At 42.6% G+C, this 72,089-nt stretch overlaps 1 pseudogene; it reads left to right on the top strand.

The window, feature by feature from the left end:
* The first annotated feature begins 30,241 nt into the window (after positions 1 to 30,241).
* On the top strand, positions 30,242 to 64,302 carry LOC124021025 (annotated as a pseudogene).
* The last annotated feature ends 7,787 nt before the right edge of the window (positions 64,303 to 72,089 follow it).

The following is a 72,089-nucleotide window of genomic DNA, read 5'->3' as shown; positions in this document are numbered from 1 at the left end:
AACTCTGACAAGCTCAGGGATCTACTGCCATGAATGGTTAAAGGTATTAACCCCTGGACTTCATCCAAAGCCTAAAACCTGATGAAACAGGCCGAGCTGAGGGCTCAGAGAGATGGGCTATGGATTTATTTTAGTCACCGACTGTTGTTTTAGTTTGTCTTTTTGTTTCAGAAGTGGGTGACAGATACAGGTACAACATTCAAAGTCATGTTGGTGCAGATACATTCAAATATTCAGTTATCATGTTCGAATTTCATATTTTCACATACCTGTACATATTGTACATATTGTACATACCTGCACATACCTGTACATACCTGTACATACCTGTACATATTGTACATATTGTATTGTAACAATAAACAATCAGATAAATGCACAAAGATGAACACCAATACCAACAGTTTTGTCATTTTTTGTATTTAGGAAAATAACAGAAAAGGCCCCAATCCACCACTCATTCATTCCCCCAAACCTCCTCAGTCCCCATCCACTCACCTGCATCCTCGCTCCCCACCTGGAAACCATGTGTCCCACCCCTTCCAACCCCTTCCAACCCCTTCCAACCCCTTCCAACCCCTTCCCACCCCTTCCCCACCCCTTCCACCCCTTCCAACCCCTTTCCACCCCTTCCAACCCCTTCCCACCCCTTCCAACCCCTTCCACCCCTTCCCACCCCTTCCCCACCCCTTCCCACCCCTTCCCACCCCTTCCCACCCCTTCCAACCCCTTCCCACCCCTTCCCACCCCTTCCAACCCCTTCCCACCCCTTCCCACCCTTCCCACCCCTTCCCACCCCTTCCAACCCCTTCCCACCCCTTCCAACCCCTTCCAACCCCTTCCCACCCCTTCCCACCCCTTCCCAACCCCAACCCCTTCCCACCCCTTCCAACCCCTTCCAACCCCTTCCCACACCTTCCAACCCCTTCCAACCCCTTCCCACCCCTTCCAACCCCTTCCCACCCCTTCCCACCCCCAACCCCTTCCCAACGCCTTCCCACCCCTTCCAACCCCTTCCAACCCCTTCCCTTCCTTTAAAGTTTGTTTTTAAACTAGCAGGGTTAAACCTTTATGTGTATTTTCATTTTCATGCTGTTATATTATGTTATGAGTTATGAGTTATTTTCACTGTCAAATCAAAGATGGCTGCCATTGGCATTTTGGTGAGCTATCCCTTTAAGAGGGCATGTCTCTTGAAGAAATGGAGGAGAGCGAGAAAGATGAGTGGACCACAGTGAAGTCCAAGAATGGAACAAAAATGAAAAATGAGTCTGATGAATCGTTACTTGTTGGAGTACGTTTTTTTTGGATAAGGATGTTAATTTGGGAAACTATTTTCAAGTCACGAGGATGGTAAAGAAAATGTCGGGAAAAGTGGATGTAGTCATAGTAACCAGGAGTGGTATGGTGTTGCTATCGTGTAGTCATAGTAACCAGGAGTGGTATGGTGTTGATATCGTGTAGTCATTGTAACCAGGAGTGGTATGGTGTTGATATCGTGTAGTCATAGTAACCAGGAGTGGCATCAAATAAAATCAAATCAAATGTATTTATATAGCCCTTCGTACATCAGCTGATATCTCAAAGTGCTGTACAGAAACCCAGCCTAAAACCCCAAACAGCAAGCAATGCAGGTGTAGTAGCACGGTGGCTAGGAAAAACTCCTTAGAAAGGCCAAAACCTAGGAAGAAACCTAGAGAGGAACCAGGCTATGTGGGGTGGCCAGTCCTCTTCTGGCTGTGCCGGGTGGAGATTATAACAGAACATGGCCAAGATGTTCAAATGTTCATAAATGACCAGCATGGTCGAATAATAATAAGGCAGAACAGTTGAAACTGGAGCAGCAGCACAGTCAGGTGGACCGGGGACAGCAAGGAGTCATCATGTCAGGTAGTCCTGGGGCACGGTCCTAGGGCTCAGGTCCTCCGAGAGAGAGAAAGAAAGAGAGAATTAGAGAGAGCATATGTGGGGTGGCCCGTCCTCTTCTGGCTGTGCCGGGTGGAGATTATAACAGAACATGGCCAAGATGTTCAAATGTTCATAAATGACCAGCATGGTTGAATAATAGTAAGGCAGAACAGTTGAAACTGGAGCAGCAGCATGGCCAGGTGGACTGGGGACATGGTGTTGATATCATGTAGTCATAGTAACCAGGAGTGGTATGGTGTTGATATCGTGTAGTCATAGTAACCAGGAGTGGTATGGCGTTGATATCGTGTAGTCATAGTAACCAGAAGTGGTATGGTGTTGATATCGTGTAGTCATAGTAACCAGGAGTGGTATGGTGTTGATATCGTGTAGTCATAGTAACCAGGAGTGGTATGGCGTTGATATCGTGTAGTCATAATAACCAGGAGTGGTATGGCGTTGATATTGTGTAGTCATAGTAACCAGGAGTGGTATGGTGTTGATATCGTGGAGTCATAGTAACCAGGAATGGTATGGTGTTGATATCGTGTAGTCATAGTAACCAGGAGTGGTATGGCGTTGATATCGTGTAGTCATAGTAACCAGGAGTGGTATGGTGTTGATATTGTGTAGTCATAGTAACCAGGAGTGGTATGGTGTTGATATTGTGTAGTCATAGTAACCAGGAGTGGTATGGTGTTGATATTGTGTGTATGTAAAGATCAAAAGGAAGGTGTATTGTGGTTCGAATAATTTTATCGACACATGAAGTGGACAGCTGTGATTTTTGGAGCAGGGCTCCGTTTAAAGGTGTTATCTCTGGCTTCCCGTTGGACATTGGTAATCAACATCTTAGGACAAAACATTCCAGGAGCAGTTCATGCATGTGGCTTGACCCAGTGGAGTCCCTTTTGGGATAAGACAGGTAGGGGAGAGTGGGGTCAAGTGTTTCAGGTGGAGAGCAGGGTCAGGTGGGGACAGTGGAGTGCCTTTTGGGGTAAGAGGTCACAGGCCTGAAGAAGATATGGAGGTGGATGCACCTCAACCAATTGCAAATGTCAATCAAGTGATCTGGATACACTTATTGTGAAGAAGGTGGATTTTGTAGCATTTATAGCTACAGTTATTAATTGTATTGCACAAGCTGGACCTCATGATCTCTGCACCCAATATGTTTTTTTGGGGGCCGCTAAGACTTACGGCAGAAGTGCTGCAAGGACTACTGTCACCAGGAAATGTCCCTCCATCACGCGATCCTTCTGAGTCTGTGTAGGGACCTGATTAAAGTCTGTGTAGGGACCTGATTAAAGTCTGTGTAGGGACCTGATTAAAGTCTGTGTAGGGACCTGATTAAAGTCTGTGTAGGGACCTGATTAAAGTCTGTATAGGGACCTGATTAAAGTCTGTGTAGGGACCTGATTAAAGTCTGTGTAGGGACCTGATTAAAGTCTGTGTTGGGACCTGATTGAAGTCTGTGTAGCGACCTGATTAAAGTCTGTGTAGGGACCTGATTAAAGTCTGTGTTGGGACCTGATTGAAGTCTGTGTAGGGACCTGATTAAAGTCTGTGTAGGGACCTGATTAAAGTCTGTGTAGGGACCTGATTAAAGTCTGTGAACAGACCTGATTAAAGGCTGGCTGATTTAGTTGAATGAACATCTTATTGCTAGTTTGTAATGATTAAAAAAATTTACACCGGATTTTCTTATTTTTGGATCTTTATTATCCACCTGTACAGTAGTTGGAGGAATGCACAGATAATTGTTGCAAACACCATTAAAACCAAAGAAGAAGAGGAAACGGAGGAGAGTTTTGATACATGTTTGGTGTGTACCTGGCTGAGTTTCTATTGGTTTGAAAAGTCTTTTAGCCATTCTAAGTCAAAGTTGTTGCTCATTCTTGTGCATGTGGATTGTTTTGGAGGATGAAATCTCCACCAGGCTGGAACATCCGCTGAGATTGATCCTTTTGACTGTTTTATTTTGGACCTTTATTGGATGGCTTGTATCTTTGAAGGGGAATTTGCTCGTGTTCAGCTTTGTTATTGAGTTGAGACCATTTTTTTTGTTGGGCTTGGGACTTTCTAAACTTTATTTGGGGTCTAATTGAATTGGGTTTGTGAATTCATACACTTTATTTGGCGTCTAATTGAATTGGGTTTGTGAATTCATACACTTTATTTGGCGTCTAATTGAATTGGGTTTGTGAATTCATATACTTTACTTGGGGTCTAATTGAATTGGGTTTGTGAATTCATACACTTTACTTGGGGTCTAATTGAATTGGGTTTGTGAATTCATACACTTTATTTGACAATATATGTTTCTTTTGCCTACTTTTTTCATTTTGTCTGTCTTGCTTCGGTCACTTGGGGCTGCAGGGTAGCCTAGTGGTTAGAGCGTTGGACTAGTAACCCGGAAGGTTGCAAGTTCAAATCCCCGACCTGACAAGGTACAAATCTGTCGTTCTGCCCCTGAACAGGCAGTTAACCCACTGTTCCTAGGCCGTCATTGGAAATAAGAATTTGTTCTTAACTGACTTGCCTAGTTAAATAAAGGTAAAATAAATAAACTGGTAGCATACTATACTTCTGCTTCCTGTCTACTAGCAGAAGCTCAAACAGGAAGTATCCGTGACATGCTTCGTACAGAAATAGTCCTCCGAATCGGAGGCTATGCTACAAGACTGCTTTGCTTGCGCTGACAAGAATATGTTCCGGGACTCCGCCGATAGCATCGGCTAGTTAACCACCTCCGTCACCAGCTTCAACAGGAAATGCTTCGTCGATGTTATCCCCACAGTGAAGGTTTGCTGCTTCCCCAATCAAAGCCCTGGATTAACGCACACAGAGCTATCGCATACAACCCAGAGGCTACGGTTGAGGACAAGAACAAGTCCTGCTACGACCTCCACAGAGCCATCAAACAAGCAAAAGGACAATATGGGAGCATCCACATTGACCTACCATTGTAGACTGTCCCCAGACCTACCACTGTCTATGTTATTAAGACAGACTAGACCTACCACTGGTCATGTTATTAAGACAGACTCTCTCCAGACCTACCACTGTCTATGGTCATGTTATTAAGACAGACTCTCTCCAGACCTACCACTGTCTATGGTCATGTTATTAAGACAGACTCTCTCCAGACCTACCACTGTCTATGGTCATGTTATTAAGACAGACTCTCTCCAGACCTACCACTGTCTATGGTCATGTTATTAAGACAGACTCTCTCCAGACCTACCACTGTCTATGGTCATGTTATTAAGACAGACTCTCTCCAGACCTACCACTGTCTACGGTCATGTTATTGAGCCAAACTCTCCCCAGACCAACCACTGTCTACGGTCATGTTATTGAGCGAAACTCTCCCCAGACCTACCACTGCAGACTCTCCCAGACCTACCACTGTCTATGGTCATGTTATTAAGACAGACTCTCTCCAGACCTACCACTGTCTACGGTCATGTTATTGAGCGAAACTCTCCCCAGACCTACCACTGCAGACTCTCCCAGACCTACCACTGTCTACGGTCATGTTATTGAGCCAAACTCTCCCCAGAGCTACCACTGCAGACTCTCCCAGACCAACCACTGCCTAAGACCCAATTTAACCAATTGCAGATAAATGAGAACCACACTACAGGTTCAGTTTGTGTCTAAGCTGTTTAAGCTGCATCTAAGGTGTGAACCATATAAAACTACACTTTCTCAAGCTTTACTGCTCATGAAAATTATCATTGGATATTAACACAAAACCACACCTGTCTGTAAAAATACAGTAAATATAACAATTCTGAAGGAGCCCACAGTGCTGTTTCCCTATACAGTATCTTCAATTGATTTAATTCAGTTGAATGCTATGCTAAGTGAAAGAATCAGTTAGCAGTTGTCACGGTAATAGGGAGATGTATGGCTCTCAGTAGAGCATAGAGCGAGCACCATGGTAACAGCTATGATTCATGGTGACCCAATAGTGTAAATCCTACAGGTTTGCTTATTCTCCCCCTCACACACAAAACCTTTCACTGGAAGCAAAGGTATGGCTGTGTCCCAGATTGGCCCCCTTTTGGCTCCCTATTCAGTAAACTGCTTTATTTATCCCTATGTGCCCTGGTCAAAAGTAGTGCACTACTTTGGCAATAGGTTGCCATTTGGGACACAGCTCATTTCGAATTGCAATATCACATTTAATTCCCCCACGCAACATAACTTAGTAGTTTCCTGTACATCTCGTTTTATTTCACCATTGTGGTTATGGGTAATTAACAGCCTAGAAACCTGATCCAACGTCTACCTGAGGGTTGAGCCCCATTGAGAGTCATAGAAATGTAGCAATCTGGAATAAACGACCGCGGAAAAGATCAACTACGCTGTAACTCAAATAATCTATTGGTATGACTGTTTTCACTGTGTCCTAAAGTTCACACAAAGTGTTCCTAAGTAGGGTATAAGTAATATGGTAATGAATCAACCGCTGCGTTCCCGAGTGGCACAGCGGTCTAAGGCACTGCATCTCAGTAGCCAGAGGCGTCACTACAGACCCCCTGGTTCGGATGCAGGCTGTATCACAACCAGCTGTGATTGGATGTCCAAAAGGGAAGCGCACAATTGGCCCAGTGTCGTTCGGGTTTGTAAATAAGAATTTGTTCTTAAACAGACTTTCCTAGTTAAATAAAGGTTAAAGAAATAACATTTTCTTTAAACGTGCCTTCTGTCAGGATCGGTGAAATTTCCACTGTATTGTTTCCAACTAGTGTTGTGAAACTTCCCAGAATCCTGGAATAAGCAGGAAATACATGATTCTTCAATCTGGCAATTTTGGGAAAGTTAACGGAATGTTTCAACACTATTTCCAACTGTCTTAATGTAATAGACTCCACGACAATAGTCACTAACCTCAGAGCTAAAGAGCCCTAGCTAAACCATGAGCGCCCTAGCTAAACCATGAGAGCCCTAGTTCAAACATGAGAGCTAAACCATGAGAGCCCTAGTTCAACCATGAGAGCCCTAGCTAAACCATGAGAGCTCAACCATGAGATCCCTAAGTCAACCATGAGAGCTAAACCATGAGAGCTCAACCATGAGAGCTCAACCATGTGAGCCCTAGCTCAACCATGAGCGCCCTAGCTAAACCATGAGAGCCCTAGTTCAACCATGAGAGCTAAACCATGAGAGCCCTAGTTCAACCATGAGAGCCCTAGCTAAACCATGAGAGACCTAGTTCAACCAGGAGCGCCCTAGCTAAACCATGAGAGCCCTAGTTCAACCAGGAGAGCCCTAGTTCAACCATGAGCGCCCTAGTTCAACCAGGAGCGCCCTAGCTAAACCATGAGAGCCCTAGTTCAACCAGGAGAGCCCTAGCTAAACCATGAGAGCCCTAGTTCAACCAGGAGAGCCCTAGTTCAACCATGAGAGCTAAACCATGAGAGCCCTAGTTCAACCATGAGAGCCCTAGCTAAACCATGAGAGCTCAACCATGAGATCCCTAAGTCAACCATGAGAGCTAAACCATGAGAGCTCAACCATGAGAGCCCTAGCTCAACCATGAGCGCCCTAGCTAAACCATGAGAGCCCTAGTTCAACCATGAGAGCTAAACCATGAGAGCCCTAGTTCAACCATGAGAGCCCTAGCTAAACCATGAGAGACCTAGTTCAACCAGGAGCGCCCTAGCTAAACCATGAGAGCCCTAGTTCAACCAGGAGAGCCCTAGTTCAACCATGAGAGCTAAACCATGAGAGCCCTAGTTCAACCATGAGAGCCCTAGCTAAACCATGAGAGACCTAGTTCAACCAGGAGCGCCCTAGCTAAACCATGAGAGCCCTAGTTCAACCATGAGAGCTAAACCATGAGAGCCCTAGTTCAACCATGAGAGCTAAACCATGAGAGCCCTAGTTCAACCATGAGAGCTAAACCATGAGAGCCCTAGTTCAACCAGGAGAGCCCTAGCTAAACCATGAGCGCCCTAGTTCAACCAGGAGCGCCCTAGCTAAACCATGAGAGCCCTAGTTCAACCATGAGAGCTAAACCATGAGAGCCCTAGTTCAACCATGAGAGCTAAACCATGAGAGCCCTAGTTCAACCATGAGAGCCCTAGTTCAACCATGAGAGCTAAACCATGAGAGACCTAGCTAAACCATGAGAGCTCAACCATGAGATCCCTAAGTCAACCATGAGAGCTAAACCATGAGAGCTAAACCATGAGAGCTCAACCATGAGATCCCTAGCTCAACCATGAGATCCCTAGCTTAACCATGAGATCCCTAGCTCAACCATGAGATCCCTAGCTTAACCATGAGATCCCTAGCTTAACCATGAGATCCCTAGCTCAACCATGAGATCCCTAGCTCAACCATGAGATCCCTAGCTTAACCATGAGATCCCTAGCTCAACCATGAGATCCCTAGCTCAACCATGAGATCCCTAGCTCAACCATGAGATCCCGAGCTCAACCATGAGATCCCTAGCTTAACCATGAGATCCCTAGCTCAACCATGAGATCCCTAGCTCAACCATGAGATCCCTAGCTCAACCATGAGCTTCCGAGCTCAACCATGAGATCCCTAGCTCAACCATGAGCTTCCGAGCTCAACCATGAGATCCCTAGCTTAACCATGAGATCCCTAGCTCAACCATGAGATCCCTAGCTCAACCATGAGATCCCTAGCTTAACCATGAGATCCCTAGCTCAACCATGAGATCCCTAGCTCAACCATGAGATCCCTAGCTCAACCATGAGATCCCTAGCTTAACCATGAGATCCCTAGCTCAACCATGAGATCCCTAGCTCAACCATGAGAGATTAATACCAAACTAGAGGTATAATCCTCTCAAACCTGGCCTGGCCTGTAAGCTTACTGCCTGCCTACTGGAAAGTCTTAATATAGGCTCTGCCAGCCCAGCGCAAAATGGGGTGCAGTTCATAGTGAGCTCACCAATACAGACAAGAAGGCACGTGTGTGTGTGTGTGTGTGTGTGTGTGTGTGTGTGTGTGTGTGTGTGTGTGTGTGTGTGTGTGTGTGTGTGTGTGTGTGTGTGTGTGTGTGTGTGTGTGTGTGTGTGTGTGTGTGTGTGTGTGTGTGTGTGTGTGTGTGTGTGTGTGTGTGTGTGTGTGTGCGTCCATGAGAAATACAGCCCTGTTTGTGATCTCATGGGGCCTGTTAAACAATAATAGGTTGCTCTGATATAATGGAACAGAGTGACAGCACTCGGCACGATGAAATCAACTCGTTTTGCTTCTGTTGTCGAGGAGTCCAAACCATAGCAGCCCAGTGTTGCTCGCTAACAAGATCCCACCCTGAACCAGCGTCATGCTCTGCTCCGTGAGGTCGACAATGTTTTCTCTGGCCTCTGTACTACTAGTCTTCACTGACATCCACTGAGTCAGAAAGTGATATGCTGTTCTCTGCAGCCACTCATCCAGTAGATCATATCAATAATGACAGGTCCACTTAACAACAGTGTTGAGTTGTCAAGAGACCCTAACACTTATTCTAAATGTACCTATACAATGAAGCCTCTGTTCTGAGATGATACATCCTGGTAATCTAGTCCTCAGACACTGGGTATCCAATCTAGTCTGAGCAGACTCTGGGTATCCAATCTAGTCTGAGCAGACTCTGGGTATCCAATCTAGTCTGAGCAGACTCTGGGTATCCAATCTAGTCTGAGCAGACACTGGGTATCCAATCTAGTCCTCAGACACTGGGTATCCAATCTAGTCTGAGCAGACACTGGGTATCCAATCTAGTCTGAGCAGACACTGGGTATCCAATCTAGTCCTCAGACACTGGTTATCCAATCTAGTCTGAGCAGACACTGGGTATCCAATCTAGTCTGAGCAGACACTGGGTATCCAATCTAGTCCTCAGACACTGGGTATCCAATCTAGTCCTCAGACACTGGGTATCCAATCTAGTCCTCAGACACTGGGTATCCAATCTAGTCCTCAGACACTGGGTATCCAATCTAGTCCTCAGACACTGGGTATCCAATCTAGTCCTCAGACTCTGGGTATCCAATCTAGTCTGAGCAGACACTGGGTATCCAATCTAGTCTGAGCAGACACTGGGTATCCAATCTAGTCCTCAGACACTGGGTATCCAATCTAGTCCTCAGACTCTGGGTATCCAATCTAGTCTGAGCAGACACTGGGTATCCAATCTAGTCTGAGCAGACACTGGGTATCCAATCTAGTCCTCAGACACTGGTTATCCAATCTAGTCTGAGCAGACACTGGGTATCCAATCTAGTCTGAGCAGACACTGGGTATCCAATCTAGTCCTCAGACACTGGGTATCCAATCTAGTCCTCAGACACTGGGTATCCAATCTAGTCCTCAGACACTGGGTATCCAATCTAGTCCTCAGACACTGGGTATCCAATCTAGTCCTCAGACTCTGGGTATCCAATCTAGTCCTCAGACACTGGGTATCCAATCTAGTCCTCAGACACTGGGTATCCAATCTAGTCCTCAGACACTGGGTATCTAATCTAGTCCTCAGACACTGGGTATCCAATCTAGTCCTCAGACACTGGGTATCCAATCTAGTCCTCAGACTCTGGGTATCCAATCTAGTCTGAGCAGACACTGGGTATCCAATCTAGTCCTCAGACACTGGGTATCCAACCATGACAAGTAGCGATTGTTTTTTTTTCAACAAATGTAAAGAGATACCACCAAGATCACTCAACTTGAATATAAACGTTTTTCACTTGGTGCGTATATTCAATAGTCTCTAGAGAGTTCAACACATTTGATTTAGTATTTTTAAAGAAACTGAGCCTTTGACGTCGTCCTTTCTAACAGTACACACCTCAGGGTGTTTGTGTTCTAAACAACTTGAGTTGTCCTCCAATGTCTACATGTCTCTTTCTCACAAAACATAAGGGAGGAGAGATTAAAAGGGGTCATTGTTTTGACTTATTAGAGGGAGTTTCCCCGTATTTCATTATTCTCTGAGCTGCTCTGATGATGTCAGGATATGGGTGAATGGTGTCAGCAGACAGGTACCCGACACACACACACACACACACACACACACACACACACACACACACACACACACACACACACACACACACACACACACACACACACACACACACACACACACACACACACACACACACACACACACACACACAGCTGACTGACTTGGTCCGACCGGGGCGTCGGCTCCTGAAGGACCCGCCCTCGTTGGCCCGGCGACTACCATGCCCCGTTCCCCAGTGACATCATCATTGAGCTCCATGCGCCTGGCCCTGCAGAGCCATGTAGTAATCCCACACTCACTCTCTCTCTCTCTCTCTCTCTCTCTCTCTCTCTCTCTCTCTCTCTCTCTCTCTCTCTCTCTCTCTCTCTCTCTCTCTCTCTCTCTCAGACACAGGCCTCACTCTGATACAGACCTCACTGTTGTTGGATGTTGGGGTGTTACTGTTACTAGACTGGAGGAGGGAGGATCTGGCAAGGGGTTTAAACTTTACAGGCACTGTGCTGTGTGGAAGGATCATGGTCGTGGAATTGAGGGGTTATTTCCCACTGGGCAAAAACTGGTTGAATAAACATTCTTTCCACGTCATTTTAACCCAAAAAATCTATGTGACGAATTTGAATCAACACGGAAAATGAATGAGATTAGAAAAGATTCATCAGCGTAATGGCATTTTGAAAAAAAATTCACACAACTTTTAACCTCAATCCAATGACATGATTTGTTTTTACTTCACGTTAAAGTCACGTTAGTTTACAACTTAACTAAAAATATATATAAAAACTAGACGTGAACTGACGTCTGTGTCCAGTGGGTTTCCATTTTGAATCTCTTTTGAAATACCAGTCTTTTTGAACGGGAGATGATTTGATTGACACCGTTGGCAATGTTTTTACAAACAACAATGTTTATTTTCTTATATATGGCAGCCATTTACTGGCCTCCAGGCCAACTTAGCAGATCCTACTAATGTCACGTAATGCACTATATGGGAAATAGGGTGGCATTTGGTACACAGCACCAGCCTCAGTCGTCTGATGTCTGAGTGTCTCTCATGTCCACAAGTGGGAGTGGTGTATGTAGCATACAGTATTTTATGCTCAGTCAGACATTTGGAGTAGTGAACGGAGTGACATGGGAAGCTACTGCCAATGATTGTTGTACTTGTCCCCCACAGTCAACCCTACTCTCCAGGTTCCTACAGTTGTACACACTATTAAAAGATGATTGTTCTACTTGTCCCCCACAGTCAACCCTACTCTCCAGGTTCCTACAGTTGTACACACTATTAAAAGATGATTGTTGTACTTGTCCCCCACAGTCAACCCTACTCTCCAGGTTCCTACAGTTGTACACACTATTAAAAGATGATTGTTGTACTTGTCCCCCACAGTCAACCCTACTCTCCAGGTTCCTACAGTTGTACACACTATTAAAAGATGATTGTTCTACTTGCCCCCACAGTCAACCCTACTCTCCAGGTTCCTGCAGTTGTACACAATATTAAAAGATGATTGTTGTACTTGTCCCCCACAGTCAACCCAACTCTCCAGGTTCCTACAGTTGTACACACTATTAAAAGATGATTGTTCTACTTGTCCCCCACAGTCAACCCTACTCTCCAGGTTCCTGCAGTTGTACACACTATTAAAAGATGATTGTTGTACTTGTCCCCCACAGTCAACCCTACTCTCCAGGTTCCTACAGTTGTACACACTATTAAAAGATGATTGTTCTACTTGTCCCCCACAGTCAACCCTACTCTCCAGGTTCCTACAGTTGTACACACTATTAAAATATCTACAGCCAATCCATGTGTCCCCTTTAGTCACTCTGAATAAATCATATGATACTGTGTAACTGACTGACTGACAGCTAACAATCATTTATTTCCTCTAAATCCAACACTGATCCCCAACAACTTGCAGCACATCTTCCTTGAATGACTTCAGTCCACACAGTTTGTCTTGCAGCAACAGGCTGCATCGTGAGGTAATAAAGTACTGTAATGGGTTTGATAGGAACCGACCGACGCTGTGAATGACTTCAGTCCACACAGTTTGTCTTGCAGCAACAGGCTGCATCGTGAGGTAATAAAGTACTGTAATGGGTTTGATAGGGACCAACCAACGCTGTGAATGACTTCAGTCCACACAGTTTGTCTTGCAGCAACAGGCTGCATCGTGAGGTAAGAAAGTACTGTAATTGGTTTGATAGGGGCCGACGCTGTGAATGACTTCAAAGTGATCTTCAAGAAGAGGCACCGCTAGGAGTCAGATGCTTCCTCTGCAGCTCATGCAGCACGGCCATATAGCTAAGTGGGTTAAACAATAGCTTCTTTCTTTGCGCTATAGCACAATAATCGATGAGACCAGAGATGTTCCCCAGGGTGTATAGGAACCAGGATGTGCCTCAAAGGCTGTGTAGAATATATACCCAGTTTGGTTTGACTAAATGTGTTCCCCATCAACGAGCAATGTGAAAGGACACAGAGCAGACTCCACCGTGCAGTTCTCTGAACCTCTAAATGTCTTTCTGCGGTACACGATACCATGAATATAAGAGGTCTGTATCTCCTTTGTTACATGTAAGTACAAACATAATTCACTACATTGAAAACACATTTCCGCAACATGTAGATGACAAACCCAATACATATTGTTTTTGTAGGGTAAATCCAGTGTTACCAACCCACATGAGAATGAGAATTATTTCAGAAGACAGTACTGCGCATTCATTCACGTACTGATTTGATCCATCTCTGAAAGACGTATGGCCACTTCTATGTTGGGAAAAACAAGACGAATAGGAAGAATACTCCCCAATGGACATAGAATCCTGTTCTGTGTTACCAACGAGCATCCCGTCCCTCAAAGATGTATGACCACTACCATGTTTTGAAAAACATTGAGGCCTGTCCATAGAGGAAGGGAAGAATACATTATCCCTAATCCCACGGTGACGTAGAACCAGAACACATTATTCAGCCACACATCCACACAGAGATCCTAACGCCAACCTGGAAGGGAGTGATCATACAAGACAAAAAGGTGCTCTCTTGGACATTGTTTGATCGTGCTGTTAAACCATTCCAGCTGGGGTGAAGAGTGGCATCCTGGCTGTGTGTGTGTGTGTGTGTGTGTGTGTGTGTGTGTGTGTGTGTGTGTGTGTGTGTGTGTGTGTGTGTGTGTGTGTGTGTGTGTGTGTGTGTGTGTGTGTGTGTGTGTGTGTGTGTGTGTGTGTGTGTGTGTGTGTGTGTGTGTGTGTGTGATGGTATGCTGGCCTGGCTGGTAAAACACTGTAGTTGCTGTACTCCACCACGTACTGCCAACATTTCATAGTGTTGTGACTCCCAAAGGATCCCTTTATTTCAATGTAGATCCCCCCAGATTCATAGAGTCTATACTACTACACTATAGAGTCTATACTACTACACTATAGAGTCTATACTACTACACTATAGAGTCTATACTACTACACTATAGAGTTACACTATAGAGTCTATACTACTACACTATAGAGTCTATACTACTACACTATAGAGTTACACTATAGAGTCTATACTACTACACTATAGAGTCTATACTACTACACTTTAGAGTTACACTATAGAGTCTATACTACTACACTATAGTCTATATGACTACACTATAGAGTCTATACGACTACACTATAGAGTCTATACTACTACACTATAGAGTCTATACTACTACACTATAGAGTCTATACGACTACACTATAGAGTCTATACGACTACACTTTAGAGTTACACTATAGAGTCTATACTACTACACTATAGTCTATATGACTACACTATAGAGTCTATACTACTACACTATAGAGTCTATACTACTACACTATAGAGTTACACTATAGAGTCTATACGACTACACTATAGAGTCTATACTACTACACTATAGAGTCTATACTACTACACTATATAGTCTATACTACTACACTATAGAGTTACACTATAGAGTCTATACTACTACACTATAGAGTCTATACTACTACACTATAGAGTTACACTATAGAGTCTATACTACTACACTATAGAGTCTATACTACTACACTATTGAGTTACACTATAGAGTCTATACTACTACACTAAACATGCAGATGCAATCTATGAATATGATATGACTTGATAATTAAACCTCTATAGTAGTGACTTGGTAGTTAAACCTCTATAGTAGTGACTAGATAGTTAAACCTCTATAGTAGTGACTAGATAGTTAAACCTCTATAGTAGTGACTAGATAGTTAAACATCTATAGTAGTGACTAGATAGTTAAACCTCTATAGTAGTGACTAGATAGTTAAACCTCTATAGTAGTGACTAGATAGTTAAACCTCTATAGTAGTGACTAGATAGTTAAACCTTTATAGTAGTGACTAGATAGTTAAACCTCTATAGTAGTGACTAGATAGTTCAACCTCTATAGTAGTGACTAGATAGTTAAACCTCTATAGTAGTGACAAGATAGTTAAACCTTTATAGTAGTGACTAGATAGTTAAACCTCTATAGTAGTGACTAGATAGTTAAACCTCTATAGTAGTGACTAGATAGTTAAACCTCTATAGTAGTGACTAGATAGTTAAACCTCTATAGTAGTGACTAGATAGTTAAACCTCTATAGTAGTGACTAGATAGTTAAACCTCTATAGTAGTGACTAGATAGTTAAACCTCTATAGTAGTGACTAGATAGTTAAACCTTTATAGTAGTGACTAGATAGTTAAACCTCTACAGTAGTGACTAGATAGTTAAACCTCTATAGTAGTGACTAGATAGTTCAACCTCTATAGTAGTGACTAGATAGTTAAACCTCTATAGTAGTGACTAGATATTTAAACCTCTATAGTAGTGACTAGATAGTTAAACCTCTATAGTAGTGACTAGATAGTTAAACCTCTATAGTAGTGACTAGATAGTTAAACCTTTATAGTAGTGACTAGATAGTTAAACCTCTACAGTAGTGACTAGATAGTTAAACCTCTATAGTAGTGACTAGATAGTTCAACCTCTATAGTAGTGACTAGATAGTTAAACCTCTATAGTAGTGACTAGATAGTTCAACCTCTATAGTAGTGACTAGATAGTTAAACCTCTACAGTAGTGACTAGATAGTTAAACCTCTATAGTAGTGACTAGATAGTTAAACCTCTATAGTAGTGACTAGATAGTTAAACCTCTATAGTAGTGACTAGATAGTTAAACCTCTACAGTAGTGACTAGATAGTTAAACCTCTATAGTAGTGACTAGATAGTTCAACCTCTATAGTAGTGACTAGATAGTTAAACCTCTACAGTAGTGACTAGATAGTTAAACCTCTATAGTAGTGACTTAATACACTAACATCAGGCAGTGAGGGGAATCCTGTTTTAAATCCACAACACAACCTGACACAATTAGCGCAGGTCACTAAAGTTCAGTTAGTTTAACATGAGTATTAAAACAGGTGAAGGTTCAAATTCCCAGTGTAAACTGTGTAGTCATGTGTCTTCCTACAGAAATAACTAGGAGGTGGAGGTTTAACTTCCCTGTGTAGTCATGTGTCTTCCTACAGAAATAACTAGGAGGTGGAGGTTTAACTTCCCAGTGTAAACTGTGTAGTCATGTGTCTTTCTACAGAAATAACTAGGAGGTGGAGGTTTAACTTCCCTGTGTAAACTATGTAGTCATGTGTCTTCCTACATAAATAACTAGGAGGTGGAGGTTTAACTTCCCTGTGTAGTCATGTGTCTTCCTACAGAAATAACTAGGAGGTGGAGGTTTAACTTCCCAGTGTAAACTGTGTAGTCATGTGTCTTCCTACAGAAATAACTAGGAGGTGGAGGTTTAACTTCCCTGTGTAGTCATGTGTCTTCCTACAGAAATAACTAGGAGGTGGAGGTTTAACTTCCCAGTGTAAACTGTGTAGTCATGTGTCTTCCTACAGAAATAACTAGGAGGTGGAGGTTTAACTTCCCTGTGTAGTCATGTGTCTTCCTACAGAAATAACTAGGAGGTGGAGGTTTAACTTCCCAGTGTAAACTGTGTAGTCGTGTGTTTTCCTACAGAAATAGCTAGGAGGCGGAGGTTTATTTTCACTGTGGCAAAACGGCTTTGTTTTGGTCCTGCGGTGTTTAAAACTGGAGTTGTCTGTCCCTCTCTGAGCCTGAACACAAACACAAACAAACCTTTATGCGTCCCAAATGGAACCCTATTCCCGATATGTTCCCTATGGGCTCTGGTCAAACGTAGTGCACTATATAGAGAATAGGGTGGCGTTTGGGTGATGCATCCAGAGTTGGGTGAGCAGAGCACTGCAGTATGCTTGGACGAGGGTTTAAAAGCTCATATGTTCATACTTACTGTTGGGGAATCACACAGCAGATCCCCTGTGTAATAATTGCGTTACCACGGCGGCAGTCGGCTCCACTGTTTACGTATTTCCCAAAAACATGACGTCGGTGGGTAATAGAATGTGCGTCTGGATGGAGAGTAAGAAAGAAATTCAAATGGATCCTTTGAAATATCTGGTAATATGTAATGGCAGGGTTTCATTTCTTAGTGGTTTTCATCGTGTTCAGCACAAGGAGTGCGCAAAGCTGTCATCAAGGCAAAGGGTGGCTACTTTGAAGAATCTCAAATATGTTGATTTGTTTAAAAAAAAATCTGGTTACTACATGATTCCATATGTGTTATTTCATAGTTTTGATGTCTTCACTATTATTCTACAATGTAGAAAATAGTAACAATAAAAGAAAAATCCTTGAATGACTAGATGTGTCCAAACTTTTGACTGGTACTGGTGTATAGTCAATTATTTTTGGTCTAAGACTCTGCTTCTCAGTGCAAGAGGCATCACTGCAGTACCTAGTTCGAATCCAGGCTGTATCACATCCGGCCGTGATTGGGAGTCCCACAGGGTGGTGCACATTTGGCCCAGCGTCTTCCGGGTTTGGCCAGGGTCGGCCGTCATTGTAAATAAGAATTTGTTCTTAACTTACTTGCCTTGTTAAACAAAGGTTCAATTAAAAATGTAGTACAGTGTATATACAATACCAGTCAAAAGTTTTCTCAAGAAAAACCCTTGAATGAGTAGGCGTGTCTAAATATATATATTTATTTGATTTATTTTTTACATTTTTTATATATTATATTTTATCATGGATACTGAGTCAGGAGCATAAGACATTCCAAAGAAAATAAAAAACTTTACCTAAAATTATTTCCTAATTTTATGTCGATGGCATTGTCCATGTCCTCATATGTCCATGTCCTCATCTGTCATCTCTTCATATGTCCATATCCTCATATGTCCATGTCCTCATATGTCCATATGTCCTCATATGATGTCAGAGGGGTGAATCTTAACATCCACTCAAGTCTAATTTTCACTGATATTCTCTCATTGATATCAATGCATTACTAAGAGAACATGTTTGAGAGGAAGTTAAAGGATTGGCCGAATAGTGATCACCATCAACATAATTTATCATATGTACTTTATTGCTTCAGGGAAGTGGTCAAGACCTTCGTTTTAAATCTGTGTACTCATTAGTAGGAAACAGGAACCCATCTCAAACATCATAGACTCTAATACTGGGGTTCTAAACATCATGGTCTCTAATACTGGGGTTCTAAACATCATGGTCTCTAATACTGGGGTTCTAAACATCATGGTCTCTAATACTGGGGTTCTAAACATCATGGTCTCTAATACTGGGGTATCAAACATTATGTCCTCTAATACTGGGGTATCAAACATTATGTCCTCTAATACTGGGGTTCTAAACATCATAGCCTCTAATACTGGGGTTCTAAACATCATGGTCTCTAATACTGGGGTTCTAAACATCATAGTCTCTAATACTGGGGTTCTAAACATCATGGGCTCTAATACTGGGGTTCTAAACATCATGGTCTTTAATACTGGGGTTCTAAACATCATAGTCTCTAATACTGGGGTTCTAAACATCATGGGCTCTAATACTGGGGTTCTAAACATCATGGTCTCTAATACTGGGGTTCTAAACAAAAGGTTCTATAGAGCACCCCCCTAAGAGTGTAGATACATAACTTCATGATGTGTGGTTGTTTCATCCCTCTCAGATGCGTCAGGGTCTCTAGTGAGATGTGAACCGGTAAGGCAGGAAGAGGCCAGTGTGGGCAGGTTTATTTCACCCAGGAGTCACCACTCGATGCCACAGCTGTCAGTTACAATTCAAACCGATGCCGATGGTGACCGATGGTCGTTTAATAGGGGTGTTCCACGACTCGCCTGCCTGTTCTTCAAAGGCTTTGGCCCCTTTAGCCTGTTGAACATGCTGAACCTAAAGTCAAGCAGAATCTGGTCCAAAGTCAAAACCCCACCCAATCTGGCACTCCAGGAAGACACGTGGCAAACACTCAATTTGAAGGAAAATGTATACTATTTGATCCCATGTCCAGCTGGGTCTGAGACGAGAGGCTGAGAGCCCCTGAGGGTGGAAAGGCGACCCTTTGACTGTCTGGTTGTTCTAGGAAGGCTTCTAGAGAGAGTTGCAGGTCAGGGGAGTGATAATGAAGTCAACACGTCACGCTCTCTCTTCCTTTTTCACTATTGTTACGGATACAGATATCCTGTGTTCTTTTCTCTCCTTCTCCCCCTCACAGGTGAAGATCATCACTCCCCAATCAGTCAACAATCAATCATCAATAAGAAGACACACCTCCTCCTGTTTCCTACCCAATCACAATTCCTTTCCCTTGGTTTAAAAACCCCATCAGTTGTTTGCTCTAGAGCTCAATCTCTCTGTAAATGCCATGTCTGTAGGTCTCTGTGGTTCACTCTCTCTTTGTGTATTGACCTCTCTTTTGTTTGAGCACCTCCATAGCACTTTGTCATCACCTGTGAGTATTGTTTTTGGTTATGGTGTTTGTTTGTTTGCTGGTGGGAAAAGGGGAAACCAAGACATGTCCCCCATGGCCATACACTACCCGTAGGTAGACTTTGTTGATACACTAGTTAGAACTGGGCGGACCACCCATTGTATTTTTGGTTAGTTAGTTAGCTGGTGTTGAAATAGGCCAGTCTAGCTTAGGGGTGTTTTTGAATACTTATTGTTTCTTTCCTTGGGTTCAGCTCAGCCCCTTCTCCTGCTCCCCCCCCCCCCCCCCCCGTTACTGTGTTTACAAATAAACCCTGAGTTTGACGTAGATTTCAGTTGTCATGGTTATTTCGTTCTCACTTTTACTTTGTCACAATTTATAATTTGCATGAGTTATGTTACGGGTCTCATTACCCCCCCCCCCCCCCCCCTAGACTGCCGGGCCAAAAGGGATTCGTAACAACTATCAAATGTAAATGTGGGAAACGTGTGGAGCTCTGTGCAAAATCACTGGAGACAATGGAGGCAGTTTGATGGTGCAAGAAGCCGTGGTGATGAATAGAGCTATGGAGCCTCCCAGCATGGGGCGGTAAGGAGCTAGAGAGAAGACTCAGGAGATCACCACCCCATTTACACCTGGTGTTAACATGCCTCCTGTGTTCAGAATCAGATTTGTTTTTTTTCTTAAAGGGGCAGTGTCTTATTTTGAGACTCTTAAATATGGTAGTAATAATAATGATAACAATGTATTGCATTTTTTTGTAAAGTAGTTTCTTGCATCATGTAACACAATATAATCACATTTGTCAGTCATCTATTTAGCCAATTGTTTTAGATCATTTCTTATTTTTATAAACGGATGTGAGCTTTTGGACAACGTTAACATCAGTCATGAAATGGTTAAACCATGCATCAGGTTTGAAAAAGTCTCTTAGACTGTAAGCCTACATTGAACACCACATATTGACTATTGTAGACAATATCACAAAGGTCAATAGCTATATCCATGCAGAAATGTTATGGCATTTTCTCCATTCGTTTTGTTGATAAGCCACTCTGATAGCCCTACCTGCTCTGATAGCTACAATAGCCTATTGGCCACTGTCTGAAACTGAAACTTCAAGCAGGTACAGCCTCAGTGTTCACAGTTAACACACGCCAGAAGTTACACAGAACGCTGGCGGCAAAATGAACGTTTCCTGTCTCAAGACCTTTTCTCGGTGCCAAAACATTTTTGTGGGAACATTGCTTGATACATCCCTTTAACCTGTTGAGTTGCATATCACCGTGTCCTGTCCTGCCAATGACAGACAACCACAGTCATGAACAGTCAGTCTGTAGACTGCCCTTACTGCTGTAGTGGTAATAAAGCTTCTCTTTGAAGCTGAGGAGAGTGACTACAGGGTGGAAGAGAAGCAGTAAAGAGCAGTATTGTGACTTCCTGTCTGTCGTAGGGGGCATTGATTAACTCTGTGACCTCTCAGGGCCTACCATACAGTAATGAAGCAATGCGACCGTGACTCCATCATGGCTCAAATGGCTCCAGTCACTTCAAAGGAAACCTTCGAGGCAGGGCTACAAAAGTAAACCAAGTCATATTGCATGGTGTCAACCAGTGATGTATATGTACACTAGATAACTGACAGGAGGAGATGTTTGAAGCCTCCGCACGTCCATCTTCGCACTCCCCCACTGTTGTAAAAAAATATTTTGGAAGCTATACAAATGCATTTAACGTGGACATTTGTTTTTGACACATTTATTATATTACAGACACCCTAATGCATACTTTTACATTAGATATGTGAGAAACTTTTTTTTTCAATAAAAAACATATATAAAAAGTGTATTTAAAAAAATAAAAATAAATGTTACTAAGCGCACTACAACAACACAATACATAAATACATATAATTTTGTCATTGAAACACTTAATTGAAATACTGTAGAATTCCATTAATTCTTATGGAGGACTGCTTCTTCTGGGGAGAGCCAATATGGCCGACCGGTGGTTTCAAAGCCTCTCATTGGCCAATACAAAGCATCAACAATCCAGGATTTATGTAAGTCATTAGTGACAACTCACTTGGATTTGCAACTTTAGGAACAACAACATTGTGATTTGTGGAGTTTCAGGATTGCAAATCATCCTAAAATTACATAAAATCAGTATGAAAATATGGTGTAATGATACACACGGCCATTCAAAACATTGTTTACAACACGATCAAAATACTTGCCAATAGACTCTGATAAATCAGTAGAATGTTGCTGTGTTGAGGGGCGTGACTACAGTTATTACAGACCTGATCCTTTCACTTTAATCTTCATAATAGTATTCAAGTTGTGTTGTGTTCCTGCCAACTCACTCCCTTCCCATCACAGTGACCTGTCTGCTATTCTGCACTATGGTGAGCTGTTCTCTGATCTGTCGCCTGGGAAACGCTAAAAACAAGCCATGAGGAGAGGGCGGAGGAGGAGGCGGAGGAAGAGTAGGGGTGTAGTCTATCGTCATCTTAATCTTCTCACACTAAAGACCACATGTTTCATTTGGAGAAGATAACTCTTCGGGGACGTAGCAGACACGCAAAAACAGTCAAACACTCAACAGCACAACGTCTTACAGTAACTAACTGCCCTTTAGTCAATGGATCCATTCTCTCTGCAGCGAGCTGCATGCAGCTCTCCCACATCTCTGATTAGTCAGCGATAATGGAGTCTCAGTGAAAAGAGTGATTATAGTTGAAAGGCAGCCCCTGACCAGAACGTGACTCTAGTGGAGGAGGAGAGGAGCTAGCCAGGGATATCATTGTGGAAAATGTGATGGTGAGCAACCGGCCAGGCCACCTCAAAGCATAGTAAGGTGCTTTCCTTAAAGAGTTCAAAGGGCATTAGTACCCATTACTCACGATCCACTCCCACTGTCTCCGGGTTTGGGGCGATACAGTATAGTAGTAATCCTACAAGACATTGGAAGGGGTTGATTCAGTGAAACCTGTCTAAATAATCCCTAAACCACATCATCTTCTTAGCAACAGGACCCGGGGAAACTAAATATCAAGACATGTTATTACTCTCAATTGTGCTCTTTTCAGCAGGCTCGTGCTTTAAACAAATAATATGCTTATCCAATTATGGGATAAGGAATTTGGCTCTCAATCTTCATTAGGACAAATGGCAATACATGAAAGGGACATTATGTGTTAACTGTATGAGTACATTCATTATGTGTTAACTGTATGAGTACAGTCATTATGTGTTAACTGTATGAGTACAGCTTTCTTTACCATTCATTATGTGTTAACTGTATGAGTACATTCATTATGTGTTAACTGTATGAGTACAGCTTTCTTTACCATTCATTATGTGTTAACTGTATGAGTACATTCATTATGTGTTAACTGTATGAGTACATTCATTATGTGTTAACTGTATGAGTATGGCTTTCTCTACTATTCATTATGTGTTAACTGTATGAGTACATTCATTATGTGTTAACTGTATGAGTACGGCTTTCTCTACCATTCATTATGTGTTAACTGTATGAGTACATTCATTATGTGTTAACTGTATGAGTACGGCTTTCTCTACCATTCATTATGTGTTAACTGTATGAGTACATTCATTATGTGTTAACTGTATGAGTACATTCATTATGTGTTAACTGTATGAGTACGGCTTTCTCTACCATTCATTATGTGTTAACTGTATGAGTACATTCATTATGTGTTAACTGTATGAGTACGGCTTTCTCTACCATTCATTATGTGTTAACTGTATGAGTACATTCATTATCTGTTAACTGTATGAGTACGGCTTTCTCTACCATTCATTATGTGTGAACTGTATGAGTACATTCATTGTATTAACTATATGAGTACGGCTTTCCTTGCCATTCATTATGTGTGAACTGTATGAGTACATTCATTATGTGTTAACTGTATGAGTACATTCATTATGTGTTAACTGTATGAGTACGGCTTTCTCTACCATTCATTATGTGTTAACTGTATGAGTACATTCATTATGTGTTAACTGTATGAGTACGGCTTTCTCTACCATTCATTATGTGTGAACTGTATGAGTACATTCATTGTGTTAACTGTATGAGTACGGCTTTCCTTACCATTCATTATGTGTGAACTGTATGAGTACATTCATTATGTGTTAACTGTATGAGTACATTCATCATGTGTGAACTGTATGAGTACATTCATTATGTGTTAACTGTACGAGTACATTCATTATGTGTTAACTGTATGAGTACATTCATTATGTGTTAACTGTATGAGTACAGCTTTCTTTACCTTTCATTATGTGTTAACTGTATGAGTACGGCTTTCTTTACCATTCATTATGTGTTAACTGTATGAGTACATTCATTACGTGTTAACTGTACGAGTACATTCATTATGTGTTAACTGTATGAGTACATTCATTATATGTTAACTGTATGAGTACATTCATTATGTGTTAACTGTATGAGTACAGCTTTCTCTACCATTCATTATGTGTTAACTGTATGAGTACAGCTTTCTCTACCATTCATTATGTGTTAACTGTATGAGTACATTCATTAGGTGTTAACTGTATGAGTACAGCTTTCTCTACCATTCATTATGTGTGAACTGTATGAGTACATTCATTATGTGTTAACTGTATGAGTACGGCTTTCCTTACCATTCATTATGTGTTATCTGTATGAGTACATTCATTATGTGTTAACTGTATGAGTACAGCTTTCTCTACCATTCATTATGTGTTAACTGTATGAGTACATGCATTATGTGTTAACTGTATGAGTACATTCATTATGTGTTAACTGTATGAGTACATTCATTATGTGTTAACTGTATGAGTACAGCTTTCTCTACCATTCATTATGTGTTAACTGTATGAGTACATTCATTATGTGTTAACTGTATGAGTACATTCATTATGTGTTAACTGTATGAGTACAGCTTTCCTTACCATTCATTATGTGTTAACTGTATGAGTACATTCGTTATGTGTTAACTGTATGAGTACAGCTTTCTCTACCATTCATTATGTGCTAACTGTATGAGTACGGCTTTCGCTACCATTCATTATGTGTTAACTGTATGAGTACATTCATTATGTGTTAACTGTATGAGTACATTCGTTATGTGTTAACTGTATGAGTACGGCTTTCTCTACCATTCATTATGTGTTAACTGTATGAGTACGGCTTTCTCTACCATTCATTATGTGTTAACTGTATGAGTACATTCATTATGTGTTAACTGTATGAGTACATTCGTTATGTGTTAACTGTATGAGTACATTCATTATGTGTTAACTGTATGAGTACATTCGTTATGTGTTAACTGTATGAGTACGGCTTTCTCTACCATTCATTAACATTTAAGTCTGTAGTTTGTTTCTGTTTAATCTGTTTGGATTGCTGATAGTTGTAACACTGGACACCATTGAAAAAGAGACCCTGGTCTGAATTGAGATTATTTTGAAGCTTATAAATAAAGGTTAAATAAGTGTATGTATTGGTAATGTACAGTATGTGTAAGGACAGACACTGGAGACGAGAAGCAAGTACAATGAGTGAACATTTAATGAAAACACAGACAGGAACAGAACACGGACAGGAACAGAACACAGACAGGAACAGAACACGCACAGGAACAGAACACAGACAGGAACAGAACACGGACAAGAACAGAACACGGACAGGAACAGAACACAGACAGGAACAGAACACGGACAGGAACAGAACACGGACAGGAACAGAACACGGACAGGAACAGAACACAGACAGGAACAGAACACAGACAGGAACAGAACACAGACAGGAACAGAACACGGACAGGAACAGAACACAGACAGGAACAGAACACGGACAGTGTCTGCACAAGAGAAAACATAACAACATGAATGCTGACATGGGGAACCAACGGAGAAACAGACAGATATAGACGGGTCAATCAACAAGGTGAGGGGGCCCAAGGGTGAGTCCAATGAGCGCTGATGTGCATCATAATGGTGACAGATAGTGAAGGGCAGCCTGGCGCCCTTGAGCGCCAGAGAGGGAGAGCGGGAGGAGGCATGACAATATGTGATGACGTCGTCCTATAGTATGATGGAGTGTTATTGATTTAACTCTATGTATTTACTGTATGAGAGGGAGTAATGTTTACCTTAGGAGTCTATGCCAAATATTATTTTTCTCTGACTGATTGTGTTTTGGTGAGGAGAGACTTTTTTCCTATAATAAAAAGAAATCACTGCATTACCTTAGAGGGGCCACTGCATTACTTTAGAGGGTCCTGGAGATCACTGCATTAATTTAGAGGGGCCTGGAGATCACTGCATTACTTTAGAGAGGCCTGGATATCACTGCATTACTTTAGAGGGTCCTGGAGATCACTGCATTACTTTAGAGGGGCCTGGATATCACTGCATTACTTTAGAGGGGCCTGGATATCACTGCATTCATTTAGAGGGGCCTGGAGATCACTGCATTACTTTAGAGAGGCCTGGATATCACTGCATTACTTTAGAATGGCCTGGATATCACTGCATTACTTTAAAGGGGCCTGAACATCACTGCATTACTTTAGAGGGACCTGGATATCACTGCACTACTTTAGAGGGGCCTGGAGATCACTGCACTACTTTAGAGGGGCCTGGATATCACTGCACTAGTTTAGAGGGGCCTGGATATCACTGCACTAGTTTAGAGGGGCCTGGATATCACTGCACTAGTTTAGAGGGGCCTGGATATCACTGCACTACTTTAGAGGGGCCTGGATATCACTGCACTACTTCAGAGGGGCCTGGATATCACTGCACTAGTTTAGAGGGGCCTGGATATCACTGCACTACTTTAGAGGGGCCTGGATATCACTGCACTACTTTAGAGGGGCCTGGATATCACTGCACTAGTTTAGAGGGGCCTGGATATCACTGCACTAGTTTAGAGGGGCCTGGAGAGAAGAGAACAAATCAAAGCCTCAATTCTATGATCCTAAAGTGCTGTATATGAGAAAAATGATCTCTCCATGCTAATGCCTAGGCTTTAGCGTGACGAGCTAACACATTCATCCTGGATACCAGGGTTTGATTCCTGGTTGGTCAACAGAGTGTTGTTAGCAATAGTTATGGGCCTTGTCACATGATGCCCTGTAGGCTTAGTCTGACAACATGGATTAAAAATCACCTGACTCATCTGAGGAAAGGGAACATTGTCTCTCTGCCCATCACATTAAACCATGACAACATCCTCTCATAATCCATCTCAGGTCTTACACAATCAACACACTAAAAGGCAACGTTCCTCAAAAGGTGCCACTGTTTCTAATATATAATATATATATATAATATATGCCATTTAGCAGACGCTTTTATCCAAAGCAACTTACGTGTGCATGTGTGCATACATTCTACGTATGGGTGGTCCCGGGAATCTAACCCACTACCCTGGCGTTACAAGCGCCATGCTCTACCAACTGAGCTACAGAAACCTAGTTTCTAGTAGAAGAGTCAAGCCTGACAACATTACAGTTGAATACATTCAGTTTAGATATTTTCAAAAAAATGTCATATACTTTCAAATACTTAAGAGGCACTTGATTGACAAATTCAAAATGAAAGACACATTACAGTTGAATACATTCAGTTGGACAACTGACTAGGTATCCCCCTTTCCTGTCTTTATTATGTACATGTAGGTAAAGTAACTACGCATGGATAATGAACAGAGAGAAGCAGCAGTGTAAAAATGAGGGTTGGGGTTGGGGACAATGTAAATAGTCCGGGTAGTCATTTGATGAACTGTTCAAGAGTCGTATGGCTTGGGGGTAAAAGCTGTCAAGAAGCCTTTTTTTTCACCTTTAACCAATTTGGAACCAAATGAACCAATGGAACAGTACCAAAAGTATACACCTCAACAGTCTACTGTTTGGAAGGAAAGAGACATTTAATGGCATGTCATAATTGTTTTATCACTAGCAAGGAAGCCAACGTGATGTTTAGATTGGTGCTTGGTTGGCGAGACTGACTAGGCCTTAAAACAATACATGGTTTGTGTCCTAGCCTGCTGCCATTGCTTCTGCTCTGGGCATCCTCAGTTGGGAAACATATGGTTGTTGTTCATCAAAGTCAGGGAGAGCTAGAGTTCCAAATGACACCCTATTACCTATTTAGTGAACTACTTTTGACCATAGCCCATAGGGAATCCCATAGGGCTCTGATCAAAAGTAGTGAACTGTATAGGGAATAGGGTGCCATTTGGGACGCATCCTAAGAAAACCAGTGAAGGCCTGAATTCATCACTCCCCAGCCCTCAGCACTTCTCTGGGCTGATGGAATAGCATAGAACCCTTCATGTTCTCTGTCTCTCTCTCTGTCTTTCTCTCTCTCTCTGTCTCTCTCTCTGTCTCTCTGTCTCTCTCTCTCTGTGTGTCTCTCTCGGTCTCTGTGTCTCTGTGTCTCTCTCGGTCTCTGTGTCTGTGTCTCTCTCTGTCTCTGTGTCTCTGTGTCTCTCTCGGTCTCTGTGTCTCTGTGTCTCTCTCGGTCTCTGTGTCTCTGTGTCTCTCTCTGTCTCTCTCGGTCTCTGTTTCTCTGTCTCTGTGTCTCTGTGTCTCTCTCTCTCTGTCTCTCTGTCTCTCTCGGTCTCTGTGTCTCTGTGTCTCTGTCTCTCTCTCTCTCTGTCTCTCTCTGTCTCTGTGTCTCTGTGTCTCTCTCTGTCTCTGTGTCTCTCTCGGTCTCTGTGTCTCTCTCGGTCTCTGTGTCTCTGTGTCTCTGTGTCTCTGTCTCTCTGTCTCTCTCTCGCTCTCTGACTCTCTCCATCCAAGGTGGTTGTTCTGACTGCAGCACTGATGGGGAACGATTGTGTGTGTGTTTGTGTGTGTATTCGTGTGTGTTTGTGTGTGTATTTGTGTGTGTTTGTGTGTGTATTCGTGTGTGTTTGTGTGTGTATTCGTGTGTGTTTGTGTGTGTATTCGTGTGCATGGGGAAGGTAAAAGTAATTGGGTATCATTGTTTAAATCAATATAGTGGCTGGGCAACATAGACATGAGAAATAAGGGTACTCATATTTGGCCCCCTGTCAAACAGGCCATGACAATGTCCCTCCCTGGCAGAGAAAGTAATTTGAGCAGGAATATGTTTCATACAGGACAAATAAACACACACAGCTGTGTGGGGTATTTCAATGACATGTCATTCGATCCATCTGTTCGTGTTCAACTCAGGGATTATAATAATAAGAAATGTGAGCGACCAATATTATTTTCATCTTATATATTATGTTTGGAATTTCAGCCAAGTGAAATTTAATTAGGAATTTCTGTCACATTCAATAATGATAACATAGCTCTTGAGATGGTAGATGAAAACCACTTTTTCTCTGTTGAAAACATGAGCTAATGAATCACAACAAATAGTATTTGTCACATGTGCCGAATACAACAGGTGTAGACCTTACAGTGAAATGCTTACTTACAAGCCCTTAACCAGCATTTCAGTTTTAAGAAAAATACATATTAGGTAAAAAAATTGATAATTAAAAAAACAATAGCGAGGCTATATACAGGGGATACCGGTACGGAGTCAATGTGCGGGGGCTCCGGTTAGTCAAGGTAATTGAGGTAATATGTACATGTAGGTAGAGTTATGGTGACTATGCATAGATAATAAACTGAGAATAGTAGCAGGGTAAAGGGTGGGGGGGGACAATGCAAATACTGTGGCTAGACATTTGATTAGCTTTTAGAATGACTGATATTGACATTTTAACACCTATTTGAATTCCATCACAGGGTAGAGGAATGTGCCTTGTCCAATGACTGTGCATCTACAGTAGACCAGAGTCATATATTTAGATCTTATTACATGACTCCGCAGTAGACTATTCCATGGCAAGGGCTCTAGTACTGGGTTTAGAATTATATGGCGCACCCTGCTGGCCAATGCTTGTTCTGCGCTCCTACTGATGGATGGCAGACAAATACCAGATGGATAATTACGGTCTTTACGGGCACAGAAATGATAGCAGGAAAATATTGCAAGTTATATTGCAAGAATAATAGTTAATATTTCGAGCTAGTATAACAACGACTAAATGCAGTGGTTTTTTTTGTTTTGTTTTTCTAAAGGATTATGTGTTTTACCTGTAGGCTATACTCTGACATTGTCATGGAAAACCCCCATACAAAGTAGTAAAGAAACTATTTGCAAATTTCGAAAGCATATTGCACGTATTCAAAATCGAATGCAATCTCTCTGCATGTATTCCCCAAGAACATTCAGGTTAATTCGCCTAAGGCACGTCTCCATCCCCGGGTCCACGTCTCAGAAGTTTGAATGGGGTACTTACTTGTGGGCATCAACTTTTTTTCTTCTCTCCTCAATATGTTGCTCCTCCTCATCCCCAAACCTTCCCCCCTTATTAAAACAAGTCCAAAAACTCTCCCTGGTTAAGAGTCTTTTGAAATGTAAGGAGCTACGTGCAGGAAGCATAAACCCAGGACGTCTGGAAGGAATTAGACGCTGAAGAAGTAGTAAAAGTAGCGTGGTTGGGCAGTTCATGACTTTAACCTGTATTACCTACAGCTCTTCTCACCAACATTGACTACTGTTGAATGACAGTTTTTTCTTTTTTTCTTTATTTTGTTTATTTCTTTTATTCGTTGTATATATTACACTTATGCCAAAGTTGACTAACAAGATGATGTGTATACATTTAAAATGTATACATTATATAATTAATGTATGCAAAGAGAGAAGTTAAAAGAAGAAAAAAAAATGCAATACTTGAATTCATGTTTTTAACCGTTCACAGCAAGGAGACTTGGAAAATTGCACAAACTTTTTTCTTTATGAAGAGACATTTTATGAAGCTTCATGAGTGTTTCTGCAAAGGTGACTCAAGAAGATACGTTGCTGAGAAGTTTTCTCCAAGTTGAACGCTGCTAACCGAGCCTATGCTGACTGCATCCATTTAAAGAAACGGCACAGCCACACACAGCTACTCCAAGGTATGCCCATCACATCAATATTATTCACTTTGACAACTTTGTTATCAACTAACTAGATGTTTTTATTTCATTATGAGAACATACATTTTTATTTTGTTTGACATTTTCATTTAGAATCATTTGAATTCAATGAATGGAGCTTTGGATAAAACTTGGCAACTAAAGTTCATTGACATGTCATGATTGTCCGGTCGTTGCCAAGTCATGGTTTAATCCACGTCAATGAATCGTGATGCTGTATCTGTCAGGGTGTGGAAAGTATTTAGTGGTCGTTATATTAAAGTACTATGGCATATGTTTGGGATATGGTAGGGTATACCCCATACAGAACAGTCCTGTAGACATGTTGATGTGTGGTTTGGTTACGACTTTTTTATTTATTTTTTATAGACAGTAGTATTGCATTAATCTCAGCCAATATGCTGAATGGATAAATTAAATAGTGGAACTATAAAGTCGAAACAAGGTAGTTCTTTATTATTCCCTGCTGCCTACGGGGATAAAACAAAACTACACCATAACGTAAACTGGATTCACACGGTACTCCATCGAGGATGGACATAATCACTGCCCAAATCATTTATTGCACCGTTAGAATAAAACATATGTCGACGTCACGGCCTCATACGTCATTCGAATCGCAGGGGTGCTTGAGCCAATGACAAGGCAGCTATTGGGTTTCCTTCAGAGCACGTTCAGTAGGTTCGAAATGTCGTTTTTTCCATGGATACAGTATTTGATTTATTTTGTATTTATTGTCATATACACGGGTCAGACGCAGTGAAATATGGTGTTTTACACGGTCAGCCACAGTAGTACTGGAGCCAATTAGGGTGAAGTTCCCTCTTTATTCAAGGACACAACAATCTTTGAACTTCCTCCCTTTCCCGCTCAGGCGTTTTATAGACCCTCAGCGTGGATGCGCGCGGGGTTCGAAACACATAAATAGCAGCCCAGCATTGATTCCACAGCAGTTTATTTAGCTCGTGGTTTTGAGTTGACTTGATTCCACAGCAGTTTATTTAGCTCGTGGTTTTGAGTTGACTTGATTCCACAGCAGGTTATTTAGCTCGTGGTTTTGAGTTGTATTGATTCCACAGCAGTTTATTTAGCTCGTGGTGTTGAGTTGACTTGATTCCATAGCAGGTTATTTAGCTCGTGGTTTTGAGTTGTATTGATTCCATAGCAGGTTATTTAGCTCGTGGTGTTGAGTTGACTTGATTCCACAGCAGGTTATTTAGCTCGTGGTGTTGAGTTGACTTGATTCCACAGCAGGTTATTTAGCTCGTGGTGTTGAGTTGACTTGATTCCATAGCAGGTTATTTAGCTCGTGGTTTTGAGTTGTATTGATTCCACAGCAGGTTATTTAGCTCGTGGTGTTGAGTTGACTTGATTCCACAGCAGGTTATTTAGCTCGTGGTGTTGAGTTGACTTGATTCCACAGCAGGTTATTTAGCTCGTGGTGTTGAGTTGACTTGATTCCACAGCAGTTTATTTAGCTCGCGGTTTTGAGTTGTATTGATTCCACAGCAGTTTATTTAGCTCGTGGTGTTGAGTTGTATTGATTCCACAGCAGTTTATTTAGCTCGTGGTTTTGAGTTGACTTGATTCCACAGCAGTTTATTTAGCTCGTGGTGTTGAGTTGTATTGATTCCACAGCAGTTTATTTAGCTCGTGGTGTTGAGTTGTATTGATTCCACAGCAGTTTATTTAGCTCGTGGTTTTGAGTTGTATTGATTCCACAGCAGTTTACAGCAGTTTATTTAGCTCGTGGTTTTATTTAGAGTTGACTTGATTCCACAGCAGTTTATTTAGCTCGTGGTTTTGAGTTGTATTGATTCCACAGCAGTTTATTTAGCTCGTGGTGTTTTGAGTTGTATTGATTCCACAGCAGTTTATTTAGCTCGTGGTTTTGAGTTGACTTGATTCCATAGCAGGTTATTTATGATAAGCTTATACTTTATGGAGATAATCATATCTCATCTGTTGTGTCGGGATTATATTTTTTTTTCCAAAGATGTACACCTACAGTATAAAGTAGACTATTTTCATTTCTGAAAGTAAAATATCCCACTGGGCACAGATGTCAATTCAACGTCTATTCCACGTTAGTTCGACGTAATTTAATTCCATGTTGGTTCAACATAATTTAATTAAAATGACGTGGAAACGATGTTGTTTCAAACAGTGTGTGCCCAGTGGGATATGACTGTAAATGGTCAAATGATCAAATACATGCTTTGAACTGTGTGAAAACAAAACCACATGACTGCAAGGGTACATGCTGTCATTCATTATAACCACATGAAGACTCCTGTTGAGAGGTGGGAGTCCTCAACTCAACATATATGGAGATGCTTAAAGCTGGAATCCTCACTTTAAACAATAACAAATCAGGCTCTGTTTTTTAAAATTCATTCATTAATACGTCCAAAAATGAATGTAGCAACTAAGAATTCTCGGTTTAACACAGCCACGACATAAACCTGTGGGCCGACTTCCCTTTCAATATATGTCACTATATTGTCAACATTGTTATGACAGATGGCAGGCATCATAGGTCAGATACCCCGCTTTTATCTACTTCCTCAGCCACAGTTATGACATTGTTATTAAATGGTTGAACATGACCACATGACCACATGACCACACCCCCTGGGTGCGTTTTCCCTTAGCACTACACAACCGATTTAAATAATCAACCCTTTGATTCAGATGTGTAGTGCTTGAGGGGGAACAACTAAATACGTAGAATGTATGCACACATGACTGTAAGTCGCTTTGGATAAAAGCGTCTGCTAAATGGCATATTATATTATTATTATTATTATAAAATGTGCACCCAAGGGGTGCTCCATGACCAAGTTGGGGAATCCCTGATCTACCGGACCAGTACACATTTATAGTTTAACAATAACTTTGTCACAATAAGCCCGCTGCCTGTGAGGAAAGTTGTTTGTCCGTTCTGGCTCGGACAAGGTTACTTACTCATCCTTACTATGAGGAAAGTCATGACTCAGCATGCCTGCTTCCGGTTGAGTTGATCTGCATTCCACGGCAGTTTATTTTTAACTTTTTCATTATATCTCGGTTTGATTTGTCTTATCTTAGCAATTTCTTTTTCAGTTAGCTACATAGCCGTCTTTGTATCAAAGATAATTGGTAATTATCGTAGTTGCCGTCCTAATTCTTCACTAGCCAGGTTCCATGATTAGCTGACTGAGAAACTTTACACTCAACTGAACGACTTGATTAATGTTAGCTACCTACATAGCTCTTTGCTGTCTTCGTATCATCGTATCATCGATTATAATTTTTTTTAAAGATGTGTAGTCTTAGAGTGATTATCTTAATTTAGACTATTTTTGTTCCTGAAAGTAAAATGACTCTGCTACTGGGCACAGATGTCAATTCTTCTGTATAGAACTCAACTATTCCATTCACAGGTTGTATCACATTTTCACTTCATTTCATTACAGTAAACGGTTTAATTGTTTGATGTTGGTTCTAGCTAACATAATTTTATCAAAATAATTGTGTAGAAACGATTTTCTAGGTTCAAATCATTGTGTTCTTTTAACCAGTGGGTAAACAACACTGTAAATGGCCTGCAAATAACAACACTCAGAAACTATTACACTCAACGGAATGACTTTGAACTGTGTGAAAACAAAACCACATGACTGCAAGGGTACATGCTGTCATTCATTATAACCAATAAGATTCTTTCTAGACTTAACTTTCTGTTGAGAGGTGGGAGTCCTTCAATCTCAACATTGCATTAGGAGATGCTTAAAGTGTCTGTTTATCCCTGTTCTCTTTAAACAATAACAAATCAGGCTCTGTTTTTTAAAATTCATTCATTAATACCTCTGGAACTGAATGTAGCAACTAAGGCAGAGTTCATCGGTTTAACTCAGCCACTTCTTGACATAAAACCTGGATCACCACAGACAACACTGCTCCCTTGCTCAATATATGTCACTGTTCTGTCATATTGTCACATTGGTCATGACAGATGGCACCGGCATCATCTCTCCCAGTGTCAGATCTCTTTCTCCCCTTTCTGTCTACTCCTTTGAATTCATGCTGTCACAGTTATGACATTGTTATTAAATGGTTGATCATTTACCACATGTTCCCTCGGACGACCATCACTTGATGTGATAAGTTTTCCCTGAGGACTCACCTCTCACAGTTCTGGGCGATTTAAATAATCAACCCTTTGATTCAGATCTGTCCTTCTTTCCAGGGGGACCTCACCCCTAAATCACAAGGCAGAATGTATGACATGATCTGTACTAGTCTGTTCTTCCATAAAAGCAACTCCTCCAATCTCCGACCACTATTATATTATTATTCCCTTATTATCCATACCTCCCCACTGCCCCTACTCGGGGTGCTCCATGACCAAGTTGGGGAATCCCCCCGATCTACCGGACCTCTTCCATTTATCATCTTTCCCAATCAAACCTTTGTCCCAATAAGCTCCTGATTCTGCCTGTCAGGACCCTTGTTTGCATCCCTTGTTCTATGTCCCCTATCAAGGTTACTCCTCCCCTCCCGCTCCTTACTCATGAGGAAAGGGCTCCGGGCAGCCGAGCATGCCTGTGTCCCGCGGACCTGGGCCATTGCTCAACAACTTACACAGAGAGTCTGGCAAAGCCACACACAAATTCCAAGCATCTGCCTCTAACCCTAGGAAGCTCTTTGCCACCTTTCCTCCCCTCCTGAGACCGCCCCCTCCCTCTCTGCAGATGACCGTCAACCATTTTGAAAAGAAGGTCGACACATCCGATCTAGTGTGCTAAGTCAAGACACCGCTTTCTGCTCACACTCCCACCCTGTGCTCTGACCTCTTTCTCCCCTCTCTCTCCAGATCAAGAACTCTGAGGGTTATATCTACCAATGAACCTGTGGTTTCCTCTATTTACAGAGGAAGACCTTCTCCCTTACCTCATCCACCAATGACCGTTGGTTTCCCTTCCGTCTTTACAGAGGAAGAGTTGCACCCCTTCTGACTATCCACAACAATGAGACCAGTGGTTTTTCTTTACAAAGGAAGAGTTCCTTGTAGCTCTCCCGCTACTAATCCACCAATGAGGTTTCAAGACTTTGTGTATCCTTGTACAGGAGGTTCGCTCCGACTATCCACCAAGCTAACTCTGATTTGCTCTATTTACAGATCTAGGCTGTTCTGAACCATCAGATCTATCCACTAATGAGTTAGTTAGTGTATTTACACAGGAAGCATTCCAGGTGGCGTGGCCTGTCTCCTCACCACGTGCTCACCACTGGTGTCCCCCAGGGCCTGTTCTTGGCCCTCTCCTATTCTCGCATACACTGCAGGCTGGGTCATAACCTCACATGGTCTCTCTTATCATTGGGCAGACGACACACAATTAATCTTCTCCTTTCCCCTTCTGAGGACCAGGGAAGGTCTGGCAGGAAGATGGGAGGGAGGGACCTCAAGCTGAAGGAAGATGGGGCTCTTCCTCCCGGGGAAGGAGGTTCCATGATCTAAGACGGGAAGGAACTCCATTGGTCCTCCTCCCCAGGCGAAGGAAGGAAGATCCTGGAAACACCCTGGAACTAACATCAAGGAAAGGCCCGGAAGGTTCATGCTCTAAGGAAGATGCCTCAGGGAGGGGAAGGAATCCAGGCACTTGGGAAAGAGGGATTACTGAACTCGCTGTTGGCTGGGCTCCCTGCCTGTGCCATTAAGGAACTCATCCAGAACGCCGCAGCCGTCTGGTGTTCAACCTTCCCAAGTTCTCTCACGAAGCTGGGACTGGCTTCCAGTTGAAGCTCGGCTAAAGACCATGGGCTTGCTGGGAGCTGGAGGGGAAGAAGTCAGGAAGGCTCTGATCAGGCCCTACACCCAAACAAGGGCACTGGGAGCCTCCCTACCACTGAGGAAGTAAGCTCCCGCTCAGCCCAGTCAAAAGTTCGCTGCCCTGGCCCCCAATGGTGGAACAAACTCCCTCACGACGCAGGACAGCGAGTCAATCACCACCTTCCGGAGGAAACCCCACCTCTTTAAGAATACCTAGGATAGGTTAAGTAATCCCTCTCACCCCACCCCCCTAAGTTTTAGATGCACTATTGTTAAGTGAGTCCCACTGGATGTCATAAGGTGAATGCAGAATTTGAAGTCGCTCTGGAGAGGCAGAAATGACTTAAATGTAATGAAATGACGTGTGGGCCATTGCTCAACAACGCACAGAGAGATGGAACATCACAAACTAATGCATTGTTTAGTCTGCATTTCAAGACTACCATTTATCCCATTTCTAGTAGGCGTTCATCTAATCCCATCACATATACAGTGTCCAATCCTCTTCCTGAGGTTATATCTACCAATGAGATGGTTTGTGTATTTACAAAGGAAGAGTTCTATGAGGAAGACTCTGTGCTGGTTTGTGTAACTACAGACAAGCTGATTCCAATCAGGAGAGGAAGAAAGAGTAGGGTATCCACCAATGAGGTGGTTTGTGTATGATGTAACATCTTAATGACAGAGGATGATTCCCCCTGTTCCACCAGGCTCCCAGAATCAGGGCCTTGCCAGCCGCAAAACTGCAGGCTGGGAAGCAGGTACATAGGGGAAAGCTGGGAGGCAGGAGGGTTAAGGGAGGGAGAAGGAAGGGACGGGGGACGGAGGGAACACAAGGAATGAAGTTGGGAAAGACAACAGGGAAGATGGGAGGGACAGAGACTAAGGAATGTCTCTTGGGAATCAGGGAAGGAAGGAAGATGGGAGGGAGGGAATGAAGAACCTGGGAGGGAAGTAGGGTTCAATGAGTTTGCTTATAAAGCTGGGAGGGAGGAAAGCTGGGAAGGAGAAGGTGGGATGGAGGGAAGAAGGGAAGCTAGGAGTAGCAAGCATAAAGATAGGTGACTACAAGTAGCTAACAACAATAAGTAAGTGGTGGAGGATCAGAACTACAGGAAGGAGGGAGGGGCAGAGAATGTGATGGAAGTCAAGAGCAAGCTGAATAGGAACGTATCCAACTAAGGATGGCAAGCGCCATCACCGCAAGAACTCACAAGTAGCTCCTCCTCTTCCTGAGGTTCAAGAACTACAAGAGCTAACTATTGTATGAGGGAAGACCTAGCTGTATGAACTACAAGTAGCTAACAGGATAGGAAGAAAGCCATTTAATGATGAACTAATGACAAGTGATTCCCCCACAGAAGAATAAGCCTAGCAAGAATCTACAAGGGTTCGGAAACTACAAGAAGGTTAAGGGGAAGAAATACATGTAGCTAACCACACAACACACAAGACACATTACAAGTAGTCTCTTAATCACGTTCAGAACCTCAGAACCTCAGTGACTTTTGTTCATTGAGTTTGCTTATAAGTTCAGTTCAAGTAGCTAACCATATAAGCAAGCCTAGCAAGAACTACAAGTAGCTAACTACAGAAGCAAGCCTAGCAAGAACTACAAGTAGCTAACTATAGAAGCAAGCAAGAAATAGCAAGAACTACAGAGTAGCTAAACTACATATAACAAGCCTAGCAAGAACTACAAGTAGCTAACTATATAAGCAAGCCTAGCAAGAACTACAAGTAGCTAACCACATAAGCAAGCCTAGCAAGAACTACAAGTAGCTAACTACAGTAGCAAGCTTTGAGATAGTACAGTGCTGTATATATGATTAACATCTTGAACAAGGATCCTGGTCATTCCGCTCCTGTTTTTAATCTGCTATAGAATAGTCGTCATGAGGCATGTGTTTCCTGACATTTATAATGGCAGTATTGAGGGCCGTCTTCATTTCACTGCAGCTGCGCCTCTCAGACATGAAGTGGAATCTCTGTTGTCTTGAACTACAGTACTGTAATATAGTATACGTTACTGTATTGGCATGTAACACACATGCGGTATGAAACTATAGATTATGGGACGAGGATCTAACTTTACTGGTCTCCATGACTACACATGAGGTTCCACTTCAGCGTGCAGTCTGTAAGTGCTACGCTAAATCCCATCCAGCAACACAAGGACATCACTTTAACATTTATTAAATACAGGACACCAACTGATTTTTTACTTCAATAACCCCCTTCTATCCAGATACATTTCCCCCTTCTGCACATGCTGTAAGGTGTAAGAGCCATTGAAGCCATATATTCATGGTGATGGTACACCATTTGATTGATTGATTGATTATTCCACACATGAAGTTCCACCTCACCATACACCTGAGAATGTCAATTCAATGTCTTGTTTTTTCATTCAACAACCCTCTTCTATCCTTTCATCCTCCTTCTACACACTGTTAGCAAGGCAACAGTTACCAAGACAAGGGTTATTAAGACAACGTTTAGCAAGCAACTGTTACCAAGACAAGTGTTTGCAAGACTGCTGTTAGCAAGACAAGTGTTAGCAAGACAAGTATTATCAAGACAAGTGTTAGCAAGACAAGTGTTAGCAAGACAAGTGTTAGCAAGACAAGTGTTACCAAGACAAGTGTTAGCAAGACAAGTGTTAGCAAGACAAGTGTTACCAAGACAAGTGTTAGCAAGACAAGTGTTACCAAGACAAGTGTTAGCAAGACAAGTGTTAGCAAGACAAGTGTTACCAAGACAAGTGTTAGCAAGACAAGTGTTAGCAAGACAAGTGTTACAAGACAAGTGTTAGCAAGACAAGTGTTACCAAGACAAGTGTTACCAAGACAACGTTTAGCAAGACAAGTGTTAGCAAGACAAGTGTTACCAAGACAAGACAAGACAAGTGTTAGCAAGACAACGTTTAGCAAGACAAGTGTTAAGTGTTAGCAAGACAAGACAAGACAAGTGTTAGCAAGACAACGTTTAGCAAGACAAGTGTTACCAAGACAAGTGTTAGCAAGACAAGTGTTAGCAAGACAAGTGTTAGCAAGACAAGTGTTAGCAAGACAACGTTTAGCAAGACAAGTGTTACCAAGACAAGTGTTAGCAAGACAAGTGTTAGCAAGACGCGTGTTAGCAAGACGCGTGTTAGCAAGACAAGTGTTAGCAAGACGCGTGTTAGCAAGACAACATTTAGCAAGACAACTGTTAGCAAGACAACTTTTAGCAAGACAATTGTTAGCAAGACAACTTTTAGCATGACAACTGTTAGCAAGACAAGTGTTACGGAGACAAGTGTTACGAAGACAAGTGTTACCAAGACAACAGTTAGCAAGACAACTGTTAGCAAGACACGTGTTACCAAGACAACTATTACCAAGACAACTGTTACCAAGACAAGGGTTATTAAAGTTATATCAAGTGTGGGCATTTGTGTCCCAAATGGCACCCTATTCCCTATCTAGTGCACTTCATACAGCTGTGGCCTACAGGGCTCTGGTAAAAGTAGTGCACTATATAGATTTGGTGTCACTGACCAGGTGTGAACTGCACCTCCACGGCGGTAGACCACTACATTAATAAAGTGTTTTTGACTACAGCAGGTATTCCTTTTAGAGCTGTAAAGTCCATTGACTCCAGTCATTGCCACGATTATATTTCAGTTGTTGCACAGAACAGACTTCAAGTCCTCTTGGCCCAGTTTCAGCTAATGCTCAGCTCTGCTCTGGCCGCAGTGTTGTATTTCATCTCAACTGTAAAAGCCTCAGAGTTTAGGTTTTCCCCGCTGACCACGATTCAACTCTCCGTTGAGTCTATCCAGCTCAGCACAGGAACCCCTCCCTGTGTCCGCCTAGCCTTTATACCCCTCCTGGAACAGGGCCAGCTCCAGCAGAATCAAACTAATGGTCTTCATGTTGGATTCTCAGACATGTAGTCAGACAACAGGTGTAAATAGGAAGTCCATGCCGACATGGTAGCTGACGCGCACACACACACACACACACACACACACACACACACACACACACACACACACACACACACACACACACACACACACACACACACACACACACACACACACACACACAAACAAACAAACAAACAAACAAACACAAACACACACACAAACACACACACTCTCTCACGCTACCTCAGCTGTAGTTATAGTACGGTACAACATGACATGTGTTAGATTTGCAGTTGGCTGCAGCCACAAGGTTTTTATTGGTTACTTTCACTCTCCAACATCCACCTTCACTTACTCAGCCTTCACTCTCCAACATCCACCTTCACTAACTCAGGCTTCACTCTCCAACATCCACCTTCACTTACTCAGCCTTCACTCTCCAACATCCACCTTCACTTACTCAGCCTTCACTCTCCAACATCCACCTTCACTTACTCAGCCTTCACTCTCCAACATCCACCTTCACTTACTCAGCCTTCACTCTCCAACATCCACCTTCACTTACTCAGCCTTCACTCTCCAACATCCCCCATCACTTACTCAGCCTTCACTCTCCAACATCCCCCATCACTAACTCAGCCTTCACTCTCCAACATCCCCCATCACTAACTCAGCCTTCACTCTCCAACATCCCCCATCACTAACTCAGCCTTCACTCTCCAACATCCCCCATCACTAACTCAGCCTTCACTCTCTCATCCCCCATCACTTACTCAGCCTTCACACTCCAACATCCCCCTTCACTAACTCAGCCTTCACTCTCCAACATCCCCCAGCTCACACTAACCACCTTCACTCAACATCCACATCACTTACTCAGCCTTCACACTCCAACATCCTCCATCACTAACTCAGCCTTCACTCTCCAACATCCCCCTTCACTAACTCAGCCTTCACACTCCAACATCCCCCATCACTTACTCAGCCTTCACTCTCCAACATCCACCATCACTTACTCAGCCTTCACTCTCCAACATCCCCCATCACTTACTCAGCCTTACTCACTATCAATTCAGATCATTGGCGGTGTTATCTCAGGCAAAGGAAGTGTCCCGCCCAGACCCAGGCCCAGACCCAGCCCCAGCCAACACAGTGCGTCAGTCAGTCCGCGTTGCAAATTGCACACTATTCCCTATTTCAGTGCACTACTTTTAAACAAGGGCCCATATGGCTCTGGTCAAAAGTAGTGCACTACAGGGTGCCATTTGGGACGTATTGTCAGTCTGCAAGTGTTCAAGCTAACCCACCGGCAAACAGCCCAGGGACAACACAACAGGGCCTTGTGCAACTGTGGGGTGACATCATCTCAATACGCTTGATGACACCCTCAATGTCACACACACACACACACACACACACACACACACACACACACACACACACACACACACACACACACACACACACACACACACACACACACGTGCACACACACACGTGCACACACACACGTGCACACACACGTGCGCACACACGCGCACACACACACACGTGCACACACACGCGCACACACATGCACACGTGTACACACACACACACACGTGCAGACACACACACATGCACATGTGTACACACACGCACACACACACACACACACGTGTGTACACACACACACACACACACACACACACACACACACACACACACACACACACACACACACACACACACACACACACACACACACACACACACACACACACACACACACACGTGCACACACACGTGTACACACACACACACACACACTGCACACGTGAGACACACACACACGTGCACACACACACACGTGTACACACACACACACACACACACACACACACACACACACACACACACACACACACACACACACACACACACACACACGTGCACACACGTGCACACACACACACACACACACACACACACACACACACACACACACACACACACACACACACACACACACACACACACACACACACACGTGCAGACACACACACATGCACATGTGTACACACACACACACACACACACACACACACACACACACACACACACACACACACACACACACACACACACACACACACACACACACACACACACGTGTACACACACACACGTGCACACACACACACGTGTACACACACACACACACACGTGCACACACACGTGTACACACACACACACACACACACACGTGCACACACACACACACACACGTGCACACACACACACGTGTACACACACACACACACACACACACACACACACACACACACACACACACACACACACACACACACACACACACGTGCACACACACACACACACACACACGTGCACACACACACACACACACACACACACACACACACACACACACACACACACACACACACACACACACACACACACACACACACACACACACACACGTGCAGACACACACACATGCACATGTGTACACACACACACACACACACACACACACACACACACACACACACACACACACACACACACACACACACACACACACACACACACACACACACGTGCACACACACACACACACACACACACACACACACACACACACACACGTGCAGACACACACATTTACATCCACCAAGTCCATTTTATTTCAATCCACCATTCAATTGAATGATTTCAAAGGTCCCTGTATACATGGCACTCAAGGGTACAGAAAGCACCTCCTTCCCCAAACAGTCCACGCCAGCTGAAACAGAGCAGTACCTAGCCAATGTCTTTGTCCTAGTTTTCATCTGGCCCACAATCTGGAGGCTCCACCCGAGGCTGTCCAAGCGTGCCACGAGGGACTGGTGCTTAAGCAGCTTCTCGGTAAAGGCCTGCTCCAAGTAGCCATCAAATGAGCAGCCCACTTAATGAGCACCCCCCCCACCCCCACCCCCCCGGACCCCATCAACAACAATATCTGGTGCTTGGCACTCAGAAAAACACATCATTATCAACATCAAACCAGGGTTTAGATCTACGTACATAGTGTCTGGAAGTACAAGGGGGTTAAGGGGAGGAGGAGGGAGGGGGGGGGGGGGCAAAACGTCACTTCACACACACATTAGTGGTTAATCCTTCTGCATCTGGCCCGCAGGGTTTAGTTATCTAGGCTGTTTTAGCACCATCTGAATGAGGGTTTAGGTTCACAGTTCACACAAAGTGTAGCCTACAACTGTGAGACTTGAAAATAAAGATTTTAGGGTTGGTACACTCTTTGTACCGGTTTAACACTACAGACGGTAACACCAATGCGTTAGGTTAACCAGTTGGCCAAGGGGTGGGGACTTGGATCATATGGAGGGAATGAGTCAGAGGTCTTGTGAATGACGCTTAAGGTCCAGAAACATGCCAGTTCAGCACTCAGCTCGCCTCACACACTGATTACATCCACTTTTCATCCTGTATCAAGTGATCCAGGCCTTATTCGATGCCAAGGAGGTGGCTGATTTAACAAATACCAACCAAACGACAGTCTAGACACAAGGCATGTCAAGGTTTCTTTGCTTCACAACAGCACCGAAACACTTCAAGGTGTCACTTATGCAATCACATATCCAAGACTTTAACCACGATGTACCAGCTTCTTCTTCACTGTGACAGATAGAGAGGTCTTTCATGGAGAGTAGCCTCTGCTGAGTCCCCAACAACCGGATGTTCCAGTTTTCAGGGGAAATGGAAAGAGAGCCTGTGACGTTGTGTGTCTTCCACTTTTGGATGTTAACAAGGAGACACTCCATCTTAACTCATCCTCCACATTTACTGGATTGGTTGAACAGTACAGAAGAGAACCTCCCCAGATCAGTATGTAGGGGATCTAGTTTCAGACCAGTATGTAGGGGGATCTAGTTTCAGACCAGTATGTAGAGGATCTAGTTTTGGATAAAAGCGTCTGCTAAATGGCATATATTATTATAATATATTATAGTTTCAGACCAGTATGTAGGGAATCTAGTGTCAGACTCGTATGTAGGGGGATCTAGTTTCAGACCAGTATGTAGAGGATCTAGTTTCATAACAGTATGTAGGGGATCTGGTTTCAGACCAGTATGTAGGGGGATCTAGTTTCATTCAGACCAGTATGTAGAGGATCTAGTTTCAGACCAATATGTAGAGGATCTAGTTTCAGACCAGTATGTAGAGGATCTAGTTTCAGACCAGTATGTAGGGGATCTAGTTTCAGACCAGTATGTAGGGGATCTAGTTTCAGACCAGTATGTAGAGGATCTAGTTTCATACCAGTATGTAGGGGATCTAGTTTCAGACCAGGTTGTAGGGGATCTAGTTTCAGACCAGTATGTAGAGGATCTAGTTTCAGACCAGTATGTAGAGGATCTAGTTTCATACCAGTATGTAGGGGATCTAGTTTCAGACCTGTTTGTAGGGGATCTAGTTTCAGACCAGTATGTAGAGGGTCTAGTTACATACCAGTATGTAGGGGATCTAGTTTCAGACCAGTATGCAGTCTAGTTTCATACCAGTATGTAGGGGGATCTAGTTTCAGACCAGTATAGGGGATCAGTTTCAGGGTCTAGTTTCAGACCAGTATGCAGAGGGTCTAGTTTCAGACCAGGTAGGGGATCTAGTTTCAGACCATTATGTTCTAGTTTCAGACCAGTATGTATCTAGTTTCAGACCAGTATGTAGGGGATCTAGTTCCAGACCAGTATGTAGAGGATCTAGTTTCAGACCATTATGTAGGGGATCTAGTTTCAGACCAGTATGTAGAGGATCTAGTTTCAGACCAGTATGTAGGGGGATCTAGTTTCAGACCAGTATGTAGAGGATCTAGTTTCAGACCAGTATGGAGAGGATCTAGTTTCAGACCAGTATGGAGAGGATCTAGTTTCAGACCAGTATGTAGGTGGATTTAGTTCCAGACCAGTATGTAGGGATCTAGTTTCAGACCAGTATGTAGGTGGATTTAGTTCAGACCAGTATGTAGAGGATCTAGTTTCAGACCAGTATGTAGGGGATCTAGTTTCAGACCAGTTTGTAGGGGATCTAGTTTCAGACCAGTATGCAGAGGGTAGTTACATACCAGTATGTAGGGGATCTAGTTTCAGACCAGGTTGTAGGGGATCTAGTTTCAGACCAGTATGTAGGGGGATCTAGTTTCAGACCAGTATGTAGAGGATCTAGTTTCAGACCAGTATGTAGGGGATCTAGTTCCAGACCAGTATGTAGAGGATCTAGTTTCAGACCATTATGTAGGGGATCTAGTTTCAGACCAGTATGTAGAGGATCTAGTTTCAGACCAGTATGTAGGGGGATCTAGTTTCAGACCAGTATGTAGAGGATCTAGTTTCAGACCAGTATGGAGAGGATCTAGTTTCAGACCAGTATGGAGAGGATCTAGTTTCAGACCAGTATGTAGGTGGATTTAGTTCCAGACCAGTATGTAGAGGATCTAGTTTCAGACCAGTATGTAGGTGGATTTAGTTCCAGACCAGTATGTAGAGGATCTAGTTTCAGACCAGTATGTAGGGATCTAGTTTCAGACCAGTATGTAGAGGATCTAGTTTCAGACCAGTATGTAGAGGATCTAGTTTCAGACCAGTATGTAGGGGGATCTAGTTTCAGACCAGTATGTAGAGGATCTAGTTTCAGACCAGTATGTAGGGGATCTAGTTTCAGACCAGTATGTAGAGGATCTAGTTTCAGACCAGTATGTAGAGGATCTAGTTTCAGACCAGTATGGAGAGGATCTAGTTTCAGACCAGTATGTAGGTGGATTTAGTTCCAGACCAGTATGTAGAGGATCTAGTTTCAGACCAGTATGTAGGGGGATCTAGTTCCAGACCATTATGTAGGGGATCTAGTTCCAGACCATTATGTAGGGGATCTAGTTCCAGACCAGTATGTAGGGGATCTAGTTCCAGACCATTATGTAGAGGATCTAGTTTCAGACCATTATGTAGGGGATCTAGTTCCAGACCAGTATGTAGGGGATCTAGTTTCAGACCATTATGTAGGGGATCTAGTTTCAGATCAGTATGTAGGGGATCTAGTTCCAGACCAGTATGGAGAGGATCTAGTTCAGGGATCTAGTTTCAGACCAGTATGTAGGGGATCTAGTTCAGACCAGTATGTAGGGGATCTAGTTCCAGATCTAGTTTCAGACCATTATGTAGGGGATCTAGTTTCAGACCAGTATGTAGGGGATCTAGTTCCAGACCATTATGTAGGGGATCTAGTTTCAGACCAGTATGTAGAGGATCTAGTTCCAGACCATTATGTAGGGGATCTAGTTTCAGACCAGTATGTAGGGTTCCAGACCATTATGTAGGGGATCTAGTTTCAGACCAGTATGTAGGGGATCTAGTTTCAGACCAGTATGTAGGGGATCTAGTTTCAGACCAGTATGTAGGGGGATCTAGTTTCAGACCATTATGTAGGGGATCTAGTTCCAGACCAGTATGTAGAGGATCTAGTTCCAGACCAGTATGTAGAGGATCTAGTTCCAGACCAGTATGTAGAGAATCTAGTTCCAGACCAGTATGTAGGGGATCTAGTTTCAGACCAGTATGTAGAGGATCTAGTTCCAGACCAGTATGTAGGGGATCTAGTTTCAGACCAGTATGTAGGGGGATCTAGTTTCAGACCATTATGTAGGGGATCTAGTTCCAGACCAGTATGTAGAGGATCTAGTTTCAGACCAGTATGTAGAGGATCTAGTTCCAGACCAGTATGTAGAGGATCTAGTTCCAGACCAGTATGTAGGGGATTTAGTTCCAGACCATTATGTAGAGGATCTAGTTCCAGACCAGTATGTAGGGGGATCTAGTTTCAGACCATTATGTAGGGGGATCTAGTTCCAGACCATTATGTAGGGGATCTAGTTCCAGACCAGTATGTAGGGGGATCTAGTTCCAGACCAGTATGTAGAGGATCTAGTTCCAGACCAGTATGTAGAGGATCTAGTTCCAGACCAGTATGTAGAGGATCTAGTTCCAGACCAGTATGTAGGGGGATCTAGTTCCAGACCATTATGTAGAGGATCTAGTTCAGGCGTTTCTTTTACACCTACTGCTTTAGGTCACGTGGAGAGAGACCCATGCATGCAGTATTCTATATGTCACTGTTCCCGTTCCAGTCCCTAATCCAAGTCAAGGAGGCGGCTGATTTAAAAACTCTAATTACAAGCACAAGTCAAACAAGACATGTCAGGGGTTCTTTGCTTTTAGACAGACTTGGACAGCAACTTAGACTACATATAAGCCTTTAGTGTAGTCTACCAAGACGCCCTCAGCCTTTACTGTAGTCTACCAAGACGACCTCAGCCTTTAATGTAGTCTACCAAGACGACCTCAGTCTTTAGTGTAGTCTACCAAGACGACCTCAGTCTTTACTGTAGTCTACTGTAGTCTAAAGACGACCTCAGCCTTTTACTGTAGTCTACCAAGACGACCTCAGCCTTTAATATAGTCTACCAAGACGACCTCAGTCTTTAATGTAGTCTACCAAGACACCTCAGCCTTTAATATAGCCTACTAAGACGACCTCAGCCTTTAATATAGCCTACTAAGACGACCTCAGCCTTTAATATAGCCTACTAAGACGACCTCAGCCTTTAATATAGCCTACCAAGACGACCTCAGCCTTTAATATAGCCTACTAAGACGACCTCAGCCTTTAATATAGCCTACTAAGACGACCTCAGCCTTTAATATAGCCTACTAAGACGACCTCAGCCTTAATATAGCCTACTAAGACGACCTCAGTCTTTAATATAGCCTACTAAGACCCTCAGTCTTTAATATAGCCTACTAAGACAACCTCAGCCTTTAATATAGCCTACTAAGACGACCTCAGCCTTTAATATAGCCTACTAAGACGACCTAAGCCTACCAAGACGACCTCAGCCTTTAATATAGCCTACTAAGACGACCTCAGCCTTTAATATAGCCTACCAAGACGACCTAAGCCTTTAATATAGCCTACTAAGACGACCTCAGCCTTTAATATAGCCTACTAAGACGACCTCAGCCTTTACTTGACCAAGAAGTACCACATTGTTCTCCGTTGTGACAGATGGGTCTTTAGTGTTACTGGACAGACCCATGCAGGCAGCATTGGACACATCAAAGTGTCACTTATGATAGATCCAAGATCTTTAATTAAAACAAAGTAACAAGATGCACTACTACCTGCTTCACTGTGACAGAAGGGTCTTTAGTGGAGACCCAAAAACTGGCATTCAAATAAAACAAGCCGTGATAGTGTTTCATTGCTTTTCAACAGCATTAGACACCTTGAAGTGTCACTTAAACTATCACATGTCTAAGCCTTAAACAAAAGGTGCCACCCTCCTACAGCCTCAACTGATCAAATGTACCACCATATTGTTCAATGTGACAGAAGGGTCTTTAGTGGAGAGGCAGCGTTTTACATTTCCCTGCTCTTGTCTTCCCACGGAGATATAAACAGATGATGTCAGAGGGTGGTGCTCGCTCTCTCGCTCGACTCGTACGTCTGCCCAGCAGATGGGATGCAGCATTCATAAAGAGACTTGGAACAATCGGCCATAGAGAACCATCTGACATTTAGAGGGGGATTTTGGGGAGTGGGTTGTAAGGGAGAGAGATGGGAGGAGTCTGTTTACAGTCTGTCTGAACCCGTTTTTTGTTGTTGTTGTGAAACATGGAGTCTGTTGCTATGGTGACAGTGTAGAGTTAGGGAAGAGATTTTGCAGTGACGCATCGTAATGATGATTATTAGGTACATTTATCATCATTATCATCATTATGGTGATTATTAGGAACATATATCATCATTATCATCATTATGTCTTCTGTATATCTCTAACAAGTTGACCAATTAATATCTGAAGCTGTGTTCATTTAGTAATTACCATATCAATGTCCTCCCAGTGTCACTACTGTCATCTCATTATTGATCCCACTGTAGGTCCCACATTATTGATCCCACTGTATGTCTCTACTGTCATCTCATTATTGATCCCACTGTAGGTCTCTACTGTCATCTCATTATTGATCCCACATCTGTTATTGAGTATGTCTCTACTGTCATCTCATTATTGATCCCACTGTAGGTCTCTACTGTCATCTCATTATTGATCCCACTGTATGTCTCTACTGTCATCTCATTATTGATCCCACTGTAGGTCTCTACTGTCATCTCATTATTGATCCCACTGTAGGTCTCTACTGTCATCTCATTATTGATCCCACTGACTCATCTCATTATTGATCCGACTGTATGTCTCTACTGTCATCTCATTATTGATCCCACTGTATGTCTCTACTGTCATCTCATTATTGATCCCACTGTCATCTCATTATTGATCCCACTGTATGTCTCTACTGTCATCTCATTATTGATCCTACTGTCATCTGTAGGTCCCTCACCCACTGTCATCTCATTATTGATCCCACTGTATGTCTCTACTGTCATCTCATTACTGATCCCACTGTCATCTCATTATTGATCCCACTGTAGGTCTCTACTGTCATCTCATTATCTCCCACTGTAGTCTCTACTGTCATCTCATTATTGATCCCACTGTAGGTCTCTACTGTCATCTCATTATTGATCCCACTGTATGTCTCTACTGTCATCTCATTATTGATCCCACTGTAGGTCTCTACTGTCATCTCATTATTGATCCCACTGTAGGTCTCTACTGTCATCTCATTATTGATCCCACTGTCATCTCATTATTGATCCCACTGTATGTCTCTACTGTCATCTCATTTGACATTGACAATGACTCTGTTCTTGTTTGCTTTTCCAGATGAAATGTGACAAAGCTCTCACCTACCTAAGAATTTTCGGGACGACAATGTTTGGAGTCTCGCTCCTCGTGGGGATCTCTACCGCCTACATAATGGGCTACCAGTTTTTCACCACGGCACGAAACCACTTGTCCTTTGGGCTGTACGGGGCCATCCTGGTCATCCACCTTATCATCCAGAGCCTGTTTGCTGTCCTAGAACACCGGAACATGAGGAGATCCATGGAGACGCCCATCAAACTCACCAAATCACTGGCCCTGTGCATTGCAGCCTATCAGGAGGACCCGGCCTACCTGAGGAAGTGTTTGGTATCGGTCAAGAGGTTGACCTACCCGGGCATCAAGGTCATCATGGTGATCGACGGGAATAACGAGGACGACAAGTACATGATGGAGATCTTCCGGGAGATCATGGGGTGGGATAAAGCCACCACGTACGTCTGGAAAAATAACTACCACCACCGAGGATCTGAGGAGACGGACGAGATGTACGCTGAGAGCCTGCAGGCCATCTCGCGCCTTGTGCTCAATAATAAATGTGTCTGCATCATGCAGAAGTGGGGAGGCAAGAGGGAAGTAATGTACACAGCCTTCAAAGCCCTGGGGAGGAGTGTGGACTATGTTCAGGTAAGTCCTGGGGGGGAGGAGGGGTTAGAGGGGGGGGCGGTGGGGGTACACAAAGACCCTTTTGTGCTCTCCTTCTTTAAAAGGATGGTGTGGAGGCCTTGTGTATGTACTGTAGCCCTACGGCTGTAAGGCTAATGCTGTTAACAGAGTGCTAGAGCTCAGCGTGAAACCCATTTACATATGTTTCTGCACTCAGTCCAACTCAGACAAAGTGGAGAGACCTGTAGGCTAATAGGTTGGAGTCAGATCATGTTGCATAGCATCGCGTCAAAACACACAGTATTCTCAGTGAGGAACTTTAAAAGTGACAGTATCCGCATTAGCTACTATCCCAAGGCGTGTATTAAGTTCCTTCATTAACATTTACTAAGTAAACAGCACCAACTGTGTTGGTATACTACATCGTGAATAGTTATACAGCAATACTGGAGTGTAGATCCTCCAAAATGTTCTGGATAATCTGGAGGATAAACTAATACTGGAGTGTAGATCCTCCAAACTGCTCTGGGTAATACTGGAGTGTAGGTCCTCCAAACTGCTCTGGATAATACTGGAGTGTAGGTCCTCCAAACTGCTCTGGGTAATACTGGAGTGTAGATCCTCCAAACTGCTCTGGGTAATACTGGAGTGTAGATCCTCCAAACTGCTCTGGGTAATACTGGAGTGTAGGTCCTCCAAACTGCTATGGGTAATACTGGAGTGTAGATCCTCCAAACTGCTCTGGGTAATACTGGAGTGTAGATCCTCCAAACTGCTCTGGGTAATACTGGAGTGTAGGTCCTCCAAACTGCTCTGGATAATACTGGAGTGTAGGTCCTCCAAACTGCTCTGGATAATACTGGAGTGTAGGTCCTCCAAACTGCTCTGGATAATACTGGAGTGTAGGTCCTCCAAACTGCTCTGGATAATACTGGAGTGTAGGTCCTCCAAACTGCTCTGGATAATACTGGAGTGTAGGTCCTCCAAACTGCTCTGCATAATAATGGAGTGTAGGTCCTCCAAACTGCTCTGCATAATAATGGAGTGTAGGTCTGGATAATACTGGAGTGTAGGTCCTCCAAACTGCTCTGGATAATACTGGAGTGTAGGTCCTCCAAACTGCTCTGGATAATACTGGAGTGTATGGCACCTATTCAGTGCACTACTTTTGTCCAGGGCCCCTAGGGCTCCATTTGGAAACTGCTGTCTTTCCACCGTAAACTCCTGGTTTCAGTTATAATTCTAACCTCTGATCCAAAGCTTATGGAGGGCTAACTGTGTTGGCCTTGTCACAGATCTGTTTTAGCTAGCTATTAGCTACCAGACCTGTGCGGTTATTCTCACTGTGGGGTTGTCTGTCTAACGTACCTGATCGTGACGGTTAAAGCCTTGGCTTGGCAACACACAGATGACTTACTTGACTTGACTTAGTTTACGTCCCAAATGGCACCCTATTCCCAAACATAGTGCACTGCTTTTGATCACTACCCTAAGGGCCCTGGTCAAAAGTAGTGCAGTATATAGGGAATAGGTGCCAAAACAGTTCGGTAGAGTTCGTGCATTTCCTGTATTATAGCATTTAGTGACATTTTTGTTAGTTTGGGACTTCGGTCAGGGTTTTTTCAGCTGTTCGTCCACACACAGTTTTTTCTGGAGGCAAGCCTAAGTTCCGTGTCTGAAGTTTCCACCCCTTGGTCGGTGATTGGTCAACGGTAGGGATTCTTCAATAAAATCTTTGTTGTCATTCAACATAAGACGACTTGTTTTCATGCACATTTCTTCATTGAAAAACACTGCACCAAACATCTTAGTTAGATGTAAGATCACTAAGATCACTTCGGCAAAAAAACAGATTTCTTGAGTTATCTTAGATTAATTCAGACTATTTTGAGGAAGTGTATACTGGCTACGGCGTCTCAAAATGGACAAACATTACTATTGCCGCTCTTTTATAATTTTTAAATTGAAGGTCTTTTTAAGGGAGTGTGCTAGCACACTCGTTTGGTACGTCTAGCTTCAGCCAACAAGTGCTACTAAACATAGAAACGTGCCATTTTCAAATATGTTGAGTTTGAAGTGGTGCTGGAGAGGATGGCTATGATGTTGAATGGTCCCTTTAAGCATTCCTCTTAGCAGTCCTGTCTGATAAGATATGTTGAGTTTGAAGTGGTGCTGGAGAGGATGGCTATGAGGTTGAATGGTCCCTTTAAGCATTCCTCTTAGCAGTCCTGTCTGATAAGATATGTTGAGTTTGAAGTGGTGCTGGAGAGGATGGCTATGAGGTTGAATGGTCCCTTTAAGCATTCCTCTTAGCAGTCCTGTCTGATAAGATATGTTGAGGTTGGAGTGGTGCTGGAGAGGATGGCTATGAGGTTGAATGGTCCCTTTAAGCATTCCTCTTAGCAGTCCTGTTATGTCTGATAAGATATGTTGAGGTTGGAGTGGTGCTGGAGACGATGGCTATGAGGTTGAATGGTCCCTTTAAGCATTCCTCTTAGCAGTCCTGTTATGTCTGATAAGATATGTTGAGGTTGGAGTGGTGCTGGAGAGGATGGCTATGAGGTTGAATGGTCCCTTTAAGCATTCCTCTTAGCAGTCCTGTTATGTCTGATAAGATATGTTGCATCAGTGGATGAACTTGACGTGACCTTTATTTAGCTACCGGTTGCTGCATGATCATCACAATAAACTAACATGGCGTTAGTGCGTCCCAAATACCACCCCTTTTCCCCTATATAGTGCATTACTTTTGACCAAGGCCCATAGGGTCAACAGAAGTAAACCTTATATTCTCACCATAACTGTGTGTGGATGTATTGATATGTTGGCATAGTAGATGTATTGATATGTTGGCATAGTGGATGTATTGATATGTTGGCATAGTGGATGTATTGATATGTTGGCATAGTGGATGTATTGATATGTTGGCATAGTGGATGTATTGATATGTTGGCATAGTAGATGTATTGATATGTTGGCATAGTGGATGTATTGATATGTTGGCATAGTAGATGTATTGATATGTTGGCATAGTGGATGTATTGATATGTTGGCATAGTGGATGTATTGATATGTTGGCATAGTAGATGTATTGATATATTGGCATAGTGGATGTATTGATATGTTGGCATAGTGGATGTATTGATATGTTGGCATAGTGGATGTATTGATATGTTGGCATAGTGGATGTATTGATATGTTGGCATAGTGGATGTATTGATATGTTGGCATAGTGGATGTATTGATATGTTGGCATAGTGGATGTATTGATATGTTGGCATAGTGGATGTATTGATATGTTGGCATAGTAGATGTATTGATATGTTGGCATAGTGGATGTATTGATATGTTGGCATAGTGGATGTATTGATATGTTGGCATAGTGGATGTATTGATATATTGGCATAGTGGATGTATTGATATGTTGGCATAGTGGATGTATTGATATGTTGGCATAGTGGATGTATTGATATGTTGGCATAGTGGATGTATTGATATGTTGGCATAGTGGATGTATTGATATGTTGGCATAGTGGATGTATTGATATGTTGGCATAGTGGATGTATTGATATGTTGGCATAGTGGATGTATTGATATGTTGGCATAGTGGATGTATTGATATGTTGGCATAGTAGATGTATTGATATGTTGGCATAGTGGATGTATTGATATGTTGGCATAGTGGATGTATTGATATGTTGGCATAGTGGATGTATTGATATATTGGCATAGTGGATGTATTGATATGTTGGCATAGTGGATGTATTGATATGTTGGCATAGTGGATGTATTGATATGTTGGCATAGTGGATGTATTGATATGTTGGCATAGTGGATGTATTGATATGTTGGCATAGTGGATGTATTGATATGTTGGCATAGTGGATGTATTGATATGTTGGCATAGTAGATGTATTGATATGTTGGCATAGTGGATGTATTGATATGTTGGCATAGTGGATGTATTGATATGTTGGCATAGTGGATGTATTGATATGTTGGCATAGTGGATGTATTGATATGTTGGCATAGTGGATGTATTGATATGTTGGCATAGTGGATGTATTGATATGTTGTCATAGTGGATGTATTGATATGTTGGCATAGTGGATGTATTGATATGTTGGCATAGTGGATGTATTGATATGTTGGCATAGTGGATGTATTGATATGTTGGCATAGTGGATGTATTGATATGTTGGCATAGTGGATGTATTGATATGTTGGCATAGGGTAACACTTAACTACACAGGCATAAGAGAAACTTAGTGTAAAGAGCGTTACCCGGCATTGCTTTGCGGTGTCATTATTCTGTTGGCAGGTGCATTATGGGTAATATTCACCACACTGTGAGAGGAAAGCCCCCCAGGACACGCAAGCTGTCCTCAGACAACCCCTCGTTTGTTTGAGGAACTAGCTTCATGTGACAGGCGTACTACGGCGTTAGGAGAAGGACTACAACGCTGTCTGTCAGACAGAGGACATGTCCTATGTTAGGAGAAGGACTACAACGCTGTCTGTCAGACAGAGGACATGTCCTACGTTAGGAGAAGGACTACAACGCTGTCTGTCAGACAGAGGACATGTCCTACGTTAGGAGAAGGACTACAACGCTGTCTGTCAGACAGAGGACATGTCCTACGTTAGGAGAAGGACTACAACGCTGTCTGTCAGACAGAGGACATGTCCTACGTTAGGAGAAGGACTACAACGCTGTCTGTCAGACAGAGGACATGTCCTACGTTAGGAGAAGACCTACAACTCTGTCAGACAGAGGACATGTCCTATGTGTAGTATGAATCCAGATGGAACCGCAGTGAATCCATTGTTCGTCTGCTGACTTCATGACCCCCCCCGACCTTAGCCTTTTGTGATGTCAAAACCCTGTGGTATTTGTGGCACAGATCAACCGACTGACGCCAGATTGAACATGTTTTACAGAGGAGACCTTTTACACAAGCTATTCCCGATAACCACTTATCGAAGGAACAACTGATTATTAGCGGTTTTCATGTCATCTCCCCAAGCTGAGGCTCGTTACAGCTGCAATCTGTTACCTCTTTTACAGTCAAACTATAAATATTAAACGGGACTTTCCCCTTCGTTTTCAGCATCTGTAGTCTTTGCAGTAATTTGATGCGGGTGATCTGTGTATATTAATGCCATTTATGGACCCGTCAGAACAGGTTTGGTGCTAACGTTGCTATGGGACTGGTTGCCTTGGAGTGATCAAAGAAACGGAATTCCATTTCTATGGCAGTGATGCAGCTTCGCCTAATCAAACACACTCTGCTGATGATGAAAATAACATGAGGAATGTTGTACACATTAGCAGACGTGCCAACAGGCTATGCCTAACTACACATGGGGATCTGTTCTCACCGGGAAAGGGGGAGTGTGTGTTGGTGTTCTGTGTATCAAAACCAATAGACTGGTTAGGGGTACAGAAGTCTTTTCCTGAGATGGTTTGATTATCTTCTGGCCATATCATTCTCTTTAGTTACTCTCCTTTCATGCCATTTGTGTTTTACTACATTGCTCTTACAGCAGAAAGATATAAATTGAATTATCACAGTGCTACACAATCTAAATGTATTCCTTTTCAAACAATACAAACAGCTGTCTTGATCTTTCTCCATATATGACCAGTTTGAAACAGCTATACAGCTATACTACAAAATCACAACCCTCTCTCAATCAGAACACAACCCTCTCTCAATCAGAAAACAACCAATCACAACACAACCCTCTCTCAATCAGAACACAACCCTCTCTCAATCAGAAAACAACCAATCACAACACAACCCTCTCTCAATCAGAACACAACCAATCACAACACAACCCTCTCTCAATCAGAACACAACCCTCTCTCAATCAGAACACAACCCTCTCTCAATCACAACACAACCCTCTCTCAATCAGAAAACAACCAATCACAACACAACCCTCTCTCAATCAGAAAACAACCAATCACAACACAACCCTCTCCAAATCAGAAAACAACCAATCACAACACAACCCTCTCTCAATCAGAACACAACCAATCACAACACAACCCTCTCTCAATCAGAACACAACCCTCTCTCAATCAGAAAACAACCAATCACAACACAACCCTCTCTCAATCAGAAAACAACCAATCACAACACAACCCTCTCCAAATCAGAAAACAACCAATCACAACACAACCCTCTCTCAATCAGAAAACAACCAAATACAACACAACCCTCTCTCAATCAGAACACAACCAATCACAACACAACCCTCTCTCAATCAGAACACAACCAATCACAACACAACCCTCTCTCAATCAGAACACAACCAATCACAACACAACCCTCTCTCAATCAGAACACAACCAATCACAACACAACCCTCTCTCAATCAGAACAAAACCAATCACAACCCTCTCTCAATCAGAAAACAACCAATCATAACACAACCCTCTCTCAATCAGAAGACAACCAATCACAACACAACCCTCTCTCAATCAGAACACAACCAATCACAACACAACCCTCTCTCAATCAGAACAAAACCAATCACAACCCTCTCTCAATCAGAAAACAACCAATCATAACACAACCCTCTCTCAATCAGAAAACAACCAATCACAACCGTCTCCCAGTTAGAACACAACCAATCACAACACAACCCTCTCTCAATCAGAACACAACCAAATACAACACAACCCTCTCTCAATCAGAAAACAACCAATCACAACACAACCCTCTTTCAATCAGAACACAACCAATCACAACACAACCCTCTCTCAATCAGAACAAAACCAATCACAACCCTCTCTCAATCAGAAAACAACCAATCATAACACAACCCTCTCTCAATCAGAAGACAACCAATCACAACACAACCCTCTCTCAATCAGAAAACAACCAATCACAACCGTCTCCCAGTTAGAACACAACCAATCACAACACAACCCTCTCTCAATCAGAACACAACCAATCACAACACAACCCTCTCTCAATCAGAACACAACCAATCACAACACAACCCTCTCTCAATCAGAACACAACCAATCACAACCCTCTCTCAGTCAGAACACAACCAATAACAACCCTCCCTCAGTCAGAACACAACCAATCACAACCCTCTCTCAATCAGAACACAACCAATCACAACCCTCTCTCAGTCAGAACACAACCAATAACAACCCTCCCTCAGTCAGAACACAACCAATCACAACCCTCTCTCAGTCAGAACATAACCAATCACAACCCTCTCTCAGTCAGAACATAACCAATCACAACCCGCTCTCAGTCAGAACACAACCAATAACAACCCAACCCTCTCAGTCAGAACACAACCAATCACAACCCTCTCTCAGTCAGAACACAACCAATCACAACCCTCTCTCAGTCAGAACACAACCAATAACAACCCTCTCTCAGCCAGAACACAACCAATCACAACCCTCTCTCAGTCAGAACACAACCAATAACAACCCTCTCTCAGCCAGAACACAACCAATCACAACCCTCTCTCAGTCAGAACACAACCAATCACAACCCTCTCTCAGTCAGAACACAACCAATCACAACCCTCTCTCAGTCAGAACACAACCGCACTGTATCACTTCCAGTACAGGATGACGTGCCAAACAGCACAGCAACCTTCCTTCCTTCCAGCCAAACCCCAGCCCTCCTTACACCGGCCCCAATGACTTCACTTACCCAATGAAATCATTCCCAATTAAGGAGTGACTGAAGAAACCTTTCTAATCTGTGAAGAGATCGCTGCAAATATGACTTTACTCACACGGTTGTTTGTTGACCAACTGACGGACCTTCCCACTTGACACTAACTTGTTTTGGAACGATTTTTCGGGGGTAACATCCACGTTGCAAACAAAGCTTCAACTTGACATCCAAAAGAGTTTCAAAGAAACACAAAGCAACACTACATCAGTAATCAGTGTGATTAATGTACCAACCCTGAACATCAGTAATCAGTGTGATTAATGTACCAACCAACCCTGTACATCAGTAATCAGTGTGATTAATGTACCAACCCTGTACATCAGTAATCAGTGTGATCAATGTACCAACCCTGTACATCAGTAATCAGTGTGATTAATGTACCAACCCTGAACATCAGTAATCAGTGTGATTAATGTACCAACCCTGTACATCAGTAATCAGTGTGATTAATGTACCAACCCTGTACATCAGTAATCAGTGTGATTAATGTACCAGCCCTGTACATCAGTAATCAGTGTGATTAATGTACCAACCAACCCTGTACATCAGTAATCAGTGTGATTAATGTACCAGCCCTGTACATCAGTAATCAGTGTGATTAATGTACCAACCAACCCTGTACATCAGTAATCAGTGTGATTAATGTACCAACCCTGTACATCAGTAATCAGTGTGATTAATGTACCAGCCCTGTAATCAGTGTGATTAATGTACCAACCCTGTACATCAGTAATCAGTGTGATTAATGTACCAACCCTGTACATCAGTAATCAGTGTGATTAATGTACCAGCCCTGTACATCAGTAATCAGTGTGAATGTACCAGCCCTGTACATCAGTAATCAGTGTGATTAATGTACCAACCCTGTACATCAGTAATCAGTGTAATTCATGTACCAACCCTGTACATCAGTAATCAGTGTGATTAATGTACCAACCCTGTACATCAGTAATCAGTGTGATTAATGTACCAACCCTGTACATCAGTAATCAGTGTGATTAATGTACCAACATTGTACATCAGTAATCAGTGTAATTCATGCGCTGCTGATTGGTCAAATTACCCAATATAAAACAAACATATCCCGCCCAAAAACGTGATGAAGGACTCTTTGTCTGTGTAACGAGATCTTCTGGCCTAGTTTAACTTTCTAACTTTGTGTTGTTTGTGTGTGTGTGTGTGTGAGTGAGTGAGTGAGTGAGTGAGTGAGTGAGAGAAGAGAGAGAGAGAGAGAGGGAAAGAAAGAGAGTGGGAGAGAGAGAGAGAAAAAGAGAGAGAGAGAGAGAGAGAGAGAGAGAGAGAGAGAGAGAGAGAGAGAGAGAGAGAGAGAGAGAGAGAGAGAGAGAGAGAGAGAGAGAGAGAGAGAGAGAGAGAGAGAGAGAGAGAGAGAGAGAGAGAGAGAGAGAGAGAGAGAGAGAGAGAGAGAGAGAGAGAGAGAGAGAGAGAGAGAGAGAGAGAGAGAGAGAGAGAGAGAGGGGAAGAGAGAGAGAGAGCAACCAGTGAAGAACACACACCATTGTAAATACAACCCATATTTATGCTTATTTATTTTATTTTGTGTCCTTTACCATTTGTACATTGTTAAAACACTGTATATATATAATATGACATTTGTAATGTCTTTATTGTTTTGAAACTTCTGTATGTGTAATGTTTACTGTTAATTTTGTATTGTTTATTTCACTTTATATATTATCTACCTCACTTGCTTTGGCAACGTTAACACATGTTTCCCATGCCAATAAAACGCCCTTGAATTGAAATTGAATTGAATTGAATTGAGAGAGAGAGAGAGAGAGAGAGAGAGAGAGAGAGAGAGAGAGAGTGTGTTTTGGGGATTGAATTGGATAATGTGTCCCCTTGTGTTTCAGGTGTGAAGTGTTTTGTGGATTCAACAGGATTGTGTGTGTCCCCTTGTGTTTCAGGTGTGTGACTCTGACACTATGCTGGATCCTGCGTCCTCTGTGGAGATGGTGAAGGTTCTGGAGGAAGACCCCATGGTGGGAGGAGTGGGAGGAGACGTCCAGGTAATGTCTCCATTGTTATTGACTAGTCTGTTTGTCTGAGACTGTGTTCTCCTAGCCTGGTACCGTACTGTAGGTGCTGAAACCAGCTCCTGTCTCCATTGTTATTGACTAGTCTGTATGTCTGAGACTGTGTTCTCCTAGCCTGGTACCGTACTGTAGGTGCTGAAACCAGCTCCAGTCTCCATTGTTATTGACTAGTCTGTTTGTCTGAGACTGTGTTCTCCTAGCCTGGTACCGTACTGTAGGTGCTGAAACTAGCTCCAGTCTCCATTGTTATTGACTAGTCTGTATGTCTGAGACTGTGTTCTCCTAGCCTGGTACCGTACTGTAGGTGCTGAAACCAGCTCCAGTCTCCATTGTTATTGACTAGTCTGTTTGTCTGAGACTGTGTTCTCCTAGCCTGGTACCGTACTGTAGGTGCTGAAACTAGCTCCAGTCTCCATTGTTATTGACTAGTCTGTATGTCTGAGACTGTGTTCTCCTAGCCTGGTACCATACTGTAGGTGCTGAAACCAGCTCCAGTCTTCTGTTGATAGAATACTAGTGTTGGGTTCAGCACAGTGGAGTCTGCTGAGGGGAGGACGGCTCATAATAATGTCTGGAATGGAGTAAATGGAATGGCAGCAAACCATGTGTTTGATGTATTTGATACCATTCCACTTATTCCACACCAGTCATTACCACGAGCCCCGTCCTCCCCAATTAAGGTGCCACCAACCTCCTGTGGTTCAGCACGTACGGCATGGATACAAAGCTAGGGTTGTCCAACTGCTTTCAGAGATGTACTGGGTGTGCAGGTGGGTCATCTAACCCAGTGGATACTGCTGAGTGGAGGACGGCTCATAATAATGTCTGGATTAGGTTTATGGACTGAATGAAATCGTATCAAACACATGTAGGCTGAGAAAATCTTCAGAGTTGCTCCAGGTTAAGCTGAGAGAATCTTCAGAGTTGCTCCAGGTTAAGCTGAGAGAATCTTCAGAGTTGCTCCGGGTTAAGCTGAGAGAATCTTCAGAGTTGCTCCGGGTTAAACTGAGAGAATCTTCAGAGTTGCTCCGGGTTAAACTGAGAGAATCTTCAGAGTTGCTCCGGGTTAAACTGAGAGAATCTTCAGTGTTGCTCCGGGTTAAACTGAGAGAATCTTCAGAGTTGCTCCAGGTTGAGCTGAGAGAATCTTTAGAGTTGCTCCAGGTTAAACTGAGAGAATCTTCAGAGTTGCTCCAGGTTGAGCTGAGAGAATCTTCAGAGTTGCTCCGGGTTAAACTGAGAGAATCTTCAGAGTTGCTCCGGTTAAACTGAGAGAATCTTCAGAGTTGCTCCAGGTTGAGCTGAGAGAATCTTCAGAGTTGCTCCGGGTTAAACTGAGAGAATCTTCAGAGTTGCTCCGGTTAAACTGAGAGAATCTTCAGAGTTGCTCCGGGTTAAACTGAGAGAATCTTCTCACCCTGTGGTTTATTAACCGATGTAGTGATGTTGATGCCTTTTACGACCCACATCTACAAACTACAAAGAAATAAACACAAACCTAGTAAAAGTATTTTGATAGCTTTTTCAACAAGTGAGCTTCAGTGCATAAAATAAAGCTTTTAGTGCTTTCTTTTATGATCCTGGAAAGTATTCTGGACAAGAGAAAGACTCATGGTTAAGCCTACACTGTTGTTGAGGACCAAATCTGCCCTTATTTCATTTAAAGTTCCCTGAATACCAAATAATACAAACTATAAAAATGCATCTACACAACAGGACATTCCTTGACAAAATTGAGTTAGCCTATACCTTAGGCTTACATTGATTACTCCCATGTGAGAATTCTACACAATAGCAGGTTGATAGGTGGAACATTTGTAGGAGCTCTGGGAGAGTTGATAGCATTTTCTTTTGCAAATTAAGGGTCCTTTAAACCAATCGCCCACGATTGTGCAGTTTGGTTGCTATGCTAATACTATAGAATGTGTTTACAGCAGTTGTTAACCAACTTAAATACCCTGACCTTATGTGTCTTTCTTCCTCCACAGATCCTGAACAAATACGAGTCCTGGATCTCGTTTCTTAGCAGCGTCCGTTACTGGATGGCCTTCAACATCGAGCGAGCGTGTCAGTCCTACTTCGGCTGCGTCCAGTGTATCAGCGGACCACTGGGAATGTACAGGAACAACCTGCTCCACGAGTTCATAGAGGATTGGTACAACCAGACCTTCATGGGCAGCCACTGTAGCTTCGGCGACGACCGCCACCTCACCAACCGCGTGCTGAGCCTGGGCTACGCCACCAAGTACACGGCCCGGTCCAAGTGCCTGACCGAGACCCCATCACCTACCTGCGCTGGCTGAACCAGCAGACCCGGTGGAGTAAGTCTTACTTCAGAGAGTGGCTCTACAATGCCATGTGGTTCCACAAACACCACCTCTGGATGACCTACGAGGCTGTCATCACCGGGTTCTTCCCCTTCTTCCTCATCGCCACGGCGATACAGCTGTTCTACCAGGGGAGGATCTGGAATATCCTTCTCTTCCTGTTGATCGTCCAGGCGGTCGCCCTCATCAAGTCCTCCTTTGCCTCTTGCATGAGGGGCAACATCGTCATGGTCTTCATGTCCTTCTCTACTCAGTGTTGTACATGTCCAGTCTGCTACCGGCCAAGATGTTTGCTATCGCCACCATAAACAAGGCTGGCTGGGGCACGTCAGGGAGGAAGACGATCGTGACTAACTTCGTAGGGCTCGTTCCCATATCGGTCTGGTTCACCATCCTCTTCCTTGGCATTATCTATACGGTCGTCCAGGAAACCAGAAAAGATTTTCCTTTTCCAGACTCTGAAAAGATAGTGTTAATCGTTGGTGCGATAGTGTACGCCAGCTACTGGGTCATGCTCTTGACGTTGTACATGGTTCTGATCACTAAATGTGGCAAGAGGAAGAAAGAACAGCAGTATGATATGGTGCTGGATGTATGACATCTTCCTCCTTTCCTCCTCCTCCTCCTCCTCCACTGAAACTCCTCGATTGGGTCTTAAACGCCACTCTATATCCTGTGTAGTGCACTACTTTTGACCAGGGTCCATACAGGGTTCTGGTCAAAAAGAGTAACACACTTTTTCCGGATCAGGGTGCAGTTCGAGACGCAGACATTCTCCCTCTCAACGTTTACAAAGTGAAGAATCTCAAACTGCTCATTGATTGTTGGACTCTCGGCAGGTGACGTGAAGTGACGATGCCAGAAGAGCGATATATCATTGCTGCTGCGACTGACTGCAACAAGAAACTACAGATATTTCCTTCTGAAATATTATGATGATGAGGTAAAAAAAAAAAAACACTTGTTGTTGATGTGTTTTGCCAAATGGAAAACCACCAACTGGACATCCTGTTTTTCCACAGAGATGATATGCATAATGTCCTATGCACTTTTACGTCTCACTCCCATTGTGCATAATGCTTGACAGAGTCATTTGAAGATGAAATACCTCAGTGGTTATGCTTTTCATTGTATGAGTGAGTGATCGGGATGCACCCAGAAAATGGCTCGTTCTTGATTATAACATAATTTATGATGTTTTTTGGTCATATTTGTCCTCTCTTTTTTATACACAGTTGTTAATGAAAGTCAAAGCTGGAATTTCTCAGTTCTTTGGCCATGCTGTATCTGTTGACGTGTTACTTTGTAATTTACATATTATATTTTAATGCCTTTTTATATAGACTTTTTAAAATTCTATTTTTGCTTTAATAAACACCAAAGATTCTTTATTTTCATTCATTTTTTTATATAAAATGGATAGAAAAAAATGCATTGTGCATTCAACTGTTATAGCAATGATGTGTGTATCTGACCAAAAATGTGAAGTTACCAGCTGGGTTTTTGTCTGCAATGATAACAATAAAATGCAATTCTAGGGATAAGTTATTGAATACAAGAAGGGTGATTAACCTGTGTTTTTTTAATGTACATTGAAAGAAAACCAGCAATATTTATAAGAACATTCTGTGGTTTTTAGATAATTATATATTTGATGATATACATTTCATAATAGACCTTATAGAGACCATCGTTGATTGTGGAGAGGTAGCCGTTCTGCAGGATTTTGCTCCAGCCCTAATCTTAACATAGCCTTTCAAAAAATCTAAATTAGCAAGACAGCACAAACAGATCTGGGACCACGCTAGCTCTAACACACTCTAATCTACTGATCAGCACAAACTGATCTGGGACCAGGCTAGCCTTAACACACTCTAATCTACTGATCAACACAAACTGATCTGGGACCAGGCTAACTGTTACTGCAGGGCAAGAGCAAAAGCCTGCCACGCAGTATCTCTTCAGGCGGCGGTTTTGACCACCTCTTGCCTTACTGTAGGACTTCCTGAAATAGGTTTCACAAGTTTCCATACGAGTTCACATGAGGCCATTCGTCACATGATGCATTCTGAAAATTGTATAAACAATGCGTTAATCCACATCAGATTAAAATCCCAAAAGATACATTTTCGCAAAAATGTAATGATCTATTCCAGAGTATTGATTATTGATTATTGACTCTTTAGAGAGTTTACGAACACATTTTAATCAATTTTATTAGAATTGATCAGACCGAATATTGAACCGTGACTTTGGGATCATGGGTAGTGTTATCCTGAAGCACTTTTGTGTTGTGCCAAAAAATAATAAATAATGTCTTACTATGTCTAGAAAGTTGTCATCATTGATCTGTAATACTACTTCTGTCATAATGAATATGTGTGACTCCCTCGTGTCTTATAACACTGACGGTCAGTAAAACACACTTGTTTGCACATAAAATGAGACATTCTCACTAGTGTAGTAGTGTTAGTTTACAATGGCGGATGTTGCTGTTTGGCTGCTGTTGTGTTTTATTGTTTCAATGGAGACAGCTGAATCTGGAGAATAGAGGGCCTTTCTCCAGACAAGTATCACAGGGTGGAGAGTTGCCATGGCAGAGAAGCTTATTTATTGTACACACAAACGTTTTAGTATGCTGTAGCAGAGTAGTGAAATCAGTCGTCTAGACTTGGCCATTCCATAAGAATCCTCTCACTGATCTTCCCAAGGTCATCCAGGAAGTTCACTTTGAATGAGATACATCACACGGTATTAATGGGGAAGATTTTTCTTTTTCTTAAAGCAGAATTCTCCCACAGAATTCTCTCACAGAATTCTCCCACGGAATTCTCCCACAGAATTCTCTCACAGAATTCTCCCACAGAATTCTCCCACAGAATTCTCCTACAGAATTCTCTCACGGAATTCTCCCACAGGATTCTCCCACAGAATTCTCCCACAGGATTCTCCCACAGAATTCTCCCACAGAATTCTCCCACAGAATTCTCTCACAGAATTCTCCCACATAATTCTAACTCAATACTCTATTACTCAAGACAGCCCCTTCCAGAGTACAGAACTAGGTTATTACTCACACTATATGACATGTTCAAGTCCTCCTAGACTAACATTGGATTGAACACCTGCTGTTAAAATCCTCCTGAGTTCTGCTGTATTTCTGTCCAGTCTCCAACATGGCTTCCAAATGACCCAAGTCAAGAAGAGTACACTATATAGGGAATAGGGTTCCATTTGTGATGAAAACTCTTGTCTGGTCTCAGACCATAAGGGGAAAACAGGAACCACAACATTGTACTATACCACTTTCAACAGGTGGTAAAAAACAGAAATCCAGCTTCTTCCTGGTTGGTTGGGTCATGGAAAGAAAAAGTACATGTGAATTCTCTCAGTACTGCACAGCCACCAAGCCAGCTGTGTTTTCTCTGTCTAGCTACCTCACTGTAGTAACAGTCCGAGAGACCCAGTCATACATCCAGAACGGCACATGTGGGCAACATCGGAGCCAAGTCCACCAGTGAGTCACACCTGGGTTCAAAAACTATCCGAAATCCTTATACATACTTTGTCTATGTTTGATTGAGCTTGCCTGGCAAAATGGAACCAATGGAATCATTCCAAAAGTGTAAAGCCCCGCCCATCGGCCACTCCAGGCAGGCTAAAGCAAACGCTGAAAGTATGTGAAAGATTTGGAATACTACTTGAACCCAGGGTCTGCAGTGCGCCAGCAGTGAAACGCCATTCCCAGCTTTGCCAGAGGCATTAAAGTAGCGCTCAGAGCTGGAGCTATTCCCCTCTGTCTGTGGGAATGAATGTATGTAACTCATGTCATGTTCTCCTGCATGCAGAGCTCCAGTTCTTGGTCAGAGCTGCCAGACTCTGCACAGTGGAATCATTAGCAGTACAGCTGATACACACACCATAACTCAACCATTCTAGAAGCCATTGAGACTCTAAAGAAAACATTGGCTGTTGTGAATGTTCTAGATGTGAAGAGCTTCATTACAAAACGCTACAGTAGGGCAAAAAAGTATTTAGTCAGCCACCAATTGTGCAAGTTCTCCCACTTAAAAAGATGAGAGAGGCCTGTAATTTTCAGCATAGGTAAACTTACACTATGACAGACAAAATTAGAAAAAAAAATCCAGAAAATCACATTGTAGGATTTTTAATGAATTTATTTGCAAATTATGGTGGAAAATAAGTATTTGGTCAATAACAGACACGGGGAACGAAAACAGTCCAGCACTATATACGAACATACACCAACACATTCGTCTGTAACAAACACCAGGGTTACAATAATCAATCCCGCACAAAGAAACGGGCGGGCCGGCTGACTAATAAAGCCCAACTAACTAACTAACACATAAGGAGGGGGAGAAAAGCATCAGTGGCAGCCAGTAGACCGGCGACGACAACTGGCGAGCGCCACTCGAACGGGAAGGGGAGCCACCTTCGGTCGGAGTTGGGACAAGTGGGAAAAAACTATTTCATCAATTTTAGAATAAGACTGTAACGTAACAAAATGTGGAAAAAGTAGTACTGGAAGGTTTTACACTGTCAAATGTGACAAATGATACATTTGTGACATCAATATTTAAATTGAATTTGTTTTTATCTCGGCTCTGGTCAAAAGTAGTGCACCATATTGGGAATAGGGGTCCCATTTGGGACGAGGCCAAACTCTAACCAAACACTGTAGCATGGGGCTAGAATTGGTGTTAAATATACAGGATAGGAACATTCCATTCCAGATAACCAATGGATATACAGGATACGAACATTCCATTCCAGATAACCAATGGATATACAGGATACGAACATTCCATTCCAGACAACCAATGGATATACAGGATAGGAACATTCCATTCCAGATAACCAATGGATATACAGGATAGGAACATTCCATTCCAGATAACCAATGGATATACAGGATACGAACATTCCATTCCAGATAACCAATGGATATACAGGATACGAACATTCCATTCCAGACAACCAATGGATATACAGGATAGGAACATTCCATTCCAGATAACCAATGGATATACAGGATAGGAACATTCCATTCCAGATAACCAATGGATATACAGGATAGGAACATTCCATTCAAGATAACCAATGGATATACAGGATAGGAACATTCCATTCCAGATAACCAATGGATATACAGGATAGGAACATTCCATTCCAGATAACCAATGGGTATACAGCGTTTTGCAACTAAACCCTGAATGAATCTACAGTACACACTAGGTCAACCTTACATGAATCTACAGTATACACTAGGCCAACCCTACATGAATCTACAGTACACACTAGGCCAACCTTACATGAATCTACAGTACACACTAGGCCAACCTTACATGAATGTACAGTATACACTAGGCCAACCCTACATGAATCTACAGTACACACTAGGCCAACCTTACATGAATCTACAGTACACACTAGGCCAACCTTACATGAATCTACAGTACACACTAGGCCAACCTTACATGAATGTACAGTATACACTAGGCCAACCCTACATGAATCTACAGTACACACTAGACCAACCTTACATGAATCTACAGTACACACTAGGCCAACCTTACATGAATGTACAGTATACACTAGGCCAACCCTACATGAATCTACAGTACACACTAGGCCAACCTTACATGAATCTACAGTACACACTAGGTCAACCATACAAGTATCTACAGTACACACTAGGCCAACCTTACATGAATCTACAGTACACACTAGGTCAACCCGACATGAATCTACAGTACACACTAGGTCAACCCTACATGAATCTACAGTACACACTAGGTCAACCTTACATGAATCTACAGTACACACTAGGTCAACCCTACATGAATCTACAGTACACACTAGGTCAACCCTACATGAATCTACAGTACACACTAGGCCAACCTTACATGAATCTACAGTACACACTAGGTCAACCTTACATGAATCTACAGTACACACTAGGTCAACCTTACATGAATCTACAGTACACACTAGGTCAACCTTACATGAATCTACAGTACACACTAGGTCAACCTTACATGAATCTACAGTACACACTAGGTCAACCTTACATGAATCTACAGTACACACTAGGTCAACCTTACATGAATCTACAGTACACACTAGGTCAACCTTACATGAATCTACAGTACACACTAGGTCAACCTTACATGAATCTACAGTACACACTAGGTCAACCTTACATGAATCTACAGTACACACTAGGTCAACCTTACATGAATCTACAGTACACACTAGGTCAACCTTACATGAATCTACAGTACACACTAGGTCAACCCTACATGAATCTACAGTACACACTAGGTCAACCTTACATGAATCTACAGTACACACTAGGCCAACCTTACATGAATCTACAGTACACACTAGGTCAACCCTACATGAATCTACAATACACACTAGGTCAACCTTACATGAATCTACAGTACACACTAGGTCAACCTTACATGAATCTACAGTACACACTAGGCCAACCTTACATGAATCTACAGTACACACTAGGTCAACCCTACATGAATCTACAGTACACACTAGGTCAACCCTACATGAATCTACAGTACACACTAGGTCAACCTTACATGAATCTACAGTACACACTAGGCCAACCCTACATGAATCTACAGTACACACTAGGTCAACCCTACATGAATCTACAGTACACACTAGGTCAACCTTACATGAATCTACAGTACACACTAGGCCAACCCTACATGAATCTACAGTACACACTAGGTCAACCTTACAAGAATTCCACTGAATGAATTTATTTTTAGGTTTATACTTGTGACTTCAATGTTCATTACAACTGTTGGCCTTAATAAGACAATTAGATTTGGGACATACTAGAGCATGGTTACTGTAAGATATAAACACTCAGGCTAGGTGAAGAAGGCACTAAATAATTGTTAGGAATCTAGAGGTCATTACAGTACATTTTATAGATTTGGCCTCTTTCCTCAAGACACCCTAATGTGGCTGGCCACTATACCATTATCAGTTTCCCATGGTTTTGAGAGGTCAAAATACATACTTAATGAGGGTATATAGGTAAAGAAATAGATAACATCTATCCACATAGAAAAGGTTGTCCAGGGCCATACGATCTGAGTCTTAATAGCTGTGTTTAATTCAGCATCAACTATTGCTTCCCATGCTTATATAGTTACATTAGAGTAATTTATTCTTTTTTATGTTTTATTTAAACTTTATCTACCATTCAACGTCATCTACCATTCAACGTCATCTACCATTCAATGTCATCTACCATTCAACTCCATCTACCATTCAACTCCATCTACCATTCAACGCCATCTACCATTCAACACCATCTACCATTCAACTCCATCTACCATTCAATGTCATCTACCATTCAACACCATCTACCATTCAACTCCATCTACCATTCAACTCCATCTATCATTCAACTCCATCTACCACTCAACGTCATCTACCATTCAACACCATCTACCATTCAATGTCATCTACCATTCAACACCATCTACCATTCAACTCCATCTACCATTCAACACCATCTACCATTCAACATCATCTCCCATTCAACACCATCTACCATTCAACTCCATCTACCATTCAACGCCATCTACCATTCAACACCATCTACCATTCAACGTCATCTACCATTCAATGTCATCTACCATTCAACACCATCTACCATTCAACACCATCTACCATTCAACACCATCTACCATTCAACACCATCTACCATTCAACACCATCTACCATTCAACTCCATCTACCATTCAACGCCATCTACCATTCAACGTCATCTACCATTCAACGTCATCTACCATTCAACACCATCTACCAGTCAATGTCATCTACCATTCAACACCATCTACCATTCAACACCATCTACCATTCAATGTCATCTACCATTCAATGTCATCTACCATTCAACACCATCTACCATTCAATGTCATCTACCATTCAGGGGCGGCAGCGTAGCCTAGTGGTTAGAGCGTTGGACTAGTAACCAGAAGGTTGCGAGTTCAAACCCCCGAGCTGACAAGGTACAAATCTGTCGTTCTGCCCCTGAACAGGCAGTTAACCCACTGTTCCCAGGCCGTCATTGAAAATAAGAATTTGTTCTTAACTGACTTGCCTGGTTAAATAAAGGTTAAAAAAAATTCTACTACAATGTCATCTACCATTCAACTCCATCTACCATTCAACACCATCTACCATTCAACGCCATCTACCATTCAACACCATCTACCATTCAACACCATCTACCATTCAATGTCATCTACCATTCAACACCATCTACCATTCAACACCATCTACCATTCAACGTCATCTACCATTCAACTCCATCTACCATTCAATGTCATCTACCATTCAACACCATCTACCATTCAACACCATCTACCATTCAACGTCATCTACCATTCAACTCCATCTACCATTCAATGTCATCTACCATTCAACACCATCTACCATTCAACTCCATCTACCATTCAATGTCATCTACCATTCAATGTCATCTACCATTCAACTCCATCTACCATTCAATGTCATCTACCATTCAACACCATCTACCATTCAACTCCATCTACCATTCAATGTCATCTACCATTCAATGTCATCTACCATTCAACTCCATCTACCATTCAACTCCATCTACCATTCAACTCCATCTACCATTCAATGTCATCTACCATTCAACACCATCTACCATTCAACTCCATCTACCATTCAAGTGTCTGTTCTCAAGATGTCCTGTTCACTTATCTCCAGGGGGTTTTGTCTCTTGCCTCCCAACAATAAACATGTGTTTTATTTCATTTGTGTCATTGTTTCGCTCAGCAGGGAATGGTCCAAACAGAGACAAATGAAGAAGAGACCCTCCCTCCCCTCGACAGCAATTATTTACTGACTGTCGTCATTAGTCTTTCATGACCAACAGGACATTCAGAGAAATCATATTTACCCTGCCGCCGTT

The sequence above is a fragment of the Oncorhynchus gorbuscha genome, unplaced genomic scaffold (genome assembly GCF_021184085.1).
Source record: "Oncorhynchus gorbuscha isolate QuinsamMale2020 ecotype Even-year unplaced genomic scaffold, OgorEven_v1.0 Un_scaffold_1025, whole genome shotgun sequence".
NCBI lineage: Eukaryota > Metazoa > Chordata > Actinopteri > Salmoniformes > Salmonidae > Oncorhynchus > Oncorhynchus gorbuscha.
Note: the sequence above shows the minus strand (reverse complement) of the source record. Positions and strands in the feature narration are given on the sequence as shown.